The sequence below is a fragment of the Aulonocara sp. 'chitande type north' Nkhata Bay genome, linkage group LG8, assembly GCF_057382095.1.
Source record: "Aulonocara sp. 'chitande type north' Nkhata Bay isolate Kocher_YH1m ecotype deep benthic linkage group LG8, A_spYH_male_GT1.1, whole genome shotgun sequence".
NCBI classification, from domain to species: domain Eukaryota; kingdom Metazoa; phylum Chordata; class Actinopteri; order Cichliformes; family Cichlidae; genus Aulonocara; species Aulonocara sp. 'chitande type north' Nkhata Bay.
The window spans coordinates 5,421,384-5,479,643 of NC_141351.1; the positions used below are offsets into that span (position 1 = coordinate 5,421,384).

At 41.4% G+C, this 58,260-nt stretch overlaps 4 protein-coding genes across 7 annotated transcripts; 2 read left to right on the forward strand and 2 right to left on the reverse strand.

Annotated features, from left to right (window-relative positions):
* Positions 1–525: 525 nt before the first annotated feature.
* On the reverse strand, positions 526–13,715 carry tefa (TEF transcription factor, PAR bZIP family member a). Of its 3 annotated transcripts, none has more exons than XM_086302918.1 (5): positions 13,505–13,715; positions 4,234–4,623; positions 3,587–3,807; positions 2,648–2,859; positions 526–2,109 (listed from the first exon to the last, which is right to left on the reverse strand). In XM_086302918.1, exons 1-5 carry the CDS (start codon positions 13,578–13,580, stop codon positions 2,088–2,090), a joined length of 921 nt encoding a protein of 306 aa, XP_086159044.1. In that variant the 5' UTR covers positions 13,581–13,715; the 3' UTR covers positions 526–2,087. The 3 variants fall into 3 exon arrangements, with proteins under 3 accessions (XP_086159044.1, XP_086159043.1, XP_086159046.1); XM_086302917.1 differs by lacking the exon at positions 13,505–13,715 and adding an exon at positions 5,424–6,024; XM_086302920.1 differs by having other exon boundaries at positions 526–2,859.
* A 1,290-nt stretch (positions 13,716–15,005) lies between these two features.
* Positions 15,006–30,037, reverse strand: zc3h7bb (zinc finger CCCH-type containing 7Bb). Of its 2 annotated transcripts, none has more exons than XM_086302922.1 (21): positions 29,782–30,037; positions 28,920–28,981; positions 28,785–28,821; positions 28,279–28,476; positions 27,899–28,057; positions 27,611–27,751; positions 27,486–27,528; positions 27,159–27,394; positions 26,757–27,042; positions 24,861–24,916; positions 24,654–24,753; positions 24,280–24,441; positions 23,963–24,168; positions 23,760–23,860; positions 23,401–23,582; positions 23,092–23,171; positions 21,428–21,681; positions 21,202–21,307; positions 20,930–21,038; positions 19,633–19,766; positions 15,006–19,157 (listed from the first exon to the last, which is right to left on the reverse strand). In XM_086302922.1, exons 2-21 carry the CDS (start codon positions 28,976–28,978, stop codon positions 19,122–19,124), a joined length of 2,685 nt encoding a protein of 894 aa, XP_086159048.1. In that variant the 5' UTR covers positions 28,979–28,981; positions 29,782–30,037; the 3' UTR covers positions 15,006–19,121. The 2 variants fall into 2 exon arrangements, with proteins under 2 accessions (XP_086159048.1, XP_086159047.1); XM_086302921.1 differs by having other exon boundaries at positions 27,159–27,397; positions 29,782–30,036.
* Positions 30,038–31,427: 1,390 nt separating this feature from the next.
* rangap1b (Ran GTPase activating protein 1b) lies at positions 31,428–38,901 on the forward strand. Its single transcript, XM_086302923.1, has 16 exons — positions 31,428–31,552; positions 31,913–32,032; positions 32,154–32,281; positions 32,557–32,616; positions 33,104–33,283; positions 33,535–33,669; positions 33,815–33,973; positions 34,071–34,184; positions 34,271–34,370; positions 34,504–34,588; positions 34,678–34,843; positions 34,963–35,046; positions 35,151–35,253; positions 35,896–35,984; positions 38,507–38,628; positions 38,751–38,901. The coding sequence occupies exons 2-16, from the start codon at positions 31,921–31,923 to the stop codon at positions 38,827–38,829; spliced, it is 1,716 nt and encodes a 571-aa protein (XP_086159049.1). The 5' UTR covers positions 31,428–31,552; positions 31,913–31,920; the 3' UTR covers positions 38,830–38,901.
* A 7,511-nt stretch (positions 38,902–46,412) lies between these two features.
* Positions 46,413–52,954, forward strand: LOC147322920 (uncharacterized). Its single transcript, XM_086302925.1, has 10 exons — positions 46,413–46,506; positions 47,352–47,411; positions 48,743–48,904; positions 49,529–49,723; positions 49,849–50,004; positions 50,121–50,266; positions 50,361–50,556; positions 51,563–51,708; positions 51,800–51,995; positions 52,715–52,954. Exons 1-10 carry the CDS (start codon positions 46,444–46,446, stop codon positions 52,730–52,732), a joined length of 1,338 nt encoding a protein of 445 aa, XP_086159051.1. The 5' UTR covers positions 46,413–46,443; the 3' UTR covers positions 52,733–52,954.
* The last annotated feature ends 5,306 nt before the right edge of the window (positions 52,955–58,260 follow it).

Here is a 58,260-nt window from a genome sequence, read left to right on the forward strand (position 1 = left end):
CCTCGAAGTTCTCCAGAGGCCTGGTAATGAACTAATCATTGGATTTAAATGTGTTAACCCAGGGTAATATCTAAAACCTGCAGGACACCAACCCTTGAGGCCTGGAGTTCCCGACCCCTGTTTTAGAACATCCACCTCCTCAAACTACTCTGAGATAAGCAGATTAGTTAGAGGCTCAGTGCGTCACAATTTCAACAATAGCTTTAAATCTGTCAAGAATCAGAATAGTCATTTTCATTCACTCAAATCCATTGATGACCAAAAAAGTCCAGTGAACTAATGTGCCCCCTGTTCCTGAGGTATGGCCTTAAATAACATCAAGAAAACTTGATTTTAATTATTTGATCTTAAGAAAATTGTGTGAACCCTTATAATTTATACAAAGTTGTGGTTTATGAGGTCCAGATGATTCTCGGGTTCAAGTAAACGTTTGTACCAAAGTTGAAAGTTGTCCTTCCAGGTTTTCCTCAGATCCTGCAGTCATGACAATAAGATGGCATAAAAAGAAACAAGAGACTCAAGGAGTTCGGTCTACAAGGCTTTAATCTTACATAATGTAAATACAAGACAAAAGCTTGCCACACTCAAAGATGTTTCTTTACAAAGATGTAACCAGAAAGGTTTAAAAAAAACAAAACAAAAAAAAAAACCCACACAACAAAGTTAGCTAAATGACCTGTTCCTGAGAAGCTGCAACAACCATTGCAACAAAAAAAAAAGAAAAAAAAAAAGCTTGGAGTGAAACAATTTTCTGTTAAAGAGGTCTGGAATATTTACACAAAAATCCTACTTGTAGTTGTACTTCACAAAAATGCACACGCCCACTCATTAAGAGGAAGCTGTTTTTTAAAAAATGGAAAAAAAAAAAAATTTGTAAAGAACACAATGTTCACTTTTATTTAGGTTACAAAGTGAGAACAGTTATAGATGTGGAAGCCCTGCAGCGAAAGAGAAATAAACCGCTTTCCCTTTTTTGTCAAAAGTGGACAGCAAAGTAACCGGCGGGTAAGTCACAGCTGTAGTTTGGATGCAAAGTTAACTGTACACTGGCAGACTGCTCGCTGCATTGAAATGGCTTTAGACGTAGAAAACACTCAAAGGGTTTAAAGAGGCGTCCCACAACAGTCTGTGTTACCGAGACTGAAGAGACACTGTGCGTTTCGACAGAAAACCTGTAATACGGAAGCAGGTGTAAATGGTAAATAAAGATTCTTCAAAAAACTCAAATAGCACTGTATGTATGGTCTATGATGCTAAATACATTTTAATGTATTACATTAGCCTGAGTTATTTACAGTGCATGCATCAGTAGACTCTACACAGACACTTCTGAAGTGTTGCTGACAGAAAATGGACGAGTCCACATCGACAACCCGCAGAGAGGCAACAACTCTGTGAGGGACACAGCACGAGGGCGACAAGCACAGAAACAGGGAGGACTAAGCGTTTATGTACAGCTCTGAGCCGCCGCTAGTAGAAAGCTCATACATGAAGAAAAGTGAACATGGCTGCTTTTTTTTTTGTTTGTTTTTTCCTGCCAAGTCACAGAAATCCCCTGAAGAAGCTTTTAGGTTATTGGAAATGTCACAGTCAAAAAAAGAAGTCTTTGTGGGTAAAGAAAAGCCCAACTCTTTGCACAATCTCTTATATTATGATATAAAACTACTATGAAAACTGCTGGAAGCAACCTGCAAACCCCAATAGGGAAGCCATGTAGCCTAAACCATTACATGTGCCACCTAAAAAACAAAACCAAACCTACTGTATGTAGAAATCAAAGCCCGAACATCACAAACAATCTCATCTCAGCATCAGTCGTACAAAACATGATAAAAAAATGACACCTCAGAAGCGAGGTGCACCAAAGAAGCACTTGAATATCCTCACACACCCCTCTCACTTGCACAGATGCTAAATATAATAATAATAATGATTTTAAAAAATTTGATATCTTAACATGCTATAACATCTCGCTGGCAGCATCGGCCCTCACACATGCTCGTCTGTTCTTCATCCTCTTCTTCCATGTAACAACCAAAGGATTTATTTATTCATTAGGAAAAATAAATGAATAAATCAACTGTTGTCTATTCGTCATCTGGCACCGCTCTTAAAAGAGAAGAGAACAAGGATGAATGACAATGGAAGGAAGGGGGGAGAAGAGAGGCCAGTATTAAGCAATGTTTCCATCAGCAACTGGCAGCTCTGAAGGCTGGTGTGTGGGACTACCAAGAAGTTATTGTAAAGTAGAATATCCAACATGAAGGCTGAGTGAGGCTTTAGGCTCCTCTCCCTTTACCTTCTTAGGTACCACATGGAAGGAAAGCCTCTGCTGTTTTACTCATTCTCACGTTATTGTGACTCAAATGAAAGCAGGTTTGTTCACCAAATACACTCACAATTATTCAAATCAAACCCCCTGACGGACTTTCATCACAGTGTAGGCTATACAGGGGTCTCATTCTCCCCTCTTCCTCCCCCTCTCTTACAGCTAAGGCCATCCCTCTCTTCAGCGGTACGGTAGGTTTGTATCCGGTCACATGGCAAAAGATCAGGTCTTAAAAATATCTATCTTTCTAAATATTGACACTGTTCGGTTTGCATGTCCTTTTGTGTATTTCGCATGTGTGTTTTCCTCGTCCCTTACAGTGGTCCGTATTTGTTTTCATATCGCCCCACAACGTTCTTGTAGCGGCCGCATTCCTTCCGCAGCTCGGCCACCTCCGTCCGCAGCGCCGTGTTCTCACGCTCCAGGAACGCAGCTCGGACAGTGATCTGGTTCTCCTTCAGCCTGCGGGCGTCGCGGGAACGTTTAGCCGCCACATTGTTCTTCTTCCTCCTCTGCCAGTATTTCTCATCCTGGGGGAGCAAAACAGAAAAGAAACAGCTTGCTTACTGTGTGTTCTTTATTCTAATCAACGCACTTCAGCCTGAATCTCACCCATGTTTGCCTAATCCTGCAAATATGGCTGACAGCCAAGCTCCTTTGTCCCTGTAAACAAAACCAGCATTCTTCTCGAGGAGCAGGAAGCAGGGAAAAAAACTGATTTCAAGATTATAACATCGCTGAGTCATGGTGAGTCGCAGAACTCAACAGCAGATCCTTTTTCAAACCTCCAACACTGATGAAATTCCAAACTGCACAAAGATAAATAGAAAGTTTGTTTGTTTGTTTTTTTTAAAAACATTTCCTGTTTATTTCAGGCAGTGACTGTAAATGTTTTCTAGCGTTCCCGCCTTCAAAAATAAATGACATTTTTAAAAACAAGCTCACATGCCTCCCACTTTCATTTTTATCAGTTATTAACAGTAATCCCAAATTACCCCGATACATGCAAGTTTAGAGCGTGTATATTAGACACAGCATTGAATAAAGCGATGAGTGAATGATTAGAAAGTTGACATATAATTGCCAGTCTATTGGCATCAGCAATGTTTCTAGTGTGATTATACAACCCTACATGTTTGAGCTCCAACTGTCTTCCTGTTTTACCGATTTGCCACGAGGCACATAAACACAATGAAGCAGCCTGCTAGACTGAAAGCGCATTTTTTTGTGGTCTTCCTCATCCAGTTGCCAGCATACCTTCTGTTCGTCGGGTACAAGCACCTTCCTGGCCTTCTTAATCATAGGCTGTGGCTTGAGATCATCTTCAGAGAACTTGTGTTTGCGCGGGTCAAACAGTTTGCCCCCGGGCACACTCGACAGGACCAAATCTGTAGGATCTGGCTCGTAGTTGACCTCAACCTCAATTTCTTCAGGGATGATGGGCTCAGGAGTCACCCTGTCCTCGTCAGTGGTCACCTCTGAGCACACAGATAAGAAACAAAAACAGAAATATGAGACACCAACTGTAAAGTCTGCCATCTCCAGTATGCGGCTGCACCAGCTTCTATTTCTGCTGTCCCGCCAGAACAGAATAGCTTGTTTCAGGATTAGGTGACATTGTTAGATCACACCATATCCTGTTTCGCTAACATAGTGACACAACCAAATATGAAATATAAGCATGCATTATTACCTCTATTTAGGACAATTCCAGCAGGGATTTTATACTTCTTATACAATTATACTTATCTACAAACTCTGTATTTTTATCCTTAGATTTTGTCAGAGTAGCTTTGCATGAATCACAGTTCAAACTAAGCCTTATCTTCTGTAAGCAACTTCCTTCTGGCCCCCATAAACACTCTGCTCTCTCTGACATCATACAGGGCCAAGAGGAGCCTCACCTGTAACAACATCACAGGTGATGTCAGAATCACTCTTTGTGATGATCACCACTTCCTCCTGACTCTTGTCCAGCTCCTGAATGGGCAGCAGAGTCAATGGAGACACTAGCTTGGTGATCTTTGTCTGTGCAGAGGACGTAGCCTTTTGGTTCTCCGTCTTCATGGCGTCTCCTTCTGGCGTGCCCTTTAAGTTCTCCTCTGGTGACGTGGGAATGCCATTCTCCATGAGGAACTCCTCCAGGTCCATGTACTCCAGGTGGAAGCTCTCACCATCATAGGGGATGGTTTTCTTCCAGATAGCTGGGGTCAGAGCGGCCGAAGGACCCATGTCACTCCCTCCTCCACCCAGGTCACCGGTGTCTCCAAGACACAGCTTTTCCTCGTCGGTGTCTGAAACAGGAAAGATACACATGAATATACACAGAGACACACACATATGGAGTTTTCACAAATATTATATTATATATATTTTGCTTTGACATAGAAAACATGGCTTTATAATGTATTCAGTGCTGAGAAAGAAGATTTTTTTTCTTCTCTCTGTTTCTACCCCAAACTATCCAGTGTGTTACAGTAAAATCTCCTCCCCCTCCCACTATCATCTGTCACTGTTCTGTAGAAAACTATTTTAAGTACCCTGACACCACTACATCCAGTATACAGTACAACAGCAGCAACAGTGAACGCCATTTAAGATGACTATGATTCAGTTATGCGGTTTTTAAACTGAAGGACTCATATCCACAGTAAACACACAGTGAGGGGGAAAAACAACCAGGCCGAGAATGTTATCACGCTTATTTAAGTTCTTATTCACTTAAAACCAGGTTTTATCATCAAAATATTACTTTGTTTTAACCGGAGAAAGAGTGCCTCCTGTCAACAACAGCAAAATAATTGCATTTAAACTCAGGGGCGTGTCTAGAAAAGTCTGGATGCTGAGCAGAATCGGACCCAGGAGAAAAGAGGAGGCCTTTCTAGGGTACATAGCGACTGCAGCTAGCGCTGCAAAATTAATATGCCCTCAGAGGTGTTAGCACACGCAGCGCCAACCGTATACAGGCTGCTACACTGTTATGATAAGAAGACTGTTTTAATTATTATTTTTATTATTCGCCAGCCTCTTTATTCGGGTGAACTCGTTTTAGAGCCGACATCCGCCTCTTCCTCTTCGTCAGCTCTGCGCTTACCGTCGTCTCCGTCCAGTATATTCGGCGGAGGCATTTCCATTATTTTCTTCAAAACCAGCGGGAATGAACTCGGGGCCCCAGCGGCAGTCTCCACCGTGACGAGAAGTGGCTCTCCAGACATTTTTATAATTCTTTTTATTGTCTCTTTATTATTCAAAGTTCACCGCGGAGCAAGTGCAAAAAAAAAGATGCAAACACGGCGGGTTAGCTCGTTAGCTTGATAACGCCAGCTCCTCAGCCCGCTGAACCGCCGTCACAGACTGCTTCAAAATCCACTGAATCCACTCAAACGAATTTTATCCGCGATAGCATCCACTAGAGCTTCTCTAACCCACTTCCTCGGTAACCGTGACAGTCGAAAGGTTTGTTTTTTTGTTTTTTAGAACAAACCGCGCCTCCTTGTGAAAAAACCTCCTGTTGGCTTTGTGTTGATTGGCCGGCTGAGTCTGACCTCATGAATATTAATATTACAGCGCGAGGGGGCGTGTTCCTGAAAACTATCTGCGCTCTCATTGGTTGACCGAGTTATATACATGTTCACCTAAATAAGATATAAAAAAAACTATTGCAACACGTATTTTAACCGAGTTTTTTCCCACCCTTATTCGGTTATTTAGCTTTCTTTCCAGTTCTTTTAATGTTATACGATCACATAAACACAGACAGCGAGGGTTTATAGCACCTTTTCTAAATTTACGAACAGGCAATAACTATAACCATCTAACCCAAATAAGATATTAATCAGAAATACTTGAAGATTATATTAATTGATATACTCTGACAGAAAAACCAAAAAGAAGAAAAAACTGCACAAAAAGTGGGACAAAAAGCTCGGATCATGTCCTGACTAGCAAAGCCTGCCCAGCTCACATGCAAACACACGTGCGGGTGCCGCTCTTACATATCGCCCGGTTTTGTCCAATGACGCCGCGATGTGTCTCTGTGGCCTATGGCAAGCCGTTAGAGCCATAAATCGCCACTTTCCTAACCCGTTTGGTTAAGAAATGGCGTAAAAAACGCCGTTTAATTATTCAAAACGCCGAAAAAAGCGGCGTTCTGTTCCGACAAACGCCGCTTTTTCCGCCACTCGGATGGCGCCCTGAACGCACCATCCGAGTGACGTAAAAAGCGGCGTTCAAAGACAGACGGAAACGCCGTTTTTTACGTTACTCGGCACAAAACGCCGTTTTTATGCATCTTTGAACGGCGTTTTTTACGGTGTTCTCTGCCAGCTGTAACGGCGTTTAAAACGGCGTTTTATTGAAATTATGCAGGGCACTCCCCATGGTTCCCTCATCCAATTACTTTCAACTCATTTCACCCAATCAAAGAAGAGGAAGTGCAGACCACACTAATGCATCACCGATTCACCTTGCTGCTAAGTGATTGCCTATTCAGTACCAGTGCTTGTCACAGTATTCACTTGTATTATAATCCCACTATGCATTTTGATGTGTTTAAGGCATGATCGAGCAAACAAACGACAGAATACTTTTTCTGAAACCTTAACTGTGTTACCTGTTATGGCAGCTAACAGGTAATGAGCAGAGCTAGCTCTGCTCATTTCTGAGCTTCTTTCTTATTTTCCTCTTTACTTCTCTTAACCTTTAACTTATGTTTTAGCAATCAGATCCTGCCATCTTGCATTACCGCTTCGTGCTAGTTATGTTGACTTTTCTCTTCTTTTGTCTCCACTTTTTTCACCCGTGTTTGGACACTCGGCGCATGGCTCCTTTGTTTACATTAGGGATCAGCTGTTAGCGCTGCGCCCTGCAGCTGCGCTACCGGCAGACAGACCCTACATCCCCAGTGAGGGAAGAAACGGGGGTGATGTCTCCCGAGGACACCTCACACACCATCTCTCCTTCCTGTAATCACTTTAAATGTGAGATCGCTCCCTGTCCTCCCGTACTGGTGATGGTGAAGCCAATGAGAGAAGGCCCAAGTAATAAATACCCGTTTCAAAGAACCGACCTGTGTCTGTGTTGTTGTGAATTCTGTCATGGAAATCAGTGCATTTCCTGAAAGAAATCTCTCCTTCCGGGTCATCCGTGGATCGAGTTTCCTTCGAGACGTGGGCAGCGATAAGCAGAGTTTTGTATAAGATTAATTATTCAAAGTAAGCTCAGGTATGCCGTTCAGCGGGTTAGTTACAGCGCCGGGAGTAGCCTGGGAGAACAAAATGATACAGAGACTGCTTTCCCAAAATCAACTCAAAGTTTATTCTTCTGTGCAGGGTTTTTATAGGCAGAAGGGTTCGTGTGTCAACAAGTTTCAAGTTACAAGTTACAACCATATAAGGAAGTTCCCCCTAGCTCTGAAAGGGGCCTTCTATAATCTCAACATACTTTTGACAGGTCCATTAAACACTAGACAGTTAGAATCCTTTAGTGATATAAGTTTGCACATGGTAGAATACTGCATGTAGTTATTTGCATTAGGAAATGTTTAACCATATATACCTAGAGGCACATAATCAATGGTGTGTGATCTTTAGCAGGCTGCAAACTTGATGTGCACTCGAGGAATGCACTGTCCCACTATACCACAGCAGGATCAACGCAGCTATGCCTGTTCCAGTTTAAGTGCCTTCTTTACATATAGATGAACTGTTGGATTTTCCAGACCAGCAGGCCAAAGGAAGTTGCCCGTGGGGTCGCAGCAAGAGGAGATGAAGTTCAAACAAAGGGCATTGCAGAAACAGGGTCCTTTGTATAATATCATCAAAAAAGGTATTCAGTACATGCTCCCAAAATACTAAAATATCTAACATTTCCTGTATCCTTTGGGGCAACAGACCTGAGTCACACTTTTAGAGAAGTACCTGGTGAGGTGGATTGAGAGGAATATCCATGATGCATGGCAGTTTGTTCACTCACTTCCTCTCCACCACAGCTTCCGAAGTGCAGCCAATCACAGAGCTTGCTCTCCTGATCCAAGAAGAACACATCAAAGTGCGCTGCACAAGCTTGCTCACAAAAAATAGCCTGCCCATACACTGCTTGTGTACAGCTTCTGTTTTGATCTTCCAGTTCAGCAAATGTATATATGTGGGTGTCCAGGTATTTGTGCTCCTCCACCACATCATATCAGTGGGTTCAGTATCTTATACTTTTGTCAAGATAATGCACACTGCAGCCGACAGTTATCAGAAAGAAGCCATTACCAAGTTACATGGATTCTTTTTTTTTTTTATAACTTCATGTCATATAAACTAGTTATGTTATGTGCAACACTGTCATGTGCCACTCTGGTTTTATGTTTCAAATTCGTGTAAGACATCCACAGTACTCTGATGACATTGACAAGGACATCTCCAGTTTACATGGGCAACTATTATTTCAGGTTCTTGAGATTACTTATTTACGTCACTTTTGAGAAAAAGTACATACAGGTCTGATTCAAAACTGTATATCTATTTTTTTAATGCATGTTGAAAGGGCAAAAATATTCATGAGATACTGTTAACATTATTAAATTTGAAGGCTATTATACAGTGGTATTACTTTAAACTGAGTAAAACGGTATTTTGATAAAAGTTAAGGTCTCCGTTTGTTTCAGAAAGAGCATACTGTCATTTACTTGCTTTTATTATTTATTTATATGCCCTCCGCGGACCATCTCTGCACTGCGTGGGTGATTAGTGGCTCCCTGCACAGTAAGGGCTGCACACACAGGGACAAGACGCACTCGGTTACGATCGGATCTTCCCTGGGCAGGGGGAGGTGATGAACTGTATGCCACTTTTTCATTGGCATACATTAAGTACAATGTTTTATTGCCTACGGTGGGGCAGGTCACATACTGGGTGAAGGTGGGCAGTGTGGAGTCCAGCGAGACATGATTAAAGTCCCCTGATATTAGAAGAAGAGCTCTCGGAGATTGCGTTTGCAGTCTGCGGACCACAGAGAGTCACAGGCTACCTCCACGGATGCTAACCGCTAATAGCGCAATGTCTGTGTTGCAGAGTTGTTCTTTCACAGCGATGTGCCCAGAGATACCACAACCGTCTTTAACAAACACTGCCAGCCCCCCTCCTTTCCTCTCACCGCTGTCTCTCGTCTTGTCCGCCCGCAGCAGCTGGAAGCCGGGCAGCCTACTCACAGAGGGAGTACCGGGATACTGCCACTGTGACCGGGTTAGCGTCATTAGCTCCTCAATCATATCAGGGAGCGATCTCACATTTAAAGTGATTACAGGAAGGAGAGATGGTGTGTGAGGTGTCCTCGGGAGACATCACCCCCGTTTCTTCCCTCACTGGGGATGTAGGGTCTGTCTGCCGGTAGCGCAGCTGCAGGGCGCAGCGCTAACAGCTGATCCCTAATGTAAACAAAGGAGCCATGCGCCGAGTGTCCAAACACGGGTGAAAAAAGTGGAGACAAAAGAAGAGAAAAGTCAACATAACTAGCACGAAGCGGTAATGCAAGATGGCAGGATCTGATTGCTAAAACATAAGTTAAAGGTTAAGAGAAGTAAAGAGGAAAATAAGAAAGAAGCTCAGAAATGAGCAGAGCTAGCTCTGCTCATTACCTGTTAGCTGCCATAACAGGTAACACAGTTAAGGTTTCAGAAAAAGTATTCTGTCGTTTGTTTGCTCGATCATGCCTTAAACACATCAAAACGCATAGTGGGATTATAATACAAGTGAATACTGTGACAAGCACTGGTACTGAATAGGCAATCACTTAGCAGCAAGGTGAATCGGTGATGCATTAGTGTGGTCTGCACTTCCTCTTCTTTGATTGGGTGAAATGAGTTGAAAGTAATTGGATGAGGGAACCATGGGGAGTGCCCTGCATAATTTCAATAAAACGCCGTTTTAAACGCCGTTACAGCTGGCAGAGAACGCCGTAAAAAACGCCGTTCAAAGATGCATAAAAACGGCGTTTTGTGCCGAGTAGCGTAAAAAACGGCGTTTCCGTCTGTCTTTGAACGCCGCTTTTTACGTCACTCGGATGGTGCGTTCAGGGCGCCATCCGAGTGGCGGAAAAAGCGGCGTTTGTCGGAACAGAACGCCGCTTTTTTCGGCGTTTTGAATAATTAAACGTTTTTTACGCCATTTCTTAACCAAACGGGTTAGGAAAGTGGCGATTTATGGCTCTAACGGCTTGCCATATGTGGCTCACACGCAGGCGTGAGCAAGAAGGGCGGCGCTGCAGTGCCAAAGTATTATTGGGCTGAGGAGCAGCACCTTGAGGTTTAGTTGGTGTGGGCTATGCTGCTGCAGCTAAGCAGAAGACCAAGGGGCAAAGATGTGCATGTCTGTGCTGTACCGCAGAAAGCTTAATCACGATCGTGGTCGCTGATAATTGTCCCACATCGCCTTTAAGCATACAGTAAACATTTTTTTTTACTCCTGGTGAAAAAAGTGGTGGTAAAAAATAAATAAATAAACAATAATCTGAATGATGTGGAAATTGAAGCAAATCATATCCTGCGGAGAAAGAAAGAGGATTTTTAAAATCTACATCCTGTTTTCTTATGCAAAAAGGCATTTAAATAGACACATGTTATTGCCCTCCAAAGTGTGCACTAACATGAAGCATTCAGTAAGGTAACCTATGAAAGGCAGCTACATGCATGCTTTCCTCACACAAGGCACAGTTTTATTGTCTTTAGTGGGGGAGGGAGTTTTTCTCCGTGTTTGTGTCACAGCGATAAAAACAAATACAATCCCCCAAGGTCATCTGCTATAGGTGGTCACACTGAACTTTGTCCCACTTATTATATATGCCACTTAACCACAATGATAAACTATTAGCTGCATTAACAAGTAGAACTAAAATCTTGTCTGTGCAAAATTAGGGAAACAAATTAGGAAAGTATCTGTTTGTGGTCTGTACAGCTCCATGTGATTTTAGACTACGGTCCAAAATAATAAGTGTGTGTAGAGAGTTTGCATTGGAGGTGCTGGACAAGACCCTATAAGAAACTAGTTTATTTGACCTTCATGTCATGTCCTCACATGTAGACAACTCCTACAACTTCCTAATCTAAAACATACCCCAGCTAAGAGTGGGCGAGAATAAAAGCATCTTTGCAGTCCTCGCGTCAAAATCTTTGGCTTTGGAGCAACACACACCAAGACGAATGTGAGATCTGATCCATCCTGGTCATTTGCGTCTGTCTCATGGTACACACGGGTTCTATTTATGATCAGTATGTACGACAGGCAGTGCACGCCTGAACGTTATTATATATGTCATCATAAAATTTCTACGTCCATATAATGATCTGTTTTATACTGACCCTTAGTGCAGTCCTTCATCATCCTCGCTCTGCCCCTCTGGTCATGTTAAATATTAGAATACACTATTGTAACAGTGTATATAGGACAGAAAGTTTGACAAGAATAAAAGGCCCAGCTAAAAGTTTGAGGATTTCAAAAATATAGCAATAAACCAAGGCTCAATTAATTTACACACAGCATCAATAATGCCTGTGCATAAACCAAAACGCTCTCTTTCGGTCTTTCAACACTTGGCGGAAGAATTTTCGAGCATGAAAGACATCAAAATTTTACTGGTAAGTCACACGTGAGTTTACAAAGAAGAAAAAGAAAAAACGTGAGCTGACCGAGCATGCTGCCTGACATGAAAGCAGTAAATCACCATCAAAGGTATTTTAAAGAAGGAACACAGCCCCTCTAGCAAGGAACAGCTGGTGAGTGGCTCATTCCCTGACCTCGATGGTGGGGAGGATTTAGTCTCTGATCAAAACTAAAGGTGGAAAATATGGAGCTCCTGAATCTCTCTAATGAAAGGTGCTCTGACTTGAGCTGCATTAAACTACTTAATTGGACACAGAGCAGCAGAGTACTCTCGCCTGCTGTAAATTTACCACTTGCTCTCTCATGGTCTGCAAAGACCAGTTCAGGGAGCTTGAGGTGGGGCTGCAGACCATCTCAGTTGTCACAGGACAACAGGCAGACTCCTTGACAACCATTCACGCCACATTCATTACCTATGGACAAGTTAGAGTCAACTGTCAACTAACTATTGATTCATCATGCTGCATAAAGGGGCAGTTCACCCAAAAATTACATTTTAAAGCACTTGGAGCCTGAACCTAATCTAACTTCTCTCCTACAACAACAAGTCAAACATACTGTGCAGCAAAGCAACAACAACAACAACAAAAGGACTGCTTTTGCTTCACGAGTCATGTTAGTACTGTGATGGCCCCATTTAAAAACTCAGCCTGAGTGACTACTGTGCAGTCCTGTTAAATGGGGCAGATTTAGTCTCAATTTGAAGATATTATATCTCTGTGATCACTTACACGGAATGAAAACAGAGTCATTGCGTCGACCTCAAACGCCACCCACGCTGAGATTGTTGTGTTTGTGTTAAACACAAAACCAAAACGGTCAGCCTAAATTATATGAGGCATCATCTCCCAAGCAGGCTCACTTAAAGGGGCCACAGTGGTCTCACACACCTGCATGTTTCAGCAGTCACATACCAAACATGCTTTCCTGACTGAGACGTTGTCAAAGTGCAATTGTGCAGCAACAAAACCACCACAGGTCACAGAGGATCAGTGGGTGTTAGATACTGATCTGATTTGCAGGTCGATCTGAGTCCGCTTACTGGAGCTTTCAGCCAAAAGAGGCGGTGTTACTAATCCGTTACAACCACGAATGACAGCATTTTTATTAGCCTGCAACGCGATGATCATTAAAAACAGCAGGTGATCTTATTTTAGGGTGTTTAGCTTTATCAACATATCTCCTCTTTCACACTAAGCGGTCTTTACCACCGCAATGAAAGGATCAGTACCTGCTTTGTATGTGTTAGAGTATCGTTTTTTAAATTATAAGTGTCTATTTAGTAATTTAGTCCACGTTTTCTGTTAAATTCCTCCAACTTTTAGCTTCTAAATCCAGCCAAGGAGAAGCTCCTTGCTGTCTCATGCGGCTCAGCTGACGAGGATTACGCAACAAACACACAGTTTGCGCAAAAGTTCCCGAATTTCCTCAAAATCAGTTTGTCGCTTCAGATAAACGATCTACGTGGTAAATCTGTCTCTTAATTTTCGGAATTTTAACTTAACCAGAGCTACGTTTGGCTGTCACTTACCATTGTCGTCAAAGTTTGGAAGAGCGAACGGATGCTCAAGAAGAGCCCTGAAAATCTCTGGGATTTCAGTGGTCATGTTTTCTCCTGTGAAAGTGCACAATCCTGGAGGCCCGGGCAGAGCTTGAACGGGTGTGAGCGCTCCCGAAAAACGTCGGGAAATATTAGAATTTAGGCAGGTCTCACACTCTGAACTCGGCCGAAATTACTTAACGCGGCCCGCCCACTCCAGCTCCGCGCAGCCAATCGGCAGCGAGCATTCCCACGCAATCGACGGAAAGAACGCCCATTGGCCATACCTTATGCTAATCACAGCGCTGCCAGCCAATCCTGGGCCGCACCTGTGTTAGCGAAAGTTTAAAAAAAAAAAAAAACGTGACCCATAGCGACCCGTTACGTTATAAGTCGGGTACAACTGGTTTTAACCCCTACATGCTCCCCACGAGTGAAGAGACTTCAGTACGATTTGAGTTCGGTGTTTTTTTTTGTTTTTTTTAAACATGGCGTATATTATCATAGAGTAACTCGCTTAGGGTCACCGTGTGGGGGACTTAGGAGCAAGCATGAGGCTAAATTTAAGCTAGCCCGCATTTACGTTCCAGTTATATGTCTGGAATAGCAATTATGTAAAGTATAGGCCTTGTAATGCTCGTCTATACACACGTTTTACACCAACTAAGACAGAAACAGTCCAATGGGTGTCAAATAAAGCTCCAGGGGCACGCCTCAGACCCCAGTGTGGCCCGCTGCAGCTTTGGTAAATGTGAGTGGAGGGGTTAAGTATTGGATTTTTAACTGTATTCTGCGAAAGCTGTAGCTTCCCACGGTCCCATGGTTTATAATACACCAGAGAAAACGAGTAATAGATTTTTTTTAAAATGACAGAAAAGTCTTTTCCCGTTTTTTTCCAGCATCTACTCTAACTTTATTATTGTTACTTTTTCTACAATTTACACATCTATTACTTAGATCAAGTCTAAAGAGTGCTGTGGACATATCTTTCATTTACTAGAGCGGGATCTCTTTATTATGCAGAAAAAGAGAGATGCTGTTGAAACGTAATCTCAGGAATTAATTGTGTAGTTTTCTATCTTCTTTACTTTCACTGGTCCGACCCACTTAAGATCAAAATGAGCTGCATACGGCTCAGTGTAAAATGAGTTTGACACCCCTGTATTATACTAATTATGAACTTTTATGGAGTCTATTCATGCAGTTTATGTTTGCTGAGAGAAATGTCTAAATTAAAGGGCAGAGGAGAGTCTCCATTTAACTTTCACTGTGGCTCCAAAGTGCATCTAAGGCCTCAGACTGAAGAGCAGGCTCTGCAAAGGGTGTTTTGTAAGATCTCTGTAAGTCACGTGTAGGACTCGTTAAACTCTGAGCGTGGCAGTCAGACCGGTTTGTAATAAATCCTGTCACCATTAAGTTTCAGCGTTTCATATTTTGACCGCCACCAATCATACTCATGGATTAATGTCAGGGTGCTTAATTTTAAGGAATAGAATCCACTGGGTTTTGTTTTTTCTAAAAGTTTATTAAATGCTTTCAAGAGATTTGGTCCACATGTGTGATCATCAACTTCCAACCAGGGAGGAGAAAAGAGAAAAAGTCAAGAAGGGGAAAAAAATAACAACAAAATGTTGTTTTTAAAAAAGAAAAACATACAAAACAAACAAATAAACAGAGGCCTTGTTTTTTCCACTTCTTGCATCCCTGGTTTCCTCATTCGAAGTTGCCGAAAACAATAACCCAAAAAATAAAAAAAAATTCGAACCTTTTGAAAACTGATTCGTTCAGTCTTTTGTAGCTGTGTAGGTGTGTGTTGGTGCTGCCAAACACATGACACAAACTTCATCGGAGGGTGGGGGAGCCGGAGTGGCAAAGAGGCAACGGGATGGTAGGTCACTTGAATATTTCTTTTTGGAGCAGCAACTGGGCAGCGTGTAACGTCATTTCACTGCGGCAAGATGCATTAAAGTGAAGTGACTGGATCAGGACACTTTATCAGAACACACAACTTTGAAGTCAGGTGACATTCAGAAGAAGCATGCCTGTGTGAGCAACAAAATTCATTATTTGACCCCCTTTATTTTAAGAGGGGGGGTAGAGAAAAGTAATTTCTTCCACATATACGCGAGCAAATCTGGCTGTTTTATCAGATGCTTTGGCACCAGAATCCGTCACACGCTCGATAAGGTTGTGTCATGATTCGTCGGCTTTTAAACGGCACGCACACAACAAGCAGCCCAGACATTTGCTTCTTTGTTTCCCCAACCTCTCTCACAAACACTAGGGAGAGGAGCCTCACCTCAAATGATTTGCTCTCTTATTTAAACAGCAAAAACCTAAATCCAGATCGACAAATTTTAGTCTATGTTGGCCAAATGGGATTTTTAAAAAAACTCAAATTATATTTTCTTTGGGTGAGCGCCACTCTCCTTTATAGCCTGTCCCATTTAACTCTCAAAAGCAAGATGAGAACACATTTCTGACCACAGCACACTTTTCAACAGCCACGGAAAAAAAGACAGCCCATCATCTCTTATTCAGATTACCTTATAAGGGTGTCTAAGTATTATAATAGGTATCAAGTATCATATACTGTATATAGTAAGGAGGGTTATACAATAGGGGTATGTTATCATCTTATAGGTGAAGTATATTGAATAAGGCGCTATACGGGAGTATATAAGCCTCTGTGTATGCGGTCGTTTCCAGATCTGTCCTTGCCCGGTGAATCAGCTCAACCAAAGAGGCAAAGCAAAGGCAGTGAGCAGTGAGTTCTGCTGGTAGGATCAAACTGAGACACTGCAAGAAGGAAAGACGTTACAGTATATATACTTTAATCATCAACTATCTAGTTTTACCCTTTGGTCCTACCAGAAGATCTCAGATATAGCGCTCATTTACAAGTCTACAGCTGTTGGCAGCTGATAAATGAAATCTACCAGAATCTGTGTTTTCTGCTCACTGCCTTCACCCCCAAACAGAGCTGTGCACTAGCAGCATACACAGATGCATATTATATTCATACATGGATACATATATAAAGAGAGAGTTATACATTGCAATTAACATACATATATCAATAGCATATAGAAGAGAAATCGAAATAGCAATCATTATAGTCATCATATTCATCATAATACTAGGAGCAGTAGTAATACGATCCCTCGAAGAAGCTAATAAGAGGGCTGTTCCAGACAAGGCCTGATCTGCTGCCACGCGACCTGCCAGACTGACGTGCGAGCTGCGTTTTTGGTCAGCTCGTTCAGTGGTCAGCAACATCAGAAAACTCATGTAAAGTAAGTATCCTGTGGTTTGATGCTCTTGTTTCTTTAGGTCTCTCCTTTGCTCCTCTTAACCACAGCGTTCTCCTGTACTAGCAGAGTATACAACTGGAAAAATACAGCATCCTGCAAATCAGTTTACGCTGTTCTGATTGCGGAAAAAAAACAAAACAACTTCAACTTGACTGACTTGTTTGACTTCTAGCCCTCTGCTCCAAGTGCAAATATTTGACCCTCTCGGTGATCCATCTCTCCACATTCAGCCACTTGTATCTAACCCTGTCTGGAACAACCCACACTGAAGGAAAACTTTTCAAAATAAAAAGAATCTTTAAAAAAAAAAAAATTCACTATAGTCATCTAGTTCAGCGATACATGTCATATAGCAATACCTCAATAACAAGAAGTTCTATGTAATCAATACAGGTTTTCAGGTTATATATTTATTAAGCTTAACTGCTAAGTTATCAATTATTATTAGTAGTATAGCATTATTTGTAAATATGTATAATATGTATGTATCTGAATATAGACATACCTTCATCGTGTCTATCCACATTAAAGGCTAGAATAAGATGGCAACAGATATCCTGTGTGTGTGTGTGTGTGTGTGTGTGTGTGTGTGTGTGTGTGTGTCAGTCACATGTGGTGCTGTTTATAGGCACAATATGTGGTGTGAATTCTTTCCCCATCTCAAGCTAGCACGTTTCCCCCAGGCGGGCTATCGTTAGCTATCGGGAACAGATACATTTGGGCTCATATGAGGAACACCGGTCTCCATCTGAAGGATGTGGGAGTGCAACTGGTTTGTGATGAACTCAGCTGGACTGAAGGAATGCCCACTTGCCTTTGCATTCAAATCTTCTCAAACAATACAACTTTAAACTAGAAAAATATAGTTTCAATCATCCTTATTATATCTTTATGTTTAAGTTATTATTCATCTGGATGTCATTCTTTCATCTTGAACAACTACAAAGCTATTTTTTCCCCTCTTACAACTCAAATATTCTGCACAGGCAACATTTTCACTTTGCTTCAGTCCAAGTGAGATCATTACTTTTAAACAGCCACCCTCAGTCTGATCCATTACAGAAGGGCAACTCCAGATGGGATTGTGAAATGCTGCAGTCACTTTTCGGTAGCTCTCCAACACCAGCTTCACCCGTCTGTCAGCTGCATGCCAGTACAGTATTTTATGAAGAATATAGCCTCGAGGAAACTTAGCCATCAGCCTTGTGTACTTTAATCAAGGGGTTTGATCAACTATGTTGTGAAAGCATAATTTTACCTCCCTCTTTTGTCAGCCTGAGAGAAAATGACATTCAAGTTGACTCTCTGTGGGCAGCAGGTATAAGGTTACCAAGTAAGAATGTGTCTGTGCTCATCCCACTCAGGAAGCGTTGGTATGATAACACAACCAGCTACTAAGGGGCCTTTTTTTCTATAAAAGAGGGGCTAGAACTGCAATTAAACCGTTTTTGGGAAATAAACTTGCATACATTCCGGCACAGCAACATGTTACATGACTAATCTTCTCTTTATGAAGGCCCATGCAGGCATTACATTCATAGCTTCTACCAATATGGCAGACAATAGAACAAGGAACCGTGTAACTCTCCTTGGAAAACAAAAATGTTGCTCAGAAATCAATTGAATTTATTCTGATCCTCTTACTATATTCCCACAAAGGAAGAAGAGCAGGATTTGGTTGTTGCAGAGCTTAGCGAGGCATGTCCACCAGGAGCCTCTTTCTCCAATGCGTTACAGTTTCTTCACTTTTGATAGCCATTACAGCACTGAGAGCATTTGCCCGCTGGAATGGCGAGCATTTACTGGGTTTCTGAACTATCAGCGAGAAAAATGTTAGAGCTGCGACCAGCGCGCTCACCCAAGAACTGCTCCAGTGCAACAAGGATTTGGAAAAACAAAGAAACAACCAAAACAATGGATTCTGGTGGACAGAGCTGCTGTATGAAAACACTTGGGAACACTTACTTTAGTCAAAACAAAAAAAGCTGTCTCTGGAATTTCTGGGAACCTAAAGGAGTCATATTCTGACTGCAGCACGATGGGAAAACAAAAGGCTCATGTCCCGCACTGTATTTACAAAGCTTGAATTGGCTCCTGTGATTTGTGTGTAAAATGTTTGTGTGAGGGTGGGTTCAATTGTTTTTCATGTCAATTTGCTTTCTCGCTGCTGTCGAGATGTTAGAGAAGGTCAGACTGGTAAGATGACAGACTGTTCGGTTGTAGCTGGTGTGGCATGCCCATCTCTCTGATGCAGTTCGGCGGCGATTGGCTGCTTCTATTCAACACAGCTTTGCCTAAAGGTCGTCCCCGTCCGATAACTGCCGGCCTCCCTGAAATGACGCAAACCATCTGTTGTGTCACATGCCAACAAGCTGCACAGATGTGGCGCTTGATGCTGGCTCCAAACAGTCCCGACAGACTTTAACATTAAAAACCAACAGTAAGCACTAAGTTGTAGAAATGTGCCATGAGCATTAGCTGATGACTAATAATAATATAATAGCCCTTTTTCACTACAAGTACGACATAATGTGTGTGGCTTGTTATAGCAACAGGGCCAGCTGAATAGGTACTAAACAAAGTACATGGAAAAGTACACGGTACCAGGCACTGCCACCTAATGGAAAATCCTAAAATCTAAAACTATACCGTCAAAATGTGGAGACCAGAAGCCAAATGTTTTTGCCTTTCATATACAGTCTGTTGTTGCAATCTGCTCATCATCATATTTTGCTCAGTGGAGATTAAGAATAGGAAAATAAGCAAGGTTTGACCTCGGATATTGACGTCTTTTTAAACACTCACCATGGCTTCTGTGTAATCTGCTGTTATGGTGACCTGCTTGTCTTCTGGGGGCGGGGTCACAGCAGAGTTATCTGAGCGTCTGCTCTGATTGGTGAGCTGCAGCCACAGTTCATACATCTGCTGCATGTCTCTCACTAAAAGGATCGAGGGAAGACGGAAAATTATGATAATATCAGTAACCTTGAAGATGATAATCAGAAACAGTCAGTGCAAATGGAATACAAAAAAGAAAAGAATTAGAGGCTTTTATAGTGGCTGCAGTTGAGGACAAAGGGACGGTGGATATGAGAGCATGATAAGAAAATTAAAAACAGATCCAGCTAAACAAAGCCCGTTTTCACTAATGTAGTATTTTTCCCCAAACTAAGTGGAAAATAGTGTCTGTTTTTTTTAGCATTATCTTTATAATAGTGACTACAGATAAACCTCTTTGTTTTGTTTTCATGAAAAGTGCATCTTGCATATAAATATCCATTAAATTGATTTAAAAAAGGAAAAGAATGAGAAGATCCAGCCATTTAGGGTCTGGACAGTCTGCCCCGGCTCGGTTTTGTTACAGTGGGATGAACTCAAAACAACAAACAAATAGAAGTTAATGGAGTTATACCTCCTTTAGATAAGTAACCTAATTCCATAATCCAAACAATTTTGGAAACCTGACTGCATTGTACTGCACATTTAGGGTCTTACATTCAGACGATCTAATAAAACAAAATTCAAGGACCTGCAGAAGTCTAGTTCTCAGAAGCAGCATGGGGGTGGAAATGTTATGGTTTGAGGTTTGTCAGCAGCCGCAGGGCTGCAGTTATTGAATAAACAACAAATTCTACATCACATCAAAGAGCTCTTGAAGTTAATGTGAGGTCTGAATGTTGGATCTCTCATTACTACACTAACTAACCCACCATGGCTCAATAAGGGACGCTGGTGGATAAGGGAATAAGCCCAAATTCAAATCCCATGCAAATGAAGTCATTTTGCATAATATAGTCTTAGTAGTATTGTCATTGTTATGTGCAGCTAAAGGCTGCAATACTTCTTTTTAGAGTGAAGGGTGCACTTTTCCCAACACAACAATAGTGTTTTTATTGGATAAAGAACCTAATCCTTAAAGGGATTAAATGTTTATTTGTCCCCGTCTCCATTTGACTTTTTCACATGACAAACTCCAACCTGAATCACTTAATCCACATATGAAAGTGTAAGGTGGAGCTCGCACACTGCTGCCTTTGTATATTTACAAGCTCTTAATGGCCTGATCTCAGTACAGTTGTCCTAGGCTGAACCAGAAGCTTACAGCTGTTGTTTTTCATGTACGTCCAGACGTCCCTCTCCTCAAGACTGTGGGCAAAAGAGCAGTTCCCAATATAGTGGCACTTCTTCTGCTTCATCACGTGCACGCACATCTGGGTGAAATATGTAAAGCAAAGATTCAAGTTTGTGAGTTACAAAAACGGCTGTGCCCCGAGGCAAAACCAGTCAGCTGGATTCTACATGTGAAAGGTGGAGGGGCAGAAAGAGGGTGGAGTAAACATGAACTGAAGAGGAAAGAAAAACAGAGGAACTCACGTCATATTGCTGTGGATAGGTGCGGGAGAAGGGAAGAGGCCGAACAACAACCCACTTCTTCTTCTCAAATGACTTTACCAGCAACACCCGGCGTTCTTTCGTCCAGCTGAAGAAACAGAGAGCAAACATGGGAGCCTTAAAGATACCGTGACATAAAGTCATCAAACTTGCTAGACCACCTGAGAAAACACAGTCAGCACGTGTGCATGTGTGAATGGGGCCTCACCTGTGCCGTGCCTTGGCAGTACAGTACTTGAGGTTCTTGTCCGGCTCGTTGACCTGACCTTCTCTCCAGCACTGACCACACACAAACTTCATTTTCAGGTTGAGGGGGCGACCTCTTCCTGCTCCTAACCCACCCACTGGGCTCACACCACTGCCACCTATGCAATCTCCTCCTACTCCTACTCCACCACCGCCACCCATTCCCCCAAGCCCTCCTACAGGAACACTGCTGCTTGGATGGGGTATATGGATGGGCTGAAACAAAACAAATTCATTCATTAAATATGAGAAAACAGAGGAATGAATTCCTGCATTACCCCTAGAAAGTTACAAAATGCACAAACTTAAAGACATTTATCCAATTTTGGGTCTAACCAGGAGTCTTAGACATTGTACACATTGGAAGAGAAAGTGAATGATATTCAACGTCGTTAAGTGACTTCGGACAAAATAACCATTGGTGACAAAAACTGGGCGAAACCCAAGAAAAACTTTTCTCAACTTCCAGGCAAGCAACTGAAGTGATTACCAATGAGAGGGAAGAATACCATTGCATAACGTAGTAGTAAATACATTACAGGGTCACCTAGGCAACCAGACCCTGGAGTATCTGCAATAGACCAGCTGTCAACTTCAAAGCAATGTGCAACGGAAAAATCACTTCTAGAGCGTATGAGCGACGAATTAAAGCACCAGTTCTAACCACCAAATACAACAGTTTCTTGTGCCCAGTTTTAGATAAATTAAATTAAATAAATATTAAATAAAATCACTACTGGTAGCATGAGGCGATATCTGGATCCTACAGAAATTGCACAGGTGGTCCAACTCCTTCAGGATAGCACATCATCATTGCCAGAAAGTTTGCCGTTTCTCCCAGCACAGTCTCGAGAGCATAGAGGAGTTTCCAAGAAGCAGGCAGTTACAGTGGGAGAGCTGGACAGGGCCATAGAAGCTCCTTGACCCATCACTAGGACCGGCATCTGCTCTTTTGTGCAAGAAGGAACAGGACGAAAACTGCCAGAGCTACAAAATGACCTACAGGAGGACTCTGGTGTAAATATCTTTCACCAAACAATCAGCACATGTCCCAAACATGAAAGGGTCTGGAGAAGCAGTGGAGAAGATTATCCTCCCTGTATCATCGTTTAGAATTAAAGGTCTGTTGGTGGGTTAGTGATGGTCTAAGGAGACATATCCATGAAGAAACACACAGAACTCAACAGAATTCAGGTATGAGGATGAATTCCTTGGATTCACTTTCAGACCCTACCCTGGTGCAGTTTCTTCGTCTGAACTAAATCCAAGCAGACACGTCTGGGATATTATGTTTCGGTCCATCTCACACTGCCAGCCTGAACTTTAGACTCTGCAGAGGAGCTCACAGATGCCCTCGCCCATCATCCATCTTCTCATTAGGAGCATGCCCCTACAGTGTCGGGCTGCATGTATCAAATGATGTGGCATTGTTTAATTCCTAACACATTACCCAGTGCATATCAGCGTAGATATCCAACAGGATTTTTTCCCCCCATTAAGATCTAACATGGTTTCAAAGTGTTCCTCTAATTTTTTTTACCATGTATTTAAAGACATTTAAAACTTTTTAAGGACTGTGATCACCCAAAATGTATCCAAATGTCTCAGGGGCTTTTACAGCCTCACCTTCTGCTGCTTCTGTGCATTCTGCTCCAGTCGTTGCCAGTGCCTCTTGGACTCTTGCACCATCTCTTCATGGGTGATACCTACAGGAAATGTTTGTCACAGCTCAGTGAAAGCATCTTTATTTGATGCTCAGTTAATAACTGCTGGTTAGTGCTGATTGTCATTGTGTTTACAACAGCTGCTTTTCCATAACATTCAAATATGTCAGACATTTGTCAAGAGTGGGCGCTATTATTAATGACTGTTTACTGGATTACATTTAATATCTTGAACAAATTAAAATTGCAGCTGAGTCTGGTTTCTACCTACCTGTGTCCTGCTGCAGAACCCAGCATTTGAGCTCTATGACAGAGTGCGCAAAGGAGCAACTGTCCTCACGCTGGCACCCATAGCGAACCTCATGCCGACAAATATCAAACTGGCAGAGAGGGTGAAGAGGACGCACCTTACTGTATCGCACATTGGCTGACCTTACCACATGCACCAGGCACCTGCAGGAGAAAGTAAGATTAAAGCACACGATGACACACTTGTCTCTTTTCTGTACAGTGACCAGCTTTTACCACTTAAAGAAAAAAATCAATCAGAATTTTATTAGAAAAAGCTAAACTGATTAGAAAACCAGTTACTTCAGCAAAGTGAAGACACGGTAAACCTGTTACACTCACTTGTTATCGTCAAACGGGTGTCGAGCTGTGAGATTTGAACAGACCGCCAAGTTTTCTTTGCTGCGTTTGCTGATGATGCGAGGTTTACTGTCAAAGCATTCCTGTTAAGAAAGAAAGTTAAGGCAGACGAGTGAAGATCCATTTCCACTTTTACAAACGCCAAAGAATCTAAAGAGGAAATGTATAGCAGACTGTGGTCTGACCTCACAGAGGAACATGAACATGCCCATGTGGAGCTGCAGAAGTCTGGTGACACTCAGTGCCCGCCTCTCTGTGCTGCCCAGAGGATCAAACAGCAGCTCTCGACTCAGAGCGCCTTTCCTCTCCTGAGTCCACACATCGATCTCCTCCTGGCAGTACGCAAACGTGCAGTTCTCCCCATACTGGCACTCCTGACGCTCCTGTACCTCTGTGGGACCAGGCAGAGAGAGAATACTCAACAGAATATAAATGTAATGGTGATCAAATGTGTATCTGATAGATTACATATTCCAGCGTTAACTCCCCACGGGAAACATACCCTTACAGAGTACAAAAGCCCCCAGGAAATTGTTCCGTGCAGGCCGGGGCCGAATCCTCTTCCAGGTGGGGTCGTCTGAATTTTTGAGACGACACAGCAGCACATCTCTTTTACAGCGATGTGCTGCCTCTGGCTGATACTTATAGTCCATCACTCGTGGACCTGAGTAGGAGGAAGAAATAGTTAGATACTGATTATTTCAAAAAGAGCAATAAGTGGTCTTCTGTTAACATCTTGTCAGCAACTAAGTTAAAAATTCCCCAAGAAATGTACGGCAATTCATACATTAGACACAGTGATGCTGCAACACCCTACTGTGAACATTCAGAAAATTCAGGACAAAGGACAGCATGTCAAAGGCTGGTAATACAAACCTATTCTGCTGTAACAGGCATGACAGGCCTGCCGAAACTCGTGTGTGGCAGCCAGAGGATTCCTGGAGAGCAGAGACAGGTTGGTCCCTGCTGGACCATTCTGAAAAAGAAGAGTAGAAAGAGATGTGATATAAAAGAAAGACAATGTAAATAAACAACTAAAAAATAAAATGGATTTCTTGTAACAGATATGTGTGTTTTGCTTACTGCATGTGCACTGTGGTTGCGCATTCCAGGAATGAAGCTGTGACACACTCGTCCCCCTGAAGAACACAGACAAGGACACTGATGTCAGACTTCACATTGTATTGTTGCTGACTCACACCGTCTGCTGATGATGCATATCTCAGGTTAAAGCCAGCTCCCTAGAAACTGTGCTCTGGCAGATAAGCAACTTAAAATTAGAGATGGCACGATACCACTTTTTTATGTCCGATACCGATACCGATATCATAAATTTGGATATCTGCCGATACCGATATGAATCCGATATAGTGTTTTTTAATCAACAAAACTGTTTTTTAAAATATCTTGCTGCATTTTGCAAGTCTGCAAGTTCATACTCAAGTTTAAAACAACAACTACACTAAAGCTATTCTGTTATACCTGTATACAAAAAAAATATTTCATAGTTCAGCAATACTGATCAATCTAATAAACTTAGACCTACACCATCCTCCCTATTCTGGTATTTTAAAGAGTACTTAGCGTAAATATTAAGCAACCTAACTAATAGGGTTCCAACTCCCAGCAACAACAAAAATAAATAAATAAAAAATAGGGAACCACCCCTCACGCTCCACCTCATGATGCTTAATCGACGTAATCAACCTTAATTTGATGCAGTGTGAAAGAAAATGCACAGAAATCAATTATTTTTCAAGAAATATTAAATAGATTCAACATCTTTCTTCAACAAAATTGCAGACTGCACAGATGGTACCTTCCCAAAGTAAAAAGTACTATAGCTTACTAGGGTATATATATATTAGACTTAATAGTCACTATATACAGTAATTGACTTCTATTCATTTTACATCAAATTAAAACTTTGGGTGTCAGATAATTATTTATTAAAAGCTAGACATTTTAAATGAGAATAAGAAAGAAAAGTATGTCTTTGTGCCCCCTTTTCCCTGTTAATGCCCTATCGGCCCCCCTGGCTAAGCTTTGCTAGATCCGCCCCTGCACAGTTACCAGCCGTCAGCTACGTAGAAAAAGATCCTGGTGTAGAAAGTAATATTAAATAAATTCTAACAACAGCTTATCAAGCTTAAACGTGCTGCTGTTGTTCAGCCGCTGGTTTCCTCTTTATGGCGCAAAGTGGGCCAAAAACAAACAAGAGAGACGGACTCACGACAGAAAAGCCGATCAGCTGATCATTTAAGCAGTTTCACGATTGAAGTAGCAGCCGGAGAGCGAGAGGCAGTCGCTCGTTAAGATTAACGCAGGAATGCTTTACAAACATTCAGAGATGGACTTACACACTTGCTTTACTTCTCTCGGGGATAACTTTGTCGGAGATGAAATGCCAGGTTGCTAGCGAAGCTCCAAATGCTATCCAGACCACCGACAGGTCCCGCATGCCACAGCCGCTCTATCACGTGATGCATACTGCTCCGACGTGCTAACGTTCTGAGGTGGGTTACGGCGTGTTGCAAGTTTTGTGAGGTGCTTTCGTGATATTTAATGGATCGGATTACATTTTTTATTTTTCTCCGATATCCGATCCAGTAATTTAGGTCAGTATCGGACCGATACCGATACGTAATATCGGATCGGTCCATCTCTACTTAAAATCATTGTACTGGGTCAAATTTAATTAATGTGCATCCTATTGGTATGGGGTAATATCGTCTATACTGTACTTAAATCACAGTTGGCATGCTTATCGACACACTTTCATTCCTGCAGCTGCACTAAGTCATTTTAAGTGCAAACCATCAGATCCTAAACTGCATAAGCATCCTTATGCACATAAGCATTCCATGTGCAATTTATTTTAAACCCTTAAATGCTTTTTCTTCACAAAAGTTTTTTACTTAGATCAACATGTGTTGTCAAGCAGCAAACCATTCATGAAAACTTTCCCTTTCCGCTCACCAGGGAGAGTGTACTCTGACAATGAGTCGAGTCCCCCAGCGGCGACTCCTGCCTTCCCTTCTCCTTCCATAGACGTCGTGGAAAAGCCTCCCAGTGCGTCCTGCGCCTGGGTGGAGCCCTGGTCCCGCAGCGACGAGTAAGCTTCCAGAGGAGGAATGTCGCTGATTGAAGAGCTAAAAAAGGCTTGGGAAAGCTGGGATGAAGGGGCTGGAAGGCTGGGTGAGTAAGGAGGCCGGAGACCAACTGCTGTGTTGGGCAGGTTTGTGGGAATAGCACCCACTGGAGTCTGGAGGAGACACAGGAATATGCTGAGTTTAGATCATTCCTGGTGAAATAAAAGGGTTAGAAATACTGTCCAGTTTAGTGACAGTGCCAAGTCATATCGTTTTTTCCTGCACTCACCTCACTGACTTTCTTGGGGATGGATTCTAACAAGCTGTCTAGCTCATCCTTAATAACACTACTGCTGCATTCATCCATGTGCTCTGACACCGGGACCGAGTACTGCATGGGAGGCACCTGGCTGCTGGGGCTCTCTGAGAGGTCAGTGCACGAGGTTACCACAGTGGTCGTTGGGTCATCGCTGACTGGAATAGGAGTAGCCAAAGGAGCGGGGATGCACTGTGCGCTGGAGATGTCTGCTGGGGAGGAGAAATAAGAACATAACTGTCAGAAACAAGTGGGGCTGGGGATGAGCAGGTAAGTTCAACATGTGGCAGCCTGACATACCTGGTGCAATGTCACCCAGAGATTCAATTCCATTGGAGGACATCTAAAGAAAAGAGGAACCCATCAGGCTCTCACTCAGCCACTTCATTATATTACAAACTTTACACAGTGACAGCAGCACGTACCTCTCCAGTGGGTGTGGAAGTCTCTCCATGACTGTCACCTTCAGTGGCCGTAGACTCCGTTTGTGGGCTGACGTAGGCCTTACGACCCTTTAGTCCCAGTTTGTTGGCTAGATCCTGAGCCAGATCACTCACCTGTCTGTCCTGGAAGATTAATTATTAAAAAAAAAAAAAAGATGCTCAGAATAGGTAAAAGCCATGAAGTTATCATATCAGTAGCACAATATTCACACAGTATTCCATTCCGCTTCAAAATTAAATGATAAGTCTTTGTTTTAAGTGGTGGCATACATTTGGTGCTGTGAGGAGACATTTGGTTCCACATGTGTAAGCCTCTCTGAGTTGTCCCATCTCCCTCAGACAGAGCGCTTTGCGGTACAGAGCCCTGCGACTTCCTTCTGACACACACAGTGCGCTGTCACAGTCCTGAACGCCGCGATCGTACTCCCTCTGAGTCAGAAAAACACAGGAAAAGTTATAACCTATACCTCCACCAAAGGTGATTTAATAAGGTACAATTACATGTAATGATAATTCTACACCAATCTTGAAACTTGTATCTACAGGTTTACTTGAGACTTCACTCTCTACAGATTTCGAGTCTTCCACATGAACACATCTTTAAGTACTTTGGGAGGTAACACATCCATCCCACTCCCATTCTTTCTCACCATCTGGTAGTAGGCAGCAGCCCTGTTGACGTAGAGGCTCTCGAGCAGCTCATGGGGGATGACGAGAGCCTCAGCCTGGGCGTAGCGAGCAACACTGATCCCCTCTCCATACTGCTGGGTCGCTTGATGCCAGTCTCCATCCCGAAAACAAGAATTCCCTTCATCCAGCAAGTTACACACCAACTGAGTGAGAAATGCCTGAAAGGGATGTGTAAGAAGTGGGTAAAATGATTGAATGAGCATTGAAATGAGGAGACATAAACAAAACAAAAAAGACAGGCAATATTAGACAGAAAGAAAAGTAAACGAATGTGGAATAAGAAGAGGAATGCGTAACAGACTGAGGACAAAATTAAAAAATGTCTGAACTCAAGTTTACACCTTGGCCTGGGTAAAATTAGAACAAAATGTGGGTACTGTCATGTGGCAGTCTGCGTGTAAATATTACATAAACAAAATGGTGATAATGAAGCTCCAAAAAAAGCATAAACCAGATCAACACATACCTCATAACTCTCTGGCTCTGGGAAAGGCAATGAAGACCTATGGATAGGAAAGGAGAGGTGTCAAACATCTACACGTGCAAAATTTATATACTTTGGTATGAAATCACTGGTGGTCTCCAGATATTTCTCTCTTACTGGATAAAGCTCATGGCCTTCTGAATCTCCTCTCTTCGTTTCTGCCGTTCAGGATCCATATCCTAAATGTGAAGACAAGATTGACTTGCACCTATTTTTGTTTTGTTTTTTTCTGAACAACAATGTTTACAGCTTTGACAGCGGCAGCCTAAGCATCGCTCTTTGCTACACATCTGTGTCCCGTCCTACGCCAAGGCCTGGCACTACAACATGCTAGACAAACAGCGGGGTCAGCTCACGGTGAAGCCTGCCATAATTGATGTTAGTGGGGTGAACATTTAGCGTAACCGGGGAATGAGACTCTACGCAAGAAATAACATTAATCGACGTAAAAACTGCGGACATTCTTTAAAGGGGGGCATTTAAACGCCCCGTAGATGTTTTCAACGACAACCAAAACAATGTTGGGACTATGATGAGGATAGCTAACGTTAGCGTGTCATGTGAACGTGTTTCTCAGCTCGTACTGAATGTTGCACCATCAGATAAGAATATATATAAGACATGCAGCTTTAGTCGGGTCAGCTACTAATGCAGTTAACGCTGAAAACCACTACATGAGTGTTTCTACCGATATTTGGGATTAGCCAGTGGACGAAACTAGCTAATTCGGCTACATGCTAATCACTGTAACTTAGCCGTAGTAAAGAGGAGAAAAGCAAAGGGAGCTTTGAAAACTGTTTAATTCCTATAGAAGTCACTCGCATCGTACAGTCTCGTTTAGCTAGTTAAGGTGACACACATAAAGGGGCATTGGACGAAAGCAGAGTTACCTAGCTACCGGGTAAGTAAGCTGACTTCATTTACTAGTGGAGCTAAAGCTAACAGCTAAACCCTGTCCAGACAGAGCACGGCAACTCACCGAGTTCAGTTGCTGCGCTTTTCAAAATCACAGATACCTTCATGCAGCGTTGGCGATAACGATGAGAAAAAGCAGCCAATTATCAATACATAACCTTGCGCATATTTTTACGTTTAGTGTTCCTGTCATTGGTGTGTGGACGGAGCGACTTTTCCAGCTATTGCTACGGCTGCTGGTAGATACAACTCAACTACTGGCTACCGCTGCTAGCTGTTATGGCCAGTGCAGTATGGCAACAAGTATCCAGACACAAGAGACCTATGACCGCAGGAGGGCAGCAAAAACTGTGTCAAACTGTGTGTGTTGGTAAATTACTACCGTTCCCCTACGATGTTATGTGCAGAAGTCTTGAGCCACCCCTTATATCTTTGCATTTCCTTCCAGGAACTAGATCTTCTTGTAACGAGTAATCAGTGATCCTTCATTCACTGCTTTATCACTCATTTCCAGTTCAGTACTTGCAGCTGACCATTTTCAGAGGAACACTATATTTGTTTGTTAACCCATTTAACACTGACCTGTGAATCATTCAAGCGTACTAAAGGCAACAAACTCAAGAGAAGAGTTAGATTTGTCAACACATAACAGACAATGTAGCAAAGAACCTATTTTAAATTGTACCTTTAGTTACTTTGTTGCTAGCTGAATACGACATATAACTTGTTCTCATTTCTCTAGAGAATTTCTTCTTATTTACTCTTTAAAGAGATAAGAGTAGGTCAGGACTTTTGCATACTACCGTATATAGTTCATGTACCCGGACTTCTTCATCATTAATATTTTAATTTATTAATTACGTGAAGAAGAAAAAAACTTTAGTCTTTATGCACAATTCATTAATAATAATAAGTTGTGCATCTTACAAATTAAGTAAAATGCTACAAATCAAGAAACACAGAAGGAATACACGGGTTTTCCTCTGATATGGGTGACCTGATTGGGTTGGACCAAATATAAAGAACTATATGCGTCAAATTAATAAACACATATCGTCATACATAAAATACATATATATATATATATTTTTTAAATTTCAATACATTTTGGTCTCATGGACTATTTTGTCCAGCATGAGGTCATGCTCGTGATGTCATCACAGCTCATTAAAGGGTTCACCTAGACATTTGGAGTCATTATTTTTGTTCTTAGCTGTCTCTGTCTGTGCGGGCCTTTACATTTTGGCATGAAGGGGACAGAGGTCTGCCTACGTGGGTCACCTTCTTTATCCTGTGAGGAGCTCCCGGGCCTACCGAAAGCTTCTCCACATTGACTCACAAAGCAACCCTATTAGTTATAACGTGAATGAGTCAGGACACCAGCCAATTCCAAAGCCTGTCCTGTGAGTTTTTGAACTTCTTTGTAGAAACAAAGAACATTTTCAGCTATTGTTTACTCTTTCAAATATTGAATTACATTTAATCTTTAACAAGCGTGTTTCCACCACTTGGAAAATAAAAATTGCCTCACCAACTCAATTTTTGTGCCAATATTGGAATTTTGATATAATAACCTGAACGTTTGACTCGTGGAAGGCTTTTTTCATTGGTAAAAACAATCTTCATTTACTGGTTTAAGCATAGAGAAGAAAAGACAACGCTCAAACTCAAACCGAGGCCTCAAACGGCAGAGACAAGAGGAAAACAGCAGATGGCGATAATACTCAGACGCTGACAAAATCCACGAAGAAAAAAAAATCCAGGCAGCGTGACGTCACGGCATTTAGCAACCGGCGCGCGGAAGAAGCGGCGTGTTGTCGCTTTATTTACCATTTTCCCATTTGGTAAGCTTCTCTAGTTTGAAAAGTCGTCTGCGTTTTGAAGACAGTCGTGTGTCTCATAGACAAGATGATTTTCCTCAAACAGACAGAAAAAACACTCAGTTTAGTGTAGTTTAGTTTAGTCAGCGTTTATCTTGTTGCGCACTACTACTAGTTAGCACAGAACAGCTAAATAGCTAACTTGGTTGTTGACAGTACTTTTTTGACGTTTCTGTAACGCTGAATGTTCTTAACTCTTACTGAACAGCATTTGGCTTTTTTGTGTCTGCGCTTGCATTTATTCTTATTTATGTTGCTGGATAAGCTTATAAAATGTGTCGCTTTCCCCTTCTCCGTAATTTGTGGATGTTTCTAGAGTCACTATGGCTTCAGATGACATTGCTCAGCTGGCTGATGCTCTCTCTAAGACCCATGTTGGTGATGGAGAGTTGAGCTACAAAGGCCTTGGACTGAAGCTTGACAATGCAGAATCAGGTGAGAATATGTAGCTCTATTTTTTATTTTTTTTTGCTGTTATTCCCTTGTGTGTGCTGTAGACATGAAGGTGATCCTTGTTGACTGCTTAAATCTGACAAATTGATCCCTGTGCTTTCAGCGGAGCAGCTGGCCCGAGACATCAAGCAGTACCAGGGTTTGAGAGCTCTACGCCTAGAAGGAAACACTCTGGGAGTTGAAGCTGCCCAAGCCATTGCAAAGGCTCTGGAGAACAAAGACATGCTTCAGGTGCTTTCATAGTTCACCATTTCCCATCATAGTAAAGGATCATTTATCATTAGGATTTGATTGTTAGTAAAAAACCTTTTCAGATTATTTGTCTTAGTAATCTAATATTTCAAGTGTGTTTCAAACTACAACCAGTTTTGTTTAGTTGAAATATTTCATCAAAATTCTTCCATCTTGAATATACAATACTGTTACATTCCAACAGCATTTATACTTTACACTCTCCTGCAGTGTGATACATTCTGTTAACTGTTCCCATTTTTGGTGTCTTTCAGAGATGCTACTGGAGTGACATGTTCACTGGAAGACTACGCTCTGAAATCCCACCAGCCCTGGTGAGAAGCCACTGAGTTACACCCCCAATAAAAGGAAGAATCCATCCTCTTTCATACTCTTGAACTGTTAAATATTCCTTTCATGCATGAATTATGAAAACCTCAATCAGGGTTTTTTAGTATTTTTATTCATCTTTAGGCATGAAAAAAAGGTTTTTGAACTTAATTTTTTTAAACATGTACTTTTCAAAGAGTTTTTTTTTTTTTGCATGTCACTCAAGGGTATGATGGAAGGGTATGAAGTGACACATCAGTGTCCAACGTAGTGGTGGTTTATGTGCAATCAGCACTGACACAAATACAAGAAAACAGCCTTTGAATAGCTGTCCACTGTAGTGACCACTATGCGTGAAAGGGATATCACATCAGTTTTCTGTGTATGAATGTTGATGTTCTTTTACGCTTCCTGAAATTTTCTTGTGTTCATACATGCACAATCTAATGTGCTTTATACTGTTCTGTATTTTTGTCTATTCTTGTGCTTCAGAGGTCCATGGGGAGTGCAATATTGAGTGCAGGGGCCAGGCTGACTGAGCTGGACCTGAGTGATAATGCTTTTGGGCCAGATGGTGTCAAAGGAATCGAGCAGCTGCTTAAGAGCCCCTCCTGCCACACCATGAGGGAGCTAAAGCTCAACAATTGTGGTATGGGGATTGGTGGAGGAAAGGTGAGCTCTCAAACACCTTTGTCAAATAATATATAGACAAAGACACACATTTATTTATGTTAGTTGCCCATCAATCACACCCTGATTGTCTTGTTTTAAATTTGCTATGGTTGTGTACAGAGGCACAGGCTCAAATTATGTACGTAAATGTTGGCTTTTTAATGTAGTTAACAGATTTTTAAAAATGTAACACTTTATTGTGTATTTGCATTATAGTTCTAACAGCATCCATGTTTGTATGTTTAATATAGATCTTGGCTGAAGCCCTGATTGAGTGCCACAGACAGTCATCGTCTCTTGGAGCTCCACTTAGACTAAGAGTGTTTATAGCAGGGAGGAACCGCCTGGAAAATGAAGGAGCTAGCGCCTTGGCTAAGGCCTTTCAGGTACAAAATACTCCCACCTTGTTCAGTTTTACATTACCGTAAATGTGACGTGTAGTAAATGTAATGATATTATGGACTTTTGATTTGGGAGGAACAAAGACCATTTCTGTTTTATGATGCAGTTTCTTCCTCGCTTTCACAACAGCTGATGGGCAGCCTTGAAGAGATTCACATGCCCCAGAATGGAATAAACTACTCAGGTGTGATGGCGTTAGCTTCAGCCATTCGACATAACCCAGAGCTTCGAGTCCTCAACCTCAATGACAACACTTTCACCAAGAAGGGCTCGCTGCCCATGGCACAGGTGAGATCCTTTTTTTTTTTTTTCAGCAACTTTCTGTAAGCAGAGAGGACCTTTATCCGGTGTTTGACTGTGTCCCCGAATTCACTTGGCCTTATAGGCTCTGAGGCATCTCAGGAACATCCAAGTGATCAATTTTGGTGACTGTCTGGTCCGTTCTGAGGGAGCTGTCGCCCTCGCTGCAGTCCTGAGAGAAGGACTGCCAATCCTCAAGGTCAGTGTACGATCGCAGCTCAGGACTTGGTTTCCCTTTGTGTCTCTTCCATCTCACAGTGCTCTCTCATGCAACTTTTTTTCCAGGAGCTTAATCTGTCATTTGGTGAGATCACTGAAGCAGCAGCACTAGTGGTGGCTCAGGCTGTTGCAGACAAAGCTGATATGGAGAAATTGGATCTGAACGGTATGCACATTGACCATGAAATGGGTCTTTATGTGTTTGGAGAAAGAAGGTCCAGGTTGATTGAACAATGCTGCAGAAATGTAAAATAAAAAGACATTTTTAGTTTGAAACTGGTTTTGTTTGTGGCTGATAGGTAACTGTCTTGGAGAGGAGGGCTGTGAGGCTTTGAGAGAGGCTATGGAGAACATGAACAAAGGAGACGTGCTCGAGTCACTCAGGTAACGCAGGCTTTAAAAATCCATAATCATTTTTAGTGTTTAACTGCACAAACATGCAAACAATAGATTTAAAACTTTCACTGCTACAGTGATGATGAGGGAGATGAGGGTGATGAAGATGACAGTGGAAACGATGATGATGACGACAATGATGATGATGATGATGTCAGTGATGACTGCAATGAAGAGAATGAAGAGGGCAGTGAAAACGGCATAACAACAAATGGAAATAGTCCTGTTTCGCCTAACAGTCCTGTAAGTTGAAGCTTTATTAGACGAACAGTTGCTTTCATGTGATTGTTGATCAGTTAGTTACTTCACATAAACTGGGAAATGAAAAGAGTTCTCAGTGATGTCTCGATGTTCGTCCACAGGCGGAGATCACGTCGTTCCTCAGCTGCCCCTCTGCAGAACAGCTTCTCCAGCTGGGACAGTTGAGGACACACCTTCAGCAAGAGGTTACATGTTTTTAAGTAGTCAGTAGTAAGTGTTTGTAGCATGTTGGTGTTGGCGTGTTTTACTTTGCTGGAATGGGTTTAACCTGTTGCTGTCTTCTCACCAGGTCGATGCATCTGAGCCACAGAAAGCTGCTGATGTCATTCTGAAAATCGGTTCCCTATATAGTGAAGATCCGGAGACCAAGGCCGCTGTTCTGGATACTATCGGTGAATAAAGTCACACTTACATTAGACTGATTCTGCTCCTCATTAGTCCCACATTTGCAGGATTCAAAGTTCAAAATAATCCTTATTTGTCTTATATTGGACCTTGGTGCCACCTCTCAGTTCATCAAAAACAAGCTCCTCTTAATTTAAGCCAACTTTCTTCTGATTGGCTGCCCCTCACAAACAAAAGGATTAAACAGCAGGTGGAGCTTTTCTGCTCACAGCTACAGCTGTGTGTCTGAGATGACCATGATTGATTGAGATGACTGCATAAAGAGCCAAAAGTAGGAAAACTGAAGTCTGAGCTTTTAACATACAAGGATCATCAGCACAGACACTGCTGTCATTGTTTGAAACTTTTAATATGAGCAGGCATCATTGGAACAGTTTATATATGACTAATTAATGAGAACAACCAAATTAGGTCCTCTGTCACTTTATAGTCAAACATTGAAATGCAACACAGCACACCCTTTTCAAAGCTTTGGCATGCAGAGATTACTCAAATATAATTGCACTGAGTGGGCTGCTTATTAGTGAGGACGTCAAGGTGCAGTTTCTCTCTTGTGCTGTCCTCTTTTTCATGTGGATAGCTTCTATTCTCTGAGATTCTGACATGCAGTGTGTCACTGCGCTCCACAGATGCAATGTTGAAGAAGCTCCTCTCTGGCTCCACCCTCCAGTCATACTGCTTCCTCTCCACACTGCTGGTCATGATGGGACTACTCAAGGTAAAGCGTCGCTGCAGTGCTTCCTATTATGTAACACTTCACGAGAAACTATAAACACAATATCAGTCATTTATATGCACAGAATAGGTTCAGCAGGGCTCCAAATCTGCTGGCAGAGATTAGACATCCAAATATTTAAGGAACTTCAGCGATCCATAATTCTGTTATATCTCAGAATTTATCTTAAGAGAGCCATAATACTTGATATTTACTAGTACTGTGTGATTGATCCAATACCGAGTAAATACAAGGTAAGTATTGATGATGCTGATACTTTTAACTTGTAAAGGCAGCTTGTGTGGGGAGAGCAGTGTCTCATGAGTTCTGAGATCAATAATCATCAATTTGCAAATTCTGAACACATTTAATGACCACTAAATTACTGAGTTTTACTTTTCAAAATAATTAGTTAATACAACAAAACACACCTTTCAGCTGTTTATGTATTTTAAAACTGGGATTTTTGGAGACCTGGACTTTAAATGTGTCTGTCTCTAAAGCAGTTTTTGGTTGTCTTGTGTTGTTTAAATGTTATATAGGTTATAAATCAAACAGATGTGACAGTCAACACAAAAAGGTTCAGACATTTTTCATTGTGCATGTTTGAGGAATATTTTTTTATATTTTATTATTACTCGAAAAAAGTAATAATAACATGAAGAGGGTTTTATACTGAACCTGGTGGTTAAAAACAAAGTATTGATCCTGTCATGCTAGTATTGATCCAATACCAGCATTGGTATTGATACTATCTATATATGGGTCAGTAGGGCTGCTCGATTATGGCAAAAACGATAATCACGATTATTTTCACTGAAATTGAGATCTCGATTATTTGACGATATTTATTTAACAATAACAATGTATTGAATAATGACTTTAAAGATTGTCAAAAAATAATATAAAATAGTGTGCAAATACTGATAACAGTGCAAATGTTTGCAATATAAAAAATAAATGAAAAATGTAAACATCTATGTATAGTGAACTTTGCAGTGTTGCTCTGTGGTGCAGCTACGGCACTGTAGCAAAGTTTACACACTATGTCTACTTGATCCACGTCTGACTCCGCGAACCCCTAATGTTTCCACACCACTGAAGGTTTTTTTTTTACCTCTCTTTTCAACCAACGGCAGTCACTCTCCTCTCCAAATAACTTCTGCTTAGTAGTGATGTTGGATTCGTGAACGAATCGTTCAATACTCGAGAATCACTTTACTGACTCGTGAATCATGATTCACAAGCCCAACTGACTCACTGACTCATCCCTGTTTCTGTTAGCAAACTAATTCGCTTAGTAGAAATATATCTAGCTTATAATTAAAATTGGGGGGGGGAAACAGCCAGTTTCCTAACAAAAGCATTTCTGCTCTGAACCCCCTCCTGTGCTGAATCATAGAGCGAGCAAACAAATCACCCCCTCCCTCCTGGCTCACAGCTTCTTCTTGTTCTTTAAGGCGCATTACCGCCCCCTGGCTCACAGCTCAGTGGACATTTAGATGAGAAAATATATATTTAACACATTTAAGGAAAATACTAATAAAATAAAAATAAACAAAATAAATGTTTATTAAGCAATTTTGATAGGAAATTGCTTCATTTTAGAAATGTTTTTGCTGTTTTTTGCTCTATAAAATAGTTGGGGTTTTTTTTGTTTGTTTTTTTAGAATCATTCATCTTAGCAGTGGGCTTTACATGAAAAGAGAAACAAATTAAGTTTGAGTGAAAATGTAAATTTTTTGCACTCTCTGATCAACTGACTCAGTGAATCAAATGACTCAAAAAATCCGATTCACTTTGGTGAGTGACTCATTAAAACTCGATTCAGTAAAAAGAATCAAATTTAACATCACTACTGCTTAGCTTTCCGAGCTTCCCTCGGGTCCTCTTAATCAGCGGTCCCGGGCCGCGAGAGTTGAGGCTCAGGTGTGAAATGTATAGTTTTCAGGGTTTTTATCAGTTTTCAGCGTTATTTTGTCATCATTTTTATCGTTTACTCAGTTTTCCTGGGTCTTTTCACGTGTGTTATGAATAAATCTTCTTTTTTTCAGTACCGGTACTAGTTTTATTTTGTTGTATTTATCCGCGACACCTTAAAGGCCGGTCCACGAAAATATTGTCGGGCATAAACCGGTCCGTGGCGCAAAAAAGGTTGGAGACCGCTGCTCTTAATTGTTGTGACACGTGTTCGAAATGCAGAGAGGTGCGCTCAATTTGCCACACGGAGCAGCGCGAGAGTAAAGCACGAGGGAGGGGCTAATAATCGGCTCAGTCATTTTTCATGATCGTTGAAAGCCCAGATCGTAATCGTGATTAAAATTCGATTAATTGAGCAGCCCTATGGGTCAGTCCATCCACCGTTCATTCCCAAAAGATTTGTATTTATTATTTTAACATATTCACATAATTCCTATTAAAAAGCTGATCTTTGCCCTGGAAAATCTTCAGGCAAATCTGTAATGGCCAGGTTGTAAGTTGTTTTTAAATGTGGTGAGCCTTTTCTTTATTGTTTTTACTTCCAGGGAGAGGGGAAGACAAAAAAGGCTTTGCTGGTCCCGGGTCAGCTGCTATGTTTGGAACATGCTGTTCAGCAGGAATACTTCCCTAAGCACGATGCCTCACTGCTTCACATCTTCCTGTCCAGGTAGAACAGTCTTTCATCACCTCGACTTAGTTGAACTTCGTATATCTATTTAAATGTGTGTTAGCCTGTTGCACGAGTGAGACCGCAGCCTCACACGTTCACTTTTTTGTTTGACTCTTTAGGAACGGTGGGGTTCTCAAGTCATGTGGCAGTGCCAGAGAGAGGCTGAGCTCTGCTTTGGAGAGGAGGTGCCAGGATTAACACTGAGCTAACCAACACAGGGGCACACTCTGCACTCACATTCAGTTTTTCACCTTTGAAAAACAAGCAGGGATGGGGTGTTTTTTTTTTTTTTTTTTTTGGGAGGGGGGGGGGGGTTTCTAGTCAAAGGCCAAGTCCAACCACTGATTTCTGATTTCTGCTCCTGACATTCATATTTTATGAAGGCTTCACAGAGACTGTCCAAGAATGTCTTAATTTTTATTTTTCTACTTGTGCTTGTGACTTATATTTTTATAGAAAATAGATACAAATGCTTTAAAAAAAAAGTTCACATCAATCAGACTTGAGCTTAATGTGTTTAAAATGATTAATGACTGTAACCTGAAGTGAAGCGAACATCCTACATTTAGTAATTAATCGAGTTAAAATTTACAAATTAAAAAAAAAAAGACACAAAAAGGAATTTATTTCAGAAACATGCTTTTATATCTGTGGAAATCTCTGGGTTAACATATCATTAGTGTTTCCGAAATCAATTGAGAAATTTGTAGACGAGATCCCACCAGTGTGGCAGGCGCTGATACAACTACTGATTTTTGTGAAAACCTGGTTCAGGAGTACTAAGACAGAAATTGTGATGCCAACATTATTATGATCCATGAGTAAAATAAATAAAAAGGTGTTGTGTTTTTTAATGTATTTGAATAAATTCTTTAAAGGGAAAGAAGAGCAACGTTAGGGAGAGTTTGTTTACTCACAGCTGTGATTGTGCTGCTCATAGGGACCAACCCATACTGCAGGATCATCATGATCAGGGACCAGAATCACTTTTATTTGCAGTTTCTTATTATGTTGCACAACATCCTGTGTATTACCTCATATAGCTCTGTGTGTTGGTGGTATGAGAATGGAACGTAGCATTTAGATCACCGTTTGATTGTGCATCTATTCCTTGAGGATTACTTTGGTTTACCTGATTAGTAATTTGTGCCAAATGTTCTGTCTTAAATATAGTTCATCTAACAAACCTGACACCCTCTGTGTTTGTCTGAGTGTTTTCACAGTCGTGTCTGCAACAGCCGCCTTTGAACTCATTCTAAGAAAAGTTAATGTTTTGGGGTTTTTTTGAGTGGTGACGTTTATTAGTATCGGTCCTCAGAAAGCATCCATGTTGAATAAAACAGGTGAGATGAATAATGGAGCATCACATCAAAACACGATGAGTTAAACTTAAGGAATATAATCTGTCCAGTTAGGAAGCAGAAACTGTGATGAGTGTAGTTCACCTGCTTTGGTGTAAATAAAAGTGACAACAGGTGCATGAGAGGCAACAGAATAAACCCCCCTCTCACAGATCATTGATCTTATCCCTCCTGACTGATTCTTGCCACTACTGCATGAGACTGTCCCTGCATCGCACTGAGGCTTCACAGAAAGTCCAACTCCAGGATGACATATCCATAGGTGCTATCACAAGAAGGCACAGACTAAAGTGTGGAGGAGATGTGAGGAGCCGTGGATAGGGCTGTAGAGTAGCATCAACCTAGCAGCAGGACCGGTGGCTGCTCAAGTGTATGAGGAGTGACAAAATGGTGGCTGCAGATGACAAAATGGTGGCTGCAGTGCTGGATGCCTTATTACTCCTCTGACCTTGTTGTTTGTAAATGTGAAGTCTATATTAACTCAAAGATTCTGTTTTTCTAGGCAATTACAGAGCAGATGTGGTGGCGAAACCTGAATCAGAATGACTTTATCCCCAAGGGGCAGTTAACATACAACAGAGCAGCATGACGTTGAAGAGAAGGACATAAACAGGCAATAAGAGATAATAAATACACAGAATATACAGTATATACACAAATTACACAGTTTTGAAATTAAAGTGACTGAAAGGTGAATAAATAACTGAGTAAAGAGTCGGCAGTATAAAAAGAGTCAGTCCTGCAGGAAATGCAGTGGAGGCGTGGCCCAGAGGGGAGCCTTTGAAATGTGGAGTGAAGAATGTGAGCGGAGTCGTTGATGATTTTGGCTGCCTATCTAAGGCAGTCTTTGGCTGAAAACCTGTGCAAGAGATCTGACGGGCAGTCCAGTGACTTTAGAGCACACTGATGCAGTGACTGGAGTGTTTCCACAGCTGGGGGGGACAGCGTGACTGTCAATTGAGTGTTGAAATAGAGTCCAGAACACACGTCCTACAGTGGGGCAAAAAAGTATTTAGTCAGCCACCGATTGTGCAAGTTCCCCCACCTAAAATGATGACAGAGGTCAGTAATTTGCACCAGAGGTACACTTCAACTGTGAGAGACAGAATGTGAAAAAAAAATCCATGAATTCACATGGTAGGATTTGTAAAGAATTTATTCAACAACAAACAACGACGACAAACGCCATCTCCTAATTTACTATATCAACGACTAAATTTATTGTCTGATCACTGGTTGGTCAAACCAGAATCTTTTTTTTTTTTCCACAAAAATTAAACTGTTGTCCTGCAACCTAGAGAGTCAATTGTCAGCATTGGATAAATTCAGTATTTGATAACAAGTGTCTGTTAAATTCACACTATTTTAACACTAATGAGAGATAACAAGCTGATCTTCATTGCATGAGTGTTTGTGTTATTAGGCAGGTTTAATGCATGTCTGTGGAGCTGCATCTCCAGCAGGGCATGTTCTTAAAGTTGCCTTTCCTACACACTTCTCTGCTATTATTTGATCATTTCTTAACTAATGTGCTATGAGTCCACTGGTCTTTGCATCACACGAGGTGACTTGGACAAGATGATAAACAGACTCACATGCTTAAGATGTTGTCTAATCTTCATGAGCTCTCTTGTGTTTGTGTTAGTAGGGTTAATGCATGTTCTGCTTGTGTGTGTGATTTTGTATAAGTTTCTTTTTTGCAGTGTTTCAGACTCCTTAATTTTCCAACTTAAGCAGTCAGTTTTCTTTTCCCCTGATTTGCTAACCCAAATTTTGATTTCCCACATTAAATAACAGCACTCCTCTGTGTTCTACTTACTCTCACTCTGTTGTCCTCTCTCACTTCAACAGTAAAATGGGTAAAACCGCAAAGAATTCTGGGAACTCGTGGCAAGAGGTACTAGCACACGCAGGCTTTCAATTGAAATCAGTTACACAGCTATAAAAAGAAACACAAAAAATGGCAAGAAGCTGTTGTATTATTAACTGCAATAGCCGGTCACATGACAGCCACGGAAAGCCGACGGGTAAAGAGATCGGTTGTTATCGGATTACGTCGTTGAAGAGAAATTGTTCGAGCCATGTTTCCGAAGTAACAAAGAGGCGACTGGATTGCAGCCATTCAAAGACCAAATATAACGTCCCAGAACACTCCAGCTCACAGGTTAGTCTGCTCCAAGCATTCCCACAAAGGTCAGAGTTTTGTAGTAGTTAATGCGTCATTTTTCTTAACATAATTGGTGATATAGGTTACAAGTAAGTCTGGCGCTGAACAGAAACTGTCACGCTATGCTCCTTTATTTATTGTGCATAAATAGTGAATTGTCCTGACACAATATTGTGTTTCGCTTCTGTTATTATGGTACATTGACAAAAACATACTTTTATTCACAGGATAAAACAGTTGTTTTGTATCACTAATTGCCCAGTACGATTACAGCATATAATATTATTGTCACTGCTACATTTCTGTACCAGAAATTATTTCCACTACTAATTAATTACCGTTGAGCTCAAAGGTCCTATTAATAAACGGTTAACGAATGTGTATTTATGACGACGATTTGTGAGACTGGTAAACTTATGATACGTACGATGGTCTTTACTTTCTACACGGTGCATTTCAAGGTCCTGCACCCATCCGTCGGTAAACTGTACCTGGGCTTGTTGCAGTGACCTGAAGTTACTAGACTTCAGGAGTGTATGCACTCACTCCAAGAACCGTATAATTATAAATATGAGCGTGGTGAAAGTTGGACAGCACGCTAAAGGATTTTGTCCCTCTGTGTGCTCGTAAGGGTCTGACCCTTTCACTGGTTTGATTTTTTTCCTCGTATCTTTTCTTTGATTTTTCATCAAGTCTGTCTTTGTACGGACCGGCATTGTTCTCCTTCGTTTTGTACATACCTTTTTGGGGGGCAAAGAAAAAGCAAGAATTTATTGGAACCGAAGAATGAACGTTTTGCGGTGCTGCAAATGCTTGCATTTGATGCAGGTACTTGGATTGTTTTGCCACGAGTTCCCGGCATGCAATGCGCAAAAGTCACGTGGTCTGTCAATCTCTATAGCAGGCAGTTCTCCTTGAGCTTTGTCCTGTGTTCCACTGTCTCTTCTTGCCATTTTCTCCAAAGGTGGCAAATGTCAAACTCCAACAGTCTCCTCAGTTCTCCTCAAACGTTCTTTTCACATGCACAGTGAATTTGCAGCTTGTTGGAAACACAGTGCCATTCATCCGATCAGGCAGGATGATGCTTGATGTTTTTGGTGACCTTGTTAGTCCTCTTGATGACAGGGGCCAGCAGGATGGTGTGGTGGTCTGCTGAGCCGAGAGAGGAGAGGGGTAGGGCTTTAAATGCATCTGGTACAGAGCCATAGCATTTATCCAGAGTCTTCCCCTGACGTGTGCTGCATGAAACATACTGTTGGTATCCTTTAAGCAACTTGTCAGGGGAACAGAGGTTGAAATCACCCAGGATGAATTTGGCAGAGTCTGGTGATAATTGCTCCAGGTTGCACACGGTTTGTTTTCCAGCTCTTCACTTTTCGTGTGTCTCTCTTTTTTTAGTCTTTGCGCTCACTATCTCCCTTAAGTCAGTTTGGTGGCTGATAGGCCCCCACCTCACAGGTGCCTACAATTGTCCGCTTAATCCACAGTGGAATAATAAAAAGCATATTGTTCAATCAACACTAAACACACACACTATAAATATGGAGATAAAAATCATGCAATAGGAATATCAATAAACAAACATGCAATATCACTATTACAATAAAATCATGCAAATAAAATCGACACCCTGTACCAACACAGTCTGATCCAAAACAAAATATAAAAACACAATTTTCCACTGTGTGACAAGATCTTCACTTCTTTGTTTGTTACAACCAGTTTTATAGAAGCGACCCCATCATAAAACCCCCATGGTATTTTGCAAACTCTGTGTTTGTGTATGTATGCGCAAGCACGCGAGTGCCTGTGTGTGCGTGTACCCGTGTGTCTACGTGAGTGCACGTGAGTGAGTGCGTGTGGGTTTGTGAGTGTAACAGTTAAAGCACTGTGTGTGTCTGTGACTTCCTGTCGGTCATAAGATCTCACCCAAACTACACCAAATTCTTTTAGAAAACATACAAAACAGAGTTAACAAATTACAAGCACTGAGACACCCACTCTGCATCCACTGGGCCATTGGCCTCTTGTTGTCTTATATTTACAGATAAGCATGTAGAGTCTCCTGCAAACCTACTTCTAAGTTATAACGATGAGCGTTTATTAAAGGTACAAGCACACATCACATTGTAATAATTGTTATCTTGTACTCACATGAGTCAAGCCAAGAATATGGACACAAATCTCTGGGGAGGAAAAACTCCTCGGACTTCATGAACTGAAGTGGCTGGAAACTTTTGTTGTTGTTTGAGGAAGGGGCGGGGCGGGGGGGGCGGGGGGGGGTAACACTATGTAATATATTCGGTTTTAGAATTTATATTCAGTGTTAACTGTAGCTATAGGTTCAAAGTCTTAATACCATCTAATATAAATAAACAATACTCTCATATGTACAACCAAGGTGGCACAAGGGGTAGCAAGCGATCATTTTAGGGTGCCACCCCTGCCAAGAATATGGGATAAACGTCACTGAAACTACAGGACTCGCAACAATCCCCCAGCTGGTGTTTCTTGAAGACGTCTGTGAAGGTTCTCAGTCATCCAGGTCATCGTAGTCAAAGGAGCTTGCAAAGAAAAGCGTCTGGACTTCTTTAAGTTGCTTGAAGACGTTTTACATCTCATCCAAGAAGCTTCTTCAGTGGAAGAAGTGCCATATTTCGTGAGTAAGTTTGTAAAAAGGATTCTATCATTTAATGTTGGGATATAAAAGTAATACACATATTTAAACGACTAATGTGTCCGGGGAAATGCACGGTTAATAACCGATGCCCAGGTGTTCAGTGCTTTATTTTGGTTTTGCATCAAAAAGGAAATTATACTTTTAATAACGAGCAGACGCAGTTTTTGTTGCATCACTCGAGTGATGCAACAAAAACAAGTATAGGGTATAAAGCGTACAATATAGTCTATAGCACACAGGCAACTGACCAGTTGAAGCAAATGTGTGCGCAACAGCGTGACAAAATGTTACCAGTCCTTTTATTAACTACACAAGTAGTTAATAAAAGGACCCTTACTGGTTAAAGGTGTCATGGGTCTTTTTACCCCATTGTAACACATCAACCTGTTAACTCACTCCTCCAGCCTCATTTTCCTTTCTCCCCAACAGCTCTCATGCAGTCTGCCATCGAATCCTCCATTCATCCTTGAATACTTGATCAGCTTTAAATGTCACTGTTAATTTTATCAATTTATTTATCATTACCTTAACACTAATCCACTGTTTAGTTTTCTTACTTTTAGTTCATGGTTTCTACTTGATCTCTCAACTAATCTACTTTGTCTCTGCGTGCGTGCGTTCTCTCTCTCAATGAATCTACGGGCATCGAAGAAAAAAAGTGGAAGACTGGTCGTAGGTGGGGATTCAAGTTTTCAGTTGATAAAACTAAGACAGTTTTTTTTTTTAAAAAAAAAAAAAACAAGGAAGAGGGTTAATGAGGACATTAAGCTGAAGCTATATGGCACAGGATTAGAAAGAGTGAGAAAATTTAAGTTTCTGGGGTTGTGGTTTGATGAGAGGTTAACTTGGGGTGCACACGTTCAGGAATTGGTGGATAAGTGTAAAAAAAGTTTTGAACATTTTGAGGTGTTTGGTTGGGCTCCAAGAAGAAATTGTACATTATGTTACAGATTTTAATATTAATTAATCAGTGTCAATTGTTGATTTGTCCTGTTGTCAAGAGGGAGTGTTCGCCCAGGGCGCCAAACAGGCTAGGACCGCCACAGACTGGCATAACGTCGGGGCAGCACGAGTACGAGCAATTTTTTTTTTTTTCGGTGCCCGTGATGCCGCCCCCCAAGACGATGCCGCCCCGCGCAACCCCCGTGTGAAAAACCGCTACAGATTATAATTACGATATTTATTTTAAAACCTAACTGTTTTAAATAAAAATACATTAAGAAACAGATATTAGATTTATATTTCAAAATCCAGATTTTACAGCAGCAAAATTATTGTATCTCCACAGTTTAAACATTTAATAAACTTTCTACTTGCACAGTGTGGATAGTCAAATTGAATCATCATAAATCCATTTTATATTTATTTTTATTTTTATTCCTATTACGTTATTATTATAGAACTAGGAATAACAAAGGAAGTAGTCTGGCTCAGCACCATGATGCAAACTTGTGGCTATAGTATATACAGTATTCTAGAGAAGGTATAAAATGTCACTGTATGTGCATGTGTGTGACTTAGGTATAATCTTTTTGGAAATTATTACTCATGATATAACACTGTACAGAACATACCTCAGGAGAAGAGGAGGAAACCGTTACAAAATGAGCTCTGTGAGGCTGCTAAAGGCAGTAGATCCCTCACCAGCTGGATTAAAAACGGCACAGGTAACAATAACACATACTAGTTTTTGCATTGCAAAAGTATTCAAGTATAAAAACAATAATAAACATACCTGCAATGTTTTGGTTTTATAACATTTTTCTGTCATTACTTCGTTATGGATTAGGTGTGGATAATTAAGCAATAGATTAATGCTATACCAAATGTTATGATATTTTGATACCACGGTAAGCATTTACAGGATATTGTTTCATACAGGAAAACTGTTACTCAATAAGGCCCATATACTAGTTGTTTTTCTCTTTCTCTGTGACCCAAGAATTAATGTGTAAGACTTACAGGCTGGTACCTCAAGGTCGAAAACACCACAGAGATGAGACCACTTCCTTACTCCCATCCTCCCTTTTTTCTTTATCTCCTGGAAAAGGCTCGTTAAAGGCTAGGTGGTTTGTTTCAGAATTCACTGATGAAAGAACTCTGTATTCTATGTCTAGGAGTGTATTTTGCTGGGATGATCATAAATTGTAGCTGAACTGATAAACTACACACAGGATACTTCTTGGCTCACAAGGCAGGAAGACGTTTCCTTATTTGGTCTGTACCGGTTTGAACTGGGAAAGCTGACACACGAACCTTTTTTCATCTATATAAACTGCTGTGTATCAAATAAACCTTTGAGTCGATTGGGAAGGCAACCTAAAGCAGTCTCTGTTTTCTTGTTCTCCCAAGCTGCTCCCGAGCTCGTACTAACACGCTGAACGGCATACCTGAGTGTTACTTTAAATAATTAGGAATCTTAGAAGGAAAGGACAGAACTCTGCTTATCGCTCACGCCACGGAGGAAACCCGGGAAGGCAATTTCCTTCACCAAATTTTGCCTCGTTCTCAGATGGACAGCAAGTGGAGTGTGAAAGCTCAGATGTGGAGATGGAAGGAAGAGAGGCAAAGAGTGAGTCACCAGCCGTGGACACCAGACGGTTAAAAACACTCCATTCAATGTCCCCATTTTCAGAGTGCAACAAATCAGCCACCTGTGTTGAAATTTAAAAATGCCCTTTGTGTTGATTCAAAAATTATTTTTAAAATCACCCTCACCCATATAACTAAATGACAGTTGTTTGCCCCACAGTGTCTAAATTAGATTTTTTTTTTTTTTTAAACTCCCTTTGAGAATGACATTCCTTATGATTCCACTGAGAGAATGTAGACACTTGAACTATGAGCCTAAATGTTACACATAAGGATCAAAGAAAAAAAAAAAAAATTCCTCTTTTGAAGCTGGCCCCACACCAACATAAGCCCAGTGACAACATGGAAACTTATCTCGCTGCAACAGCGGCCTCCTCCTCGCCGGTAGCACACAGGCTAGAGAGCCCTGCGTAGCTCTCGTAAATTAGAGTCTTGCTCAGGCCGGAGCTCATTTATTTTTGAGCTGCGCAGAGTCCCTCTGGTAGTTCCACAGCAGTGCAAGAACACCATCTACTGACATAATGAGGTATAACCTCGGGATGGCAACGCATAACAGTGTTAGAATAAGTCACAATAAAACCAAAAAAAAAGCGGGGGGGTGATTTTCATACAAAATTAAACATGTAGCATCTTCCAACCTACTACATAAACAAACAGATACTAACCAGAAACATTGTTTGTGAAGCTGCAACCAGTGAACAACAGTACTCACAAATGCAGGCAGAGGTTCACAGACAACGTGTGTCTGTTGATGACACACGTTGATTCCCACCGGTTGCCTTTTCTGTGGCCGGAATTGGACACCAAGTCGCACCGATCAGCCCGTCTTCACGCAAGCCGTTTCATCTAGCGTCTACATGCTCCTGGAATCTGGGCCTCTCCCTCATTGAGGTGCTGACCCAGCTTTTCTAACAGATCCTTTCAGCAGCTGATAGGCCACATCAGGGCACACCCAACACCTCAACAGGTGCCTGCTATTGACTAATTTGTCCACTGTCCAGTCACTCCATAGTGGATTAAAACAATGTCATACATAAACACTAAAAACATGCATCACAAATATAAAAGTAAAATCATGCAAATAAAATCAGAACCACACATACAAATAAACATTAAAATCAGCATAAAACAGACTATAAAACAAATACAAATTTCCACTGTGTGACAGTAACCAAGCACAGTGTCCAACCTAAAGAATTACTAAACTCTAATCAGCAGTAATTTGTTGGTGTGTTTGCACTTTAAACAATTAATGTTACTGTTTGAAGTATGTAGCAAAACTAAAAGACTGAATGAGTGTTTTCCATGCAGAAGCACCTTCGCCTTACTCGTAGGATTCTGCTGATCAACCTGCTGGTCTTCTGGGTCTCTGCAGTCCAAGCAGCAAAATGCCCACAGGAGTGTTGCTGTGTCCAGCTCAATGTGACCTGTGTCAACAAGAACCTGACCCAGGTTCCTCCTAATGTTGATGAGGTATCTATAAAAATATACACTTACTCATCAGTTTGTTAGATACACCTTGCTAGCAACCGGATACGACCAAGAGGATACAACCGCATCCTCTTCTATCTTCAGAACTGCCTTAATTTGTCATGCATAGATTCAACAAGGTCCTAAAACATTCCTCCCAGATTTTGGTCCGTATTAGCATGATAACATCACACAGCTGCCTGCTGCACATCTAAGATGCAAATCTCCTGTTCCACCACATTCAAAAGATGCTTTATTGGACTGAGATCTGGTGACTGTGGAGAAAATATGAGTACAGTAATTTCAGTGTCATATTCATGGAACATGTTTGAGATGATTTGAGCTCTGTGGTACGCTATCCTGCTGGAAGCAGCCATCAGAAGTTGAATGCACTGTGCTCATAAAGGGATGGAAATGATTAGCAACAACAGTCGGGTAAGCTGTGGAGTTTAAACAATCCTCAAAAATGGGGCTGTTTAAACAATTCTGTTGAACAGGTGTTTATTTCGAGGCAAATACAAATTTTAATACCCCTGTTAAAGAATGATAAGGCTTCGGCTAAACTTCTCAAGCTGTAGTACCTATTAAATACTTATTATTATCCTCTAATATGTAATCTCCTTATAGAGAACAGTCAAACTGGACCTTCAAGGTAATGACATACAGGAACTCCCCACTGGGGCTTTCAGGCACACCCCCTACCTGACTCACCTGTCGCTGCAGCGCTGTAACATCCACAAGGTGAAGGAGGGGGCGTTCCGTGGCCTCGGTCGCCTGGTCTTCCTCAACCTTGCCAACAACAACATTGAGATCCTCTACCAGGTATTCTTAGACTTAAACCACATATATCCCATGATCATTTTCAGTGGTTTTTAAAAACTAAAATTAACTTCAAGAAGTCTACCCAACAATTCTCAGTGCAGTCCTTTGTTTTTTTATGATTCTAGGAGTCATTTGACGGTCTGTCCTCACTAAAGCAGCTTATTATTGACCGTAATCGTGTGAAAGAGATCCAGCCTGGAGCGTTCTCTCAGCTGGGCTCCCTCAACCTGCTCTCCCTCTCACACAATCAGCTGGTTTACATCCCTAATATGGCATTCCAGGTACTCACACTAAACCGTGTGTACAAAATACTTCAAAATGGAAAATTTCAAAGATTTTACAGATATGCACCTGTTGCTGGAGCCTTAAATAAAATGCCAGCTTCCTTTGCTTTCAGGGCCTGCAGAATATCAAGAAGCTTCGTCTTAGTAACAACTGTCTAAACTACCTGGACACTGAAGCCTTTGTCGAACTGGTTAACCTAAGACGTCTGAACCTGTCCAGGAATCCAATCCTCTGCAACCGTTGCCTGCGTCCACTAAGGTACGATGGGCTGTTGTTGGTCATGTACTGACAGCTTCAGGAAACCTCAGGAAAGTGATCAGCACGATTTTCTCCCCCCCCCCCCATTCTGCAGAGAGTGGGCTTTGTGTAACAAAGTGAAGCTGGTGGGGACTTGTGGAGGGCCATCCCATCTTTCAGGTGAGAGACTGAACGCTGTCCACCCTCCTAAGCTGAGATGCCAGAGTGAGGAAGAGGAAGCAGCAGGGATCATACCACGACCCACTGAAGAACTGAACAAGGTCAAGTGTCCTGCCAACTGTGTCTGTGAGGTGAGTGCCACTAGTTTTTTGTATATTTATATTTCATTTAATGCCTTCAGTCAGTTCCTTCATCATAATTATGCAAATTCTCATAACCACTGATCAATGGCCATGAGTACCATTCACAGAGAGTTGGGTAATGGCTGCAATCACAGCATTGTAAGATGCCAAAAGATGTAACCTTAGGCGGCCTAAGGTTACATCTGTGCGGCAGTGCCAGAGAGAGGCTGAGCTCTGCTTTGGAGAGGAGGTGCCAGGATTAACACTGACTCAGCTGACACAGGGGCACACTCTGCACTCACATTCAATTTTTCAACTTTGAAAAACAAGCAGGGATGTTTTTTTTTTTTTTTTTTGGGGGGGGGGGGGGGGGGGTGTTTCTAGTCAAAGGCCAAGTCCAACCACTGATTTCTGCTCCTGACTTTCATTTTCTATGAAGGCTTCACAGAGACTGTCCAAGAATGTCTTAATTTTTATTTTTCTACTTGTGCTTGTGACTTATATTTTATAGAAAATAGATACAGATACTTTAAAAAAGAAAAAAAAACTTCACATCAATCAGACTTGAGTTTAATGTGTTTAAAATGATTAATGACTGTAACCTGAGGTGAAGCGAACATCCTACATTTAGTAATTAACTGAGTTAAAATTTACAAATTAAAAAAAAAAGAAGACACAAAACAGGAATTTATTTCAGAAACATGCTTTTATATCTGTGGAAATCTCGGTTTACATGTCATCAGTGTTTCTGAAATAAATTGGGAAATTTGTAGAATAGATCCAACCAGTGTGGCAGGCGCTTATTATTGACCACAATCATGTGAAAGAGATCCAGCCTGGAGCGTTCTCTCAGCTGGGCTCCCTCAACCTGCTCTCCCTCTCACACAATCAGCTTGTTTACATCCCTAATATGGCATTCCAGGTACCCACACTGAACCGTGTGTACAAAATACTTTTACAGAGATGCACCTGTTGCTGGAGCCTTAAATAAAATGCCAGCTTCCTTTGCTTTCAGGGCCTGCAGAATATCAAGAAGCTTCGTCTTAGTAACAACTGTCTAATCTACCTGGACACTGAAGCCTTTGTCGAACTGGTTAACCTAAGACGTCTGAACCTGTCCAGGAATCCAATCCTCTGCAACCGTTGCCTGCATCCACTAAGGTACGATGGGCTGTTGTTGGTCATGTACTGACAGCTTCAGGAAACCTCAGGAAAGTGATCAGCATGATTTTCTCCCCCCCCTATTCTGCAGAGTGTGGGCTTTCTATAACATAGTGAAGCTGGTGGGGACTTGTGGAGGGCCATCCCATCTTTCAGGTGAGAGACTGAACGCTGTCCACCCTCCTAAGCTGAGATGCCAGAGTGAGGAAGAGGAAGCAGCAGGGATCATGCCACGACCCACTGAAGAACCGAACAAGGTCAAGTGTCCTGCACACTGTGTCTGTGAGGTGAGTGTCACTAGTTTTTTGTATATTTATATTTTGTTTAATGCCTACCATATATTCCAAACTGACTTTAACCTCTTTACCTGCGTTTGCCAATATAGTTACATATATATATAGGATATAGTTGAACACATTGAGGAATACGCTGGATTCTTGATTAGGTTAGAAAATCAATGCCAAGTTTAAGTCTGTAAAAACTACGGCTGATTTGCCGTTTTTCCATGTTTGTCTTTTTAATCTACCAGTTAACAGCCCTCAAGTTCAATGATTGAAAAAGGTTTTAAATTGAGCCAGGTTTGATGTTTTCCTCTACTTTGGATATTAATGTAAGCTACGATGGTTTCAAATTTAACACACATCAGAATGAATCAGTTGTCCTAACTGACTCTTAAGAGGTTCGTATTTGATCAGAAGTAAAGAAACAACACTTTTAAAATCCAAGTTAGTGGTCAGACTTTAGCTCCTCTAATGTGTGACTGCCCCCTACTGCCACTATGCATGTAAGACAGCTGCAAGTCAATAATGTAGTTAAATAGGACTGAAGTTTGGACGCTGAGAGATTCTAGTATGTGGAAAAAATGTTTTGCATGTGTGAATGTTTATTACAGGAACAAAACCATTTTCCAAAGATGCATCTTTATCTGTTAAGATTAGCTTTAAGGTCATCATATTATACCATAACTAACACTAGTAACTAATTTGGATCTTTTCTCTTTATCTAGATGGATGGAGAAAGTTAATCTGAAGGTGCGAGCCACCTGTGCCAAATGAAGGGTATTTCCTTCTATATAGTGTCATTTATTTTATTTTTAAGTAATCTTTTGACTTGTATTGTATGCAGCATTTTACTTTTCAAACCATTTATTTGTGTAAATGAGTTTGTAAATAATGTTATTCCTGTTTCTTTGTTTAGATTGTATCGTTAACCTATTTCTTAATGGTAGAGACTAATGAGGTGCATGTGTGTGTAAAATTCTGTACAAAACAAGTAAGATTTTGACAACCGAGGTTGTTTTAAAATGGTACCAGATGGTGCCAGAAAATAAAGTACATTTGTAAGAAATTTGACCAGTCTGCTGATGCTGTCTACATATCACCTTCCTTACCACTCGCTTTACACTACCTCACAGCCAGCAAAGGCCCCCAAAGCAACCAAACCCAAACCGATTGACCTCAACGGTCATCAGCAGGTCAAGATGCTCAAGGCCAAATCCAAAATTTGTGGGAGTCCAAACACAAAGCAGGGTGCAGCAAAGAAAGCTGCTAAAAAGCACAAATGTGTTTAAAATGATTAATGACTGTAACCTGAAGTGAAGTGAACATCCTACATTTAGTAAGTAATTGAGTTAAAATTTACTAAAAAAAAAGACAAAAAACTGAATTTATTTCAGAAACATGCTTTTAATCTCGGTTTAATTATCATTAGTGTTTCTGAAATAAACTGGGAAATTTGTAGAAGAGATCCCACCAGTGTGGCAGACGCTGATACAACTACTGATTTTTTGTGAAAACCTGGTTCAGGAGTGCTGAGACAGAAGTTGTGATACAAACATTATTATAATCTATAAGTAAAATAAATAAAAAGGTGTTGTGTTTTTTTAATGTATTTGAATAAATTCTTTAAAGGGAAAGAAGAGCAACGTTAGGGAGAGTTTGTTTACTCACAGCTGTGATTGTGCTGCTCATAGGGACCAACCCATACTGCAGGATCATCATGATCAGGGACCAGAATAACTTTTATTTGCAGTTTCTTATATGACTTTATGTTGCACAACGTCCTGTGTATTACCTCATATAGCTCTGTGTGTTGGTGGTATGAGAATGGAACGTAGCATTTAGATCACCTGTTTGATTGTGCATCTATTCCTTGAGGATAACTTTGGTTTACCTGATTAGTAATTTGTACCATATGTTCTGTCTTAAATATAGTTCATCTAACAAACCTGACACCCTCTGTGTTTGTCTGAGTGTTTTCACAGTCATGTCTGCAACAGCCGCCTTTGAACTCGTTCTAAGAAAATGTAATGTTTTTTTTTTTTTTTTTTTTTTTTGAGTGGTGATGTTTATTAGCATCGGTCCTCAGAAAGCATCCATGTTGAATAAAACAGGTGAGATGAATAATGGAGCATCACAACAAAACACGATGAGTTAAACTTAAGGAATACAATCTGTCCAGTTAGGAAGCAGAAACTGTGAGTGTAGCTCACCTGCTTTGGTGTAAATAAAAGTGACAACAGGTGCATGAGAGGCAACAGAATAAACCCTCCTCTCACAGATCATTGATCTTATCCCTCCTGACTGATTCTTGCCACTACTGCATGAGACTGGAACCTGCATCGCACTGAGGCTTCACAGAAAGTCCAACTCCAGGATGACATATCCATAGGTGCTATCACAAGAAGGCACAGACTAAAGTGTGGAGGAGATGTGAGGAGCCGTGGATAGGGCTGTAGAATAGCATCAACCTAGCAGCAGGACCAGTGGCTGCTCAAGTGTATGAGGAGTGACAAAATGGTGGCTGCAGATGACAAAATGGTGGCTGCAGTGCTGGATGCCTTATTACTCCTCTGACCTTGTTGTTTGTAAATGTGAAGTCTATATTAACTCAAAGATTCTGTTTTTCTAGGCAATTACAGAGCAGATGCAGTGGCGAAACCTGAATCAGAATGACTTTATCCCCAAGGGGCAGTTAACGTACAACAGAGCAGCATGACGTTGAAGAGAAGGACAGGGCATAAACAGGCAATAAGAGATAATAAATACACAGAATATACAGTATATACACAAATTACACAGTTTTGAAATTAAAGTGACTGAAAGGTGAATAAATAACTGAGTAAAGTGTCGGCAGTATAAAAAGAGTCAGTCCTGCAGGAAATGCAGTGGAGGCGTCGCCCAGAGGGGAGCCTTTGAAATGTGGAGTGAAGAATGTGAGCGGAGTCGTTGATGATGTTGACTGCCTGTCTAAGGGCCTGTTGGCTGAAAACCTGTGCAAGAGATCTGACAGGCAGGCCAATGACTTTAGAGCACACTGATGCAGTGTGCTGCAGTCTATTCCTGTTCTGAAGGCTGAGGGAGTGGCACCTCCTGAGAATCTCCTCAGTGTTGACAGAGAATTTCAGGAGGTTGTCAAAGATGGTTCCCAGGTATCTGTACTCCTCAACTACCTCCACTGGCTTCCCGTGGATGGTGGTGGTGACTGAAGCAGCCAGATCTCTCTGCCTACTGGAGAAGGTCACCACCATCTCTTTGGTTTTGCTCACGTTCAGTTCAAGTTTGGAGCTGTCACACCACTCTACAAACTCCTGAAGAGTGGGTGTTGTGAGGGGTCTGACAGCAGTGACAGGGGAACTGTGTCGTCAGCATATTGAACCAGGTGACAGTTGGGCTGTGTGGATCTGCAGTCATCAGTGTAGAGGATGAAGAGGAGGGGGGAGAGCACACAGCCCTGGGAGGAGCCAGTGGAGGTGGAACGGAGACTTGTTGACCCGAACTTTCTGAGTCCTGTTGGTCAAAAACTCCAATATCCACAGGATTAGCTGATCATCCAGGTGAAATCGGGAGGAAAGTTTAGTGGCCAGGATATGAGGCTGCAGAGTGTTGAACGCTGATGAGAAATCAGCAAACAGAAGTCTGGTGGAGGAGTCAGGGAGCTCCAGATGTTTGTGGATGGAGTCTAAGATTAAGATTTTTGCATCATCAACACTTCTGCGTGCACGGTGAGCAAACTGGAGAGGGTCCATCAGGGGGTCAGTTGCTCTTACGATGTGCTGTTTTATGATCTTCTCCATGGCCTTCATCACCAGGGAGGTGAGGGCCACAGGACGAAGATCATTCAGAGACTTTGGGTTGTTTTTGGGTTTGCTTAACACCTGGCTCTGCCAGGAGCCTGCATACACACCATCATGGCCTGGAAAACAAGATCTGGAAGTAAAATCAAACTTCACACTTGTAAACAATTGTATCATAAGAGTAAAAAGCATTCAGCATCAGCAAGACAAGTATCATGTGCAGGTTTTCTCAAATCAGTAAACTACAACTATTTCCATAATTCGCCTCAGACATGGATCATCCCATGTACTCAGTCAACATTAATGTAATCGGTGACTTCTCTTAAGCAAAGTCACTCCACTCATCAATCACTATGAGCTCAAAAGTGGTGAGCTAATGAGCCCATATTCAACTATTCCATAAACACTGCATCTCTTATTTGTTTTCTCATGTCACTTGTCCGCTTCTGCTGAATCCTCTACATGCATTCTTAGAAAAACAAACATTAGCAACACACATTGACCGTGGTCAGACGCAGGTCGACAGGTTCCAGAGGTGCCATAAAAAGACCATAAAGTTAGCCATCCATAGCTGTGGAAAGAATGTTATTCACATCATCAAAGTAACCTTCACATTTTCCCAAAAACACAGTGCAACAGCATCACCACTCATAACCTATAAACACAGTTTTCTTCACACACAAACCCAGAAATCCTGTAGTAGGAAAAAACATCAACCAGTTGTCCTGGTATAAATCGCATCATCAAGTCACATGAAGAACTGTAATGCTGTAGAAAAGAAAATGCAAATGTCAGCGCTGCGCAGATGTATACACACTTTCTCACAGTTTCCTCTGTGAGCAACACAAGGTAGTGAACAACACCCCTGGTAGATGCACAGACACAGAAAGTGGCATTTAAAAGGTTAAATCATCACGCAACCTCGAATGTTGCCGTCATCTTTCTGCTCCTGTAAAAGGAAACACACATAGATTCATCTGCACCTTTGTCAGGTGGGGTTTCTCTTTTCCTCATTCTCCTAATTATGGTGAATTGACACATGGGAAGGACCATACCTCTTAAGGAGGGATTCCAGGTTTACTCTAAAACTATTTGGCGATTTTTCAATATTTTTTTTATAATTTGTGTGATTAACAATTCATGTACAGGTATCAAAACTCTACAGGTGGTACATAATAGATAAGCTTTTGATAAGCCACAAGTAAAGTTCACTGAACAGAATGTAAAATGCTGCTTGATATAGTACACATGGCTTCTGGCCAGTTTTTTCCCCTCTACATAGTCATGTCTTGTGGGCCTGTTGGCAGAGAATGTAATTTGTGCATAATTTAATAAAAAACATTAACAAACATGTTTCTCTTTCTATTAATTTTTATTTATTTATACTTGTATGTTTTGTCAGTGCCCTTAGGACTATTGGGATGCTGATTCAAAGGTCAGTAAGTCTAAGGCAGATTAAAGCTCCACGTAGGCATTCATTAAGTGATTCCACAACTAACTGTTACTGTAATACTGTACACTTTAATAAAGTGGATGAAACGGGTATACACGAACACAGCACTGCAGGATACTTGATCAGTGGAACCAATTGTGTACAAAAAGTCAAAAGCCTGCCAGTTAGATTTGTGTTCTCATGAGTAAATATATTAATTTATCTTATGTTGTGAAAGACGTTTTGTGATTGTCATTTTATTTTGGAAAGGATTTTATTTTGGTGATTATGGATTACTTCACTTCCTGTTCCTTACGTTCCGAAGCGCGATCTGCTAAGTAACGTATGGTTTTCCCTCCTGTGTTGCTAACAATAAAAGAAACGGGAAAAGTAATCAACCAACCAAGTGTGTGCATTATGAAGAGAACATGGCCGAAGAAGAAGAAAACTCTTCGAGCTCAACACTGCCAAGTATCCTGGAATCATACACGTTACCATCAACAATATCATTGTGAATGTTACACACTTAAAAAAAAAAAAAAAGTTTACGAGCACGAATGATTGCTTTTGGTACCCAGTCATACTTAAGCTTTCCTATGTCTGCACTTCTGTGTGCTATGTGCTTTGAATATTGTGTGTAGTTTTCGTTTTATAGAGTTGTCAGCCAGGCATCTAACTATGAAACAAATTACAGCACAGGTGTCGAACTCCAGGCCTCGAGGGCCGGTGTCCTGCAGGTTTTAGATGTGTCCTTGATCCAACACAGGTGATTTAAATGGCTAAATTACCTCCTCAACATGTCTTGAAGTTCTCCAGAGGCCTGGTAATGAACTGATCACTTGATTCAGGTGTGCTGACCCAGGGTGATATCTAAAACCTGCAGGACACCGGCCCTCGAGGCCTGGAGTTCGACACCCCTGAATTACAGTCTAAAAGATCCCGGGCTTCTCACACAACAACCCAGGTTGACTGCGGACGGGCAGGCACGTCGACGCCCTCTCCTTGAAGTAGTGTTTCTTTATGAGTGTTGCGTAAAGCAGTTTCA

Bases quoted from the DNA above. Each gene is read 5' to 3' on its own strand.
- tefa (XM_086302917.1), bottom strand. From the start codon at position 5,544: ATGTCTGGAGAGCCACTTCTCGTCACGGTGGAGACTGCCGCTGGGGCC. The intron at 2,860-3,586 runs GTATGCTGGCAA...TTGCTCCCCCAG, and splicing joins TTGTACCCGACGAACAGAAG to GATGAGAAATACTGGCAGAG. The intron at 2,110-2,647 runs GTAAGGGACGAG...TTCTCTTTTAAG, and splicing joins GAAAACAAATACGGACCACT to AGCGGTGCCAGATGACGAAT.
- zc3h7bb (XM_086302921.1), bottom strand. From the start codon at position 28,978: ATGGATCCTGAACGGCAGAAACGAAGAGAGGAGATTCAGAAGGCCATG. The intron at 27,043-27,158 runs GTGAGTGCAGGA...TGTCTCCTCCAG, and splicing joins TCCCCAAGAAAGTCAGTGAG to ACTCCAGTGGGTGCTATTCC. The intron at 21,682-23,091 runs GTGAGGCTGTAA...GTTTTGTTTCAG, and splicing joins ATGCACAGAAGCAGCAGAAG to CCCATCCATATACCCCATCC.
- rangap1b (XM_086302923.1), top strand. From the start codon at position 31,921: ATGGCTTCAGATGACATTGCTCAGCTGGCTGATGCTCTCTCTAAGACC. The intron at 34,185-34,270 runs GTCAGTGTACGA...CTTTTTTTCCAG, and splicing joins AAGGACTGCCAATCCTCAAG to GAGCTTAATCTGTCATTTGG. The intron at 35,047-35,150 runs GTTACATGTTTT...TCTTCTCACCAG, and splicing joins GGACACACCTTCAGCAAGAG to GTCGATGCATCTGAGCCACA.
- LOC147322920 (XM_086302925.1), top strand. From the start codon at position 46,444: ATGAGCTCTGTGAGGCTGCTAAAGGCAGTAGATCCCTCACCAGCTGGA. The intron at 46,507-47,351 runs GTAACAATAACA...CCTCGTTCTCAG, and splicing joins CTGGATTAAAAACGGCACAG to ATGGACAGCAAGTGGAGTGT. The intron at 48,905-49,528 runs GTATCTATAAAA...ATCTCCTTATAG, and splicing joins TTCCTCCTAATGTTGATGAG to AGAACAGTCAAACTGGACCT.